The following is a 72089-nucleotide window of genomic DNA, read 5'->3' as shown; positions in this document are numbered from 1 at the left end:
TGACATGTCACTTCTTAGAATGCAGCGATTCAGGCAGCAGCCGAAGCGCTGCGTTCTAATATGCCACGTGCGCATGGCTCCTGCACAATCTCCATAGACTGTGCAGGGGACGCAGGACGCATGCAGTTACACTGCGCTGCAGATCGCAGCGTACCTGCATGTAATACGCACACGTGCGCACATAGCCTAAAGGCTGCTTTACACGGTACGACCGATTGTGCAATTTCACAATCGATCGTACCCGCCCCCGTCTTTTTTGCGTCACGGGCAAATCGCTGCCCGTGTCGCACAAAGTTGGTAACTCCCGTCACACGTACTTACCTGTCGTGCGACCTCGCTGTGGGCGGCGAACGTCCACTTCCTGGAGTGGGAGGGACGTTCGGCATCACAGCGACGTCACACGGCCGCCGGCCAATGGAAGCGGAGGGGCGGAGATTAGCGGGACGTAAACATCCCGCCCACCTCCTTCCTTCACATAGCCGGCGGCGGCCGCGTGACGCAGGTGAGCTGCTGTTAATCGTTCCCGGGGTGCTACTGTAACGGGGTGCCAGGGACGCCTCTGGGCTTGTAGTCGTGGCCCCTTCTGTCAGGCTTACCCCTGGCTCCGCCGTCACTATCGGGACGGGAGATGTCTTGGTGGGGCAGAGTGTGGTGGTGCAGATGTCGTCCGACGTATAAACACTCTCCAGGCATGGTTCGATGCAAATAAAAGACATTCTTTATTTCACAACTCTTTCCAAAAACCGGCAGTTACAGATGACTTCACGTTCTTTTCTTAGCTGGGGAAAGCCTGCCCTGACGTCTCCTCCAGTGGGGATGTGCCCGGCTACTCTACTTCACCTGGCAACCACTTATGGCTACCCACAGCCCGGACCCACACCGGGACTGCTTCGCACTATGAGGTTCCGCCCGCTCCTTTTCTCTCCGGCTTCCCTGTTCTTCCAGCTCCCTTCTTTCTTTCTTTCTTTCTGCCCACTCAGCTCCACACTCTGCCCCTGGCTGTCTCTTCTCTCCCGTCCCGGACACAACTGACTTCAACACACACACACTTCTCTCTCTAAGCTGCCGGCTCCTCCTCTCTCCTGCCCTGTTTCTATGGGGACAGCCGTCCCACCCGGGGTCTAGGGGAAAACCCACTGCACAGTAAAAACATGTTTATTAATAACATCAACAGTAACTACCCCAGAGTGAGGTATCTTCAGGGGGAAACTGCACCTCCTTGTAAGGGGTCTGCCCACCCCTTACATTCCTCCCCTCTTTAAGCCTAAGCCTCCCGGCAAGGCATAAATCTAAAACCACATGTAAAAACAAACAAAGTCATTTTAATAAAACCTCAAACATGTTCACCTTAGGGCACCCGCAAGGGGCACACCAGTCCAGCGCCCGGAGTTCCTCCTGGAAGCTCCCGGTCTTTGTAGACAATGTGCCCGGAGGCCGTCAGCAGGCACTCCCGGTCTTTGCTGATCTTCTGCCCGGAGACTATAACAAGCGCTCCCGGTCTTTGAAGGCAGGCACACGGACACTAAAGTCTTCCTTAACAACACGGAGGGAGCCCCTGGCTCAGTCCAGCATCAGGCTCCTTCCGGGCTCCGTAGCTTGAACAAAGGTTGCAACTGTGAAACTTTGCCGGCTCCGTAACAATGGCGGTATTCAACACAAACATGTCCATAACCTCCGGTTTTGTATCTTCAACCCCCGACGGGGTGATGGGGACTTCCGCTGAGTCAGGGGTGACGGTTTCACTGGGTCCCACTCGTCTTCTTCTAGCTCCCGGGTAGGTTGCTCTTCCGGGGCCGGAACTGCTGTGTCAGTTGGAGGTCCCACCTCGACTGGCGGGGACACCTCCGGACACTGATATGTAGTTCCCAGGACTTTGCTTCCCGGCTGCAGCTGTGCCCCATAGGTGGCGCGGACTTCAGTCGAGGTCTCGCCGGTCGCGGCATCCCAGGTAGTGACCCAGGTTACTTTGGTGGGCCGCTCCGGTCCTTCTGGCACAGCCGGTAAAATAAGGGTAAGTCCTTCTGCGGCCGCAGTCTGCTTCGGCCGTCCTCTCCCCCGTCTGATTTCTACCAGCGCGCCCACTGCAGCATGCTGTTTTCTCGGGGTCTCCATCTTGCTCGGAGTCAGCGTTTCTGGTAATGGCGTCGGGGTCAGTGGAGATGCTGGAGGAAGTGGAGGCGGGCTTACTTTTCCCGCTCTTGGGTATACTCCACCCCCAGTCTCACACATCAGGTCGACCCCTACGCGGCGGTTCTTCTTTTTCTCTGGAACACCGCCCACTTCACATATCTTCCTTCGTGCCCTGGGACCGGCACCTCCCCTCTTTGGGCGGAGTACTCCGAACTTCTTTTTCGGCACCGGCCAGCCCCAGGCTCTTCTTTTGGCGCCAATTCTGCGCGTGCTTTCTGTGTCTTCACAGACAACGGCCATCTTGCCGCCATCTTGTGCCCGGTCCAACGCCTTAGGCACTTCTTCCTCTTCCCACCATGGGATCGGGACTCTTTTCCAATAATCTGGATCCAGTGTCCTCGGCATCACTTGATCTCCTTCTTCTTGGAGCGGGACCCCTTGCATATGATCCGGATCCTGCCGACTACGCCACATGTAACGGGGTGCCAGGGACGCCTCTGGGCTTGTAGTCGTGGTCCCTTCTGTCAGGCTTACCCCTGGCTCCGCCGTCACTATCGGGACGGGAGATGTCTTGGTGGGGCAGAGTGTGGTGGTGCAGATGTCGTCCGACGTATAAACACTCTCCAGGCATGGTTCGATGCAAATAAAAGACATTCTTTATTTCACAACTCTTTCCAAAAACCGGCAGTTACAGATGACTTCACGTTCTTTTCTTAGCTGGGGAAAGCCTGCCCTGACGTCTCCTCCAGTGGGGATGTGCCCGGCTACTCTACTTCACCTGGCAACCACTTATGGCTACCCACAGCCCGGACCCACACCGGGACTGCTTCGCACTATGAGGTTCCGCCCGCTCCTTTTCTCTCCGGCTTCCCTGTTCTTCCAGCTCCCTTCTTTCTTTCTTTCTTTCTGCCCACTCAGCTCCACACTCTGCCCCTGGCTGTCTCTTCTCTCCCGTCCCGGACACAACTGACTTCAACACACACACACTTCTCTCTCTAAGCTGCCGGCTCCTCCTCTCTCCTGCCCTGTTTCTATGGGGACAGCCGTCCCACCCGGGCTCTAGGGGAAAACCCACTGCACAGTAAAAACATGTTTATTAATAACATCAACAGTAACTACCCCAGAGTGAGGTATCTTCAGGGGGAAACTGCACCTCCTTGTAAGGGGTCTGCCCACCCCTTACATTCCTCCCCTCTTTAAGCCTAAGCCTCCCGGCAAGGCATAAATCTAAAACCACATGTAAAAACAAACAAAGTCATTTTAATAAAACCTCAAACATGTTCACTTTAGGGCACCCGCAAGGGGCACACCAGTCCAGCGCCCGGAGTTCCTCCTGGAAGCTCCCGGTCTTTGTAGACAATGTGCCCGGAGGCCGTCAGCAGGCACTCCTGGTCTTTGCTGATCTTCTGCCCGGAGACTATAACAAGCGCTCCCGGTCTTTGAAGGCAGGCACATGGACACTAAAGTCTTCCTTAACAACACGGAGGGAGCCCCTGGTTCAGTCCAGCATCAGGCTCCTTCCGGGCTCCGTAGCTTGAACAAAGGTTGCAACTGTGAAACTTTGCCGGCTCCGTAACAATGGCGGTATTCAACACAAACATGTCCATAACCTCCGGTTTTGTATCTTCAACCCCCGACGGGGTGATGGGGACTTCCGCTGAGTCAGGGGTGACGGTTTCACTGGGTCCCACTCGTCTTCTTCTAGCTCCCGGGTAGGTTGCTCTTCCGGGGCCAGAACTGCTGTGTCAGTTGGAGGTCCCACCTCGACTGGCGGGGACACCTCCGGACACTGATATGTAGTTCCCAGGACTTTGCTTCCCGGCTGCAGCTATGCCCTATAGGTGGCGCGGACTTCAGTCGAGGTCTCGCCGGTCGCGGCATCCCAGGTAGTGACCCAGGTTACTTTGGTGGGCCGCTCCGGTCCTTCTGGCACAGCCGGTAAAATAAGGGTAAGTCCTTCTGCGGCCGCAGTCTGCTTCGGCCGTCCTCTCCCCCGTCTGATTTCTACCAGCGCGCCCACTGCAGCATGCTGTTTTCTCGGGGTCTCCATCTTGCTCGGAGTCAGCGTTTCTGGTAATGGCGTCGGGGTCAGTGGAGATGCTGGAGGAAGTGGAGGCGGGCTTACTTTTCCCGCTCTTGGGTATACTCCACCCCCAGTCTCACACATCAGGTCGACCCCTACGCGGCGGTTCTTCTTTTTCTCTGGAACACCGCCCACTTCACATATCTTCCTTCGTGCCCTGGGACCGGCACCTCCCCTCTTTGGGCGGAGTACTCCGAACTTCTTTTTCGGCACCGGCCAGCCCCAGGCTCTTCTTTTGGCGCCAATTCTGCGCGTGCTTTCTGTGTCTTCACAGACAACGGCCATCTTGCCGCCATCTTGTGCCCGGTCCAACGCCTTAGGCACTTCTTCCTCTTCCCACCATGGGATCGGGACTCTTTTCCAATAATCTGGATCCAGTGTCCTCGGCATCACTTGATCTCCTTCTTCTTGGAGCGGGACCCCTTGCATATGATCCGGATCCTGCCGACTACGCCACATGTAACGGGGTGCCAGGGACGCCTCTGGGCTTGTAGTCGTGGCCCCTTCTGTCAGGCTTACCCCTGGCTCCGCCGTCACTATCGGGACGGGAGATGTCTTGGTGGGGCAGAGTGTGGTGGTGCAGATGTCGTCCGACGTATAAACACTCTCCAGGCATGGTTCGATGCAAATAAAAGACATTCTTTATTTCACAACTCTTTCCAAAAACCGGCAGTTACAGATGACTTCACGTTCTTTTCTTAGCTGGGGAAAGCCTGCCCTGACGTCTCCTCCAGTGGGGATGTGCCCGGCTACTCTACTTCACCTGGCAACCACTTATGGCTACCCACAGCCCGGACCCACACCGGGACTGCTTCGCACTATGAGGTTCCGCCCGCTCCTTTTCTCTCCGGCTTCCCTGTTCTTCCAGCTCCCTTCTTTCTTTCTTTCTTTCTGCCCACTCAGCTCCACACTCTGCCCCTGGCTGTCTCTTCTCTCCCGTCCCGGACACAACTGACTTCAACACACAAACACTTCTCTCTCTAAGCTGCCGGCTCCTCCTCTCTCCTGCCCTGTTTCTATGGGGACAGCCGTCCCACCCGGGCTCTAGGGGAAAACCCACTGCACAGTAAAAACATGTTTATTAATAACATCAACAGTAACTACCCCAGAGTGAGGTATCTTCAGGGGGAAACTGCACCTCCTTGTAAGGGGTCTGCCCACCCCTTACACTACCACGGAAAGGATGAACAACTAAATTAAATGATATTATGGAACCTAACGAGCAGTACACGACTCACGATTTGTGAGCGATACTGCGTCGCTAGGAGGTGTCACACAGGCCGGCATCGTCAGCGATGCCGGATGTGCATCACAAAAACCGTGACCCCGACGATCTATCGCACGATAGATTGTCTGGTGTAAAGCAGCCTTTAGACCTCCTTTCTATGAATTAGTAAGTGCAAACCTGGATATTGGTAATGCAGCTGATGAGATTATTTAGACTTTGCAAAGGCATTTGATACTGTACCACATAATAGCCTTATACTGAACCTCCAGAAGCAAGGACTAGGGGAAACTATATGCAACTGGGTAAGGAATTGGCTAAAAGATAGGAAACAAAGAGTAGTCATAAATGGAACATTCTCTACATGGGCTATAGTCAGCAGTGGGGTGCCGCAGGGATCTGTGCTAGGACCTATCCTTTTTAATCTCTTTATTAATGACCTTGTGGATGGGATAGATAGTAAAGTGTTCGTCTCATTCAAGCAGATTTCTCGATAAATAATTCTGGCTCCTATATATTGCATTCACAAGCTCATGTAAGGACTATAAAATTGATCCTAAAGTATATAAATAATATGCAGAGTCCTATATCCATGACATCTCCCACGTCACATATATAAATGCCATACATTAGGTGTATTAATTATACATGCTACTGGCCAGACGTAGGTTCTCATATATCCAAATTGTTTCTGCACAAACCATCTGTATGCATTCTGAGCATAGCTATATGTCAGGATACCTCAGTTTACCCCTGTGCTATTCCTGGATGGGATCACTGGAACCTTCTCCCTGTGCCCCGGGGCTGTGACAGCAACCTAGACAACATTGTCTGTGCAAGATGTGGGGCTGTGGGTGTTTTTGTCGAGTCGATCATGCCAAGTTAGCCGCAAAATATTTGTCTGTGGTTGTAAAGAATGTTCCACTTATTACAGAAAACAAAAAAGACTAAGTAAATTTCCTTAGCCGTCTACAGGCCGATGTGTGGGCTCAGCAAACAGCACCTCCAGCTACAGGTCACCCGTAAAAACAAAGCACGTCAGACTACTCCTTGTGTGCTGCTCATTGAGAGTGTCACTGAATACTGAGCCTACACATAAAAGGGCGCCGTCCACCGATCAGTGCCTTCTGACAAAATTCAGAACTAGGTATATCTGTTTCTGGAAAAAAGTGATAACCACCATGGCTGCCATTCCCAGCCCCGTAGTGATGTTGTCCATACATTGCATTTGTATTGCACTTTGCATTAATTCCATTGAGGAATGCCCCCCAAATGTCCGCCGATGCCCCTTCATGTACAAATGTGTATAAATGTCTAGCTTAAAGGGAATCTGTAACCAGATTTTTGGTACCTCATCTGAGAGCAGCATAATATAGGGAAAGAGACTCTGATTCCTGCATTGTATCACTTACATTGCTGGTTGAATCAATTACAATACAAGCAGAGTTTTTTCTGCTGTGGATAAAGCAGTGCTCAGAAAGCTAACCACGCCCACAGTACTGATTAGCAGCTTTCTATGCTTATTGAATTATGACAGGAAGCTTCTAATTAGTGCAGAAAGCACAAGGCCAGTTGTCCTGCAGTGATAATCTCCCTCTGATAAAACATTTATTGTGTTGAAACTATGGCAGGTAGTCTAATAAGTGACACATCCCTGTAATCAGTGTCTCAGCCCCTACATCATGTTGTTTTCATGTTACAGAGCAAAAACCTGCTGACAGATTCCCTTTAGAAAACTGAAAAAAAAAGTTGCATGTTTTGGACTCAAATTGCCCGACTAAAGTCTATGGCTCTATCGTAGGGATCCCATTTTTGAGGGACGGAAGCTCTATCCTAATCTGGTTTAGGGTCCTACAAGCTCTATTTGTACCAAAAACATTTTATCTAGGGTAGAATAAATGCATATACAGTGTGTCCACCCATATCCTGTCCACCGCCATTAACTTGAGAACGGCGGCAGCTATAGGCATAGAAGTGGTGTCTAGGTATAGTAAAGTAGCCATGCTCTACGCTATGAAACCACCTATAGTGCCACCTGGTGGAAAACAACGGAGTTAGCATTTTTATCTCGAAAACAGAACGAGATAGAGAGACAAAGTGAATTAAAAAGTTGTAGGGCATCATCATTTCAATACGAATCGACACCTTGCATACAGAAATGCTATGATTAGAACGTGTAAAACTCACAAGGCTGCGGACGTGAAGCGATACCTCATGGAGACCTTCCTACAAGTCATTGGGTATAGTGGCTGTGTGGAGTGGCCTCCACGCTCCCCTGACCTGACCCCATTGGATTTCTTTCTGTGAGGTCACATCAAACAGCAGGTGTATGCGACCCCTCCACCAACATTGCAGGACCTACGACGACGTATCACAGATGCTTGTGCAAACGTGTCACCTACCATATTGCACTACGTGCAGCAGGATACAGTATGCTGTCCAGAGTCCAGATGTGCATTGCAGCTGACTGTGGCCACTTTGAGCATCAAAGTTAAATGAGCGCCATATGCGTGACCAGCATTCAATGTTTTTGGGGGTGTCAACGGTTTCATATCATAGCATTTCTGTATGCAAGGTGTCAATTCGTATTGAATTGATGATGCCCTACAATTTTTTAATTCACTTTTTTTCTCTATCTTGTTCCGTTTTTGAGATAAAAATGCTAACTCTGTTGTTTTCCACCAGGTGGTGCTATAGGTGGTTTCATTGCGTAGCACATGGCTACTTTACTATACCAAGACACCACTTCTATGCCTATAGCTGCCGCCATTCTCAAGTTAATGGCGGTGGACTGGATATGGGTGGACACACAGTATAGGGAATATTACACATTTTTTAGCTCACTAATTTGTATAGGATCCACCTAAAGAAAACAACATATGAAACTGCAGGTACATAGTGGACGCCCCGTGCCTTTATGGATGCCCTATTATGGCTCCCTGAAAAACGTATTAAAACGTTTGGTAAATGAGAGAGAGAAGAGGTTGTAAATGTTATTTTGCTTCTGTGTCAAGTTAGAAACTCTTCATATTAAATTGAATGTATAAATATAATTTTAACATAATATAAAAGTGTTGATTAAAAAGCAGAGAATAATCAGTTTAGTCACCTTTCTTTTTACATTTTTTTATACTGTTTAATCTTTTCAGGAAACTTTTTCAATGTTTGTTGTAAATTACACACAACATTGAAACGCACCAGGGACGAATAAATATGAAGGCGATTATCTTAGGTATTTCGGGTAAGGGAGCAAACGAGTATATCTTAACTGGATATACAGTATTCATATATTTTCTTTTTATTTCACACACAGTGGGGAAAATAAGTATTTGATACACTGCCGATTTTGCAGGTTTTCCAATCTACAAACAATGGAGAGGTCTGTAATTTGTATAGTATGTACACTTCATCTGACAGACAGAATCCCCTCCAAAAAAATACAGAAAATCACATTGTATGATTTTTTAAATAATTAATTAGCATTTTATTGCATGAAATAAGTATTTTATTACCTACCAACCAGCAAGAATTCTGGCTCTCATAGACCTGATATTTTTTCTTTAAAGGGAACCTGTCAGGTCCCATATGCCCTCTAACCTAGCAACAGGGACATGTGTGGGACAAAAATCCAAACCATCCCTGTCTAATAATGTCTAAAATAAATGTTTAAAAAAGGATTTAGAACTTATATTTTCTTTATGCTAATTAGGGCTGTGACAAGTCGCAAGGGCGTTGTGTCGCCCTGACTAGTCGGTCCTCTTTCCATGTTATCACACCCCTGTGGGCGTGAAAACATGATTTCCATGAGCCAACATCACCGTCAGGCCATGGGAATATCGCACATGTGCGCGTCTCATTTCCGCAGCGTCGCTTGGCCTCCTTAGCCAGGTGAACGCTTGTCGGCTTAACAAGCGCACTGCACATGATCCAAAGTCCCTTGTGCTTCCAACCACGCGCAGTGCACCTCTGAAGCCGGGAAGCAAATACCCGGCTCCTACCATGATGTAGATTGAATAAAGGACGTGATTCACACTGAGGTAGGATGATTAGAGGATCTGAGGCAGGAGCAGTCCTGGCTCGTTGGACATGATGAGTGGCACAATAAAAGTGAACAGGCCATTGTTGAAGCGAGTATGTCTAAAGTACCTGATCTAATTGCTTTAGATCAGATTTACATAATTATATTTTTGGTCTGACAAAAACATCGGATCAATATTAGCCTGTTGGGTATTGCACATGTACAGTTTTTTTCCTCAGACCAAATCTGTACGAGGAAAAAAAAATGGCTGCATGTCCAAGTTTGATCTGATATCAGATCACAATCAGCCATGCCAGTCATTGAGTGGGAAACAATGGACCACACTTGGATGACATCTGAGTGTAGGCCGATTTCCGCGGACTGACACAGTGAAGAAGATAGAGACATTTTTTTCTTCATCCGAGAATTGGATCACACTATGCTGACACTCTGATCAGAATTTGATCAGTGTCATTTGCAAATCGGCCCAATTCTCCTGGATGGGAGAATATACAATCAACATGTCTATGTAGCTATAGACGGCTCAGAGTGCCTACACTAACCTGGGTGAAATCCCAGCAAGTCCGTAAAAATAAGGCCCTCACTCTACAAAATATTTAGGCCGTCTGTGATTTTTTTTTTTTTGAAGCTGAAGGAACTTTTACAGATTATTTTTTACAGTTTAAAATGATTGCAGCTGATGTCTTCATATCAGATCTACGGGCTGTAGACATGGAACACTGACAAATTAATCATAATTATTTATTATAGTTTTCCAATGTGTCACTAAAAAACATTATCTGTCCCTGATTTTTTGATAAACCATCCAGAAAAAAAATAAAAAAATCAATCAATTTGGCCACCCTGATGCTCACCCCTGTCCACCACCCACAATAAGCCCACTATGGACATATGAGGATCAGAGCTGGGTCACAGAGCAATGGCAGACGGTTGCCTGGTCTGAGGAGTGACATTTTCTTTTACATCATGTGTATGGTATTAGTTTGACTGTTTGCTATGTTCATATGCAGCATTTTCGTTGCATCCCAAAACATCACCTGTGAAAACGTTGAGTTCAGAACGCCCGATTTGCTGGATTTTCTGCTGCGGATTACGTGTGTGCTTGACTCTGAAAAGTATGACTGAGGGCCTTACCTTACCGACTGCCATCCCAACCCCCATTTCCCAAATTCCTGCACTGGGTTCCCGCCTCACTCTTTTGTGCAATCCACCACCTTCAAATACCCCCCTACTTTCCACCTATTGCTGAAACAAAGCAAACTCGCACCCATCTCTCCATGTCAATCTCCAAAAGTCGCAAAATAGGGCATGATGATTCTGGACGTCTACCAGGTAGGTACCGAATGACCACACCAACTCCCAAACCCTGCCCTACATATTACCCTATACCTGCCTTCCCCCTGACCAATCACAGGGCCCAGCAACCCATCTGCCCCTATAACCCCACCCTCCAATTATCCAGAACAAAGTGCATTCTCAACTTAACCCCTTGCTTTTTACACATGCCTAGCATCCCTCCTTAATCATGTTGCCCACCCTTAAGCTCCTTTGGGGCAGGCAGTCCATGCTGTTACTTTGCCTACAGTATATGTTTACTGAAATTAGTATTCACAAAAACGTTAATAACTTTTTTTACAGTGATTATTTACGTTTTCATTGCTTTCTATGGGTGCAAAAACACTGAAAAAATTGGCCTTCTGCAGATTAAAAAAATGCTGCACTTATCAAATTCAGCCAACTAATAAAACAAACAAGCGTTTGCATGAGATTTCTGAAAACTCACAACCTTTGTGGATACTGTAAAAAGCAGCTTTTAATTTGCATAAAAAAACCCACATAGTGTATAAAAACACTGCAAAAAACATCACATGTGAACATAGCCTTACCCGGGAAGTGACTATAGGAGGAGAACAAGTTGGGGGAGAAAATGTGCTCCTCGAGGGCGGTGCAGTGTCTCTGAGAAGTTATGTGTCTGGATATCTATGACCCATACCACCTACATAAACATCGTACAGACCATGGACATTCCTCCATAACATCCGGATTCTGTGATGGCAGTGCCCTCTTTCAGCAGGACAATGTGTTTTGACAAACTTCAAAATTGTTCAGAAATGGAACATCGCAAAAGGTTAATTGCAAAAATTTGGGCTCCAAATTCACCAAATCTCAAACTGATTGAGCATCTGTGGGACCTGCTGGAAAAATGAAGGTGTGTTTGGACTGAACGAAGGGGCGGCACTAAACGACTGAAATGGGTTTTCTGATTAGCAGTGCTTTAGTTGCCTGTTTACAGTCAGACCATACTCCTGAATGATCGATAATACGTTTGTCTCTGCGCTTTGTCCGTGGTAGCATGAGTCCTGTTTACAATGGATAATGTGCTGCCGAGAACAATGATCTTTTGTGCAGCACAAAATATAATTTCACCCAATGATCCAGCATTTTGCTCATTCATTGGGTGATTGGCAGCATGTTTGCAACACAAAAATATCATGAAGCGAGTTGTCTTAGGAGCTTTCATTGTAAATGCTCTTTTAGGCCTCTTTCACACGTCTGTGAAAAACACACGTTTTGCACAGTCCGTGGTATAGGTGCGTATGTGTGTGCGCATGTGTCCGTGTGTGTGTTCAACGCTGTCAGTGTGCTATCCGTGTGACATCTGCATAGCTACAGATGTTAGGGTGAACTCTTAATCAGAGATCACTTGTTGCCTACTGCCTGGCCTAATTGGTGTGGATCGAGTGCATGCTTGAAAAATGAGATCAGATACAGTCGGATATTCATCTTTCCTCGACAAAAGTCGGCCCGGGCTCTGCCTGATTTATTCAAGGGCATGCCTTTATATAACCTAGGAAAGGGGCATGGTCGGCTCTACAGTAAGCATACTTGGATGTGTCCATTGGTCAGTGGGTTGAACAATGTGTTAGTCCATGAGCTGATTAGTGGGCATCATCGTAGGTGGAAAAAACAAAAAAGCTAGCACTAAATGTGCACTTCAGCACTAAAAAATCCAAGTGTACTTATTATAAATTTGAGATTTTTGGCAAAAAATTGCAATTTCTTGAACCACTCCGCCACTTCACGGCAAATCTCTATTGGGGCAGTCCTACGCTAAAATATTTTTATAAAATGTGCCAAACGGCCTCACATATGAAATAGTAGAACTGCTCTTAGCAGCACTCACCTGGTCTATTTCAATCCCGTACCCATGACTGAGTCATGGCTGTGGGCGGGACAGGTCCAAGCAAATGCTGCATGAAGTAAAAAGCCTGTGGACAGGGCCTGATGGCAGAATGTAAACAGTCACCAACCGCCAAAATCTAGACAGGTGGAATACATCCCAAATTGGGGTGCATAGCAAGGTGGGGGTCCACAGGCTATTTACTTCATGCAGCATTTGCTTGGACTTGTCCCGCCCACAGCCATGACTCAGTCATGGGTACGGGATTGAAATAGACCAGGTGAGTGCTGCGAAGAGCAGTTCTACTATTCATATGTGAGGCCGTATGGCACATTTTATAAAAATATTTTAGTGTAGGACTGCCCCAAATGAGATTTGCCGTGACGTGGCGGGGTAGCTCAATAAATTGCAATTTTTTGCCAAAAATCTCACATTTTTTATAATAAGTACAGTTTGGAATATTGAGTGCGGAAGTGCACATTTGGTGCTGGCTTTTTTTTTTTTTTCGTCATCGTAGGTGGGTCTATGGATGAATCCATGGTCAACACAGACAGCAAGAATTTTTATACTTACCTGTCCATGGTGCTGGTGCTGGTGCTGCTTCCGGTCCTCAGTGCCGTGAATATGGGATTAGCATAATGAGCGGGGGCTGGTAGCAGATGACAGCAGCAGCAGGGACAGCAGCGCTGGAGATAGGTTAGTGTAGAAATTAATTTTTTGATTTCACAGAAACGTGGTTTTCTCCGGTACGTGTCACACTGTGACACCTGTGCTGCCATAGAAAATCGGACATGTCTACGAATGGAGCACACGAACACACGTATGCTCCACACAGACGCACGCTCCATGGGAAAACACGCAGGTGTGTGCAAACCCATTGATTTTAATGGGTCTACGTGTGCGCGTGTCTCCGGTACGTGTGAAAACGGACGTCACACGTACCGGAGAAACTGATGTGTGAAGGGGGCCTGACAGAAATTCTGTCAACGTCACAGTGCCCCTTACCACCGGACACATTCAGAGGTCTTACTGAGTCCATGATGATGACTATTCCTGAGGAAGAAGTGGGGGTTCACATCAAAAAGCGTAGAATTAAATCTATGACTTGGATCCTTTTATCTACATCAGTGCAGATTTATCCCCCTTTTTTCCTGGTTCCAGTTTATTGCGTCCATGATGGGACAGCCTTGATGGCACAAGGAGGGCCGACATGATTTTACTCAGGGGGTATTAATGCTATGGCTGATCAGTGTATGTGTCTGTATTTGTGTTACTTCTTGGCAACAGCAAACATTAGATGCCTTGTGAAAAGCAGACGCACATGCTGAAAATACATAGGTCAACAGACGTATCCTATTACAGCAGGTAGGAAAGGCCAGACGGGGTGGGACAAGGGGTTTGTTTTTCATCTCTCCATAAATCTCATAATGGTAAAAGCTCTGTACATGCGTGAGGAGATCTGGCCCGTCCCCGTCACCCTCACCTTACATTACCTGAGCTCCATACCTTCTGCATGTGACAGGAGATTTATAGAGCTGTCACACAAGGCCAGATAACGGAGGAGGTAAACAAGGGCAATATGGACAACAAGAAACTGAGGAACATTCGCACAAAATATATATGTGGAGACATGAAAGATGATAAAGTATTACATAAGGTATTCTGAGGAGAGAGCTATGGAGAACACGATGAGAATATAAAGCACAGCAGATAGCAATAATATTCAGTATGTTTGAGTATACAATCATATATCATACTATAGGAATATTCAGGATTTGTAGGGATAGGAAAGCAGAATGAGCAGGTACTAATAAGGCCCCATTATGTTCACATCTCCCAAGCAGAATTATGTCACCACAGTTCAGCCTACAAACAAACCATGTGTCGTTAGTAAGCTTGAAGCCTACATCTCCATCTCCAATTAGTACATCTCCAAATAAATTAACTTTTTGAGGATATTCTATCTCAATATAAAAAGGGAAATGCATATCTTATATAGAAGCATTACAGAGTGATCTATTTGAAGTGTTAATTTCTGTTAATATTAAGGATTTTGGCTTACAGCCAATGAAAACCCAAAAGTTGTTGTTATCTCAAAAAATTTGAATAATTACCATAAAACACCTGCAAAGGCTTCCTAAGCATTTAAAATGGTCCCTTAGTCTGGTTCAGTAGGCTACACAATCATGGGGAAGACTGCCGACTTGACAGATGTCCAGAAGGCAGTCATTGACACACTCCACAAGGAGGGTAAGCCACAAAAGGTCATTGCTAAAGAAGCTGGCTGTTCACAGAGTGCTGTATCCAGTCATATTAATGGAAAGTTAAGTGAAAGGAAAAAGTGTGGTAGAAAAAGGTGCACAAGCAACCGGAATAACCGCAGCCTTGATAGGATTGCTAAGAAAAGGTCATTCAAACATTTGGGGAAGATTCACAAGGAGTGGACTGCTGCTGGAGTCAGTGCTTCAAGAGCCAACACACACAGACGTATCCAGGACATGGGTCACAAATGTAACATTCCTTGTGTCAAGCCACTCATGACCAATAGACAACGCCAGAAGCGTCTTACCTGGGCCAAAGAGAAAAAGAACTGTCAAGAGGAAGATGAGAGACACCAGACCCAACAATGCAGATGAGCTGAAGGCTGCTATAAAAACAACCTGGGCTTCCATAACACCTCAGCAGTGCCACAGGCTGATCTCCTCCATGCCAAGCTGCATTGATGCAGTAATTCATACAAAAGGACCCTGACCAAGTATTGAGGTATTTACTGAACAAACGTTTCAATAGGTACCAACATTTCTCAGTTTAAAATCATTAAAATAATTTTTTTTTCAGTTGGTCTTATATAATAATCTAATATTCTGAGATAATGACTTTTGGGTTTTCATTGACTGTAAGCCATAATCATCAACATTAACAGAAATAAACACTTGAAATAGATCACTCTGTGTGTAATGACTATATAATGTGTTTCACTTTTTGTACTGAATTACTGAAATAAATTAACTTTTTGAGGATATTCTAATTTATTGGGATGCTCTAGTATTTGTATGGTTAGTATTATGTCATGACATAGAAAAAGCCCAAATTCTAGTTACCATATACTGTATTTTCTCCTTTAATTTTAGGGACCATGCCTTTATGACTCTCTTGAGAATCCAAATCCAAATTTCTGATCAGAGGAAACCTCTTAGGCCGGAGTCACACTTGCAAGTCTCGCATCTGCATCACTCCGGCACGGTCGCACATTCTCCTGACAGGAGCAGGTTGGCTGAATGTATTCCTACGCAGCTGAGACGCTCATGTCCTGACAAATGTGACTCTGGCCTTATAAGATTGTTGGGGGTCTGACTGTCCTTCTACCCAAAACAGAGTATTGGACTCTTCAGTTTCAGCTGCTGAACCTTTTTAATCATGCAAATTTGCTTTCACAGTCATCATCCTTTGAAGACATGTCTTAGGGTACCTTCACACTTAGCGATGCAGCCGCGATCCGACCAGCGATCTGACCTGGTCAGGATCGCTGCTGCATCGCTACATGGTCGCTGGTGAGCTGTCAAACAGGCAGATCTCACCAGCGACCAGTGACCAGCCCCCAGCCAGCAGCGACGTGCAAGCGACGCTGCGCTTGCACGGAGCCGCCGTCTGGAAGCTGCGGAGACTGGTAACTAAGGTAAACATCGGGTATGGTTACCCGATGTTTACATTAGTTACCAGCGCACACCGCTTAGCTGTGTGTGCAGGGAGCAGGGAGCCGCGCACACTGAGCGCTGGCTCCTTGCTCTCCTAGCTACAGTACACATCTGGTTAATTAACCCGATGTGTAATGCAGCTACATGTGCAGGGAGCAGGGAGCCCCGCACACTGCTTAGCGCTGGCTCCTTGCTCTCCTAGCTGCTGTACACATCGGGTTAATTAACCCGATGTGTACAGCAGCTACATGTGCAGAGAGCCGGAGCCGGCAGCACAGGCAGCGTGAGAGCTGCAGAGGCTGGTAACTAAGGTAAATATCGGGTAACCACCTTGGTTACCCGATGTTTATCTTGGTTACAGCTTACCTCAGCTGTCAGACGCCGACTCCTGCTCCCTGCTCGCTTCATTTGTCGCTCTCTCGCTGTCACACACAGCGATCTGTGTGTCACAGTGGGAGAGCGCCTTTGAAGAAAACGAACCAGGGCTGTGTGTAACGAGCAGCGATCTCGCAGCAGGGGCCAGATCGCTGCTCATTGTCACACACAGCGAGATCGCTAATGAGGTCACTGCTGCGTCACAAAAAGCGTGACTCAGCAGCGATCTCGGCAGTGAGCTCGCTGTGTGTGAAGCATCCCTTATGGTCAGAGAGGAGTAGGCCATAATGCTGATTAAAGGGCATTTATCAGCAGGTTTTTACTATGTAATAAGACAACAGCAGGAGTTAAGGACAGGGACCCTGAACCCAGCAACGTATCACAATTTTACTGGATGCAGCAGCTGATCTAGCAGAGTTCAGTTGTTGAGCTGTGTACTGTATAACCCCAGCCACACCACAGCTTTCTTTGTACATTGTATAATGACGGAACGCTGTTAATCAGTACTGGGAGTGTGGTTGGACTAGGAGGCAGGAGGTAGCTAGCCCTGTAGTGATAATCTCCTGCTGATAAAACATTGATTGCTTTGAAACAGCAAAATACCACACAGCAAGTGGCACATCACTGTAATCAGACTTTCAGTCGCTTCATTATGCTGCTTTCAGATGACATAGCAAAAACTTGTTGACAGATTCCCTTTAATGCACTAGTAAATGTACATTTTATACATGTACTTCAACATCTTTAGCAGCCATAGTGAAGTAATGTTCAGCCATACTACCGTAGTTCAGTGAGGCTGATGCCCTGAGCTGGAAGATAAGGACCTATTCTTACAATCCATGTCCACATGCCAGTGTTGTAGATCAGGCAACACTGACTGAATATGAAGGTAGTTTACCTGATTTTCCACCTTAGGCGGGCTTTGCACACTACGACATCGCAGGTGCGATGTCGGTGGGGTCAAATTGAAAGTGACGCACATCCGGCATCGCATGCGACATCGCAATGTGTAAAGCCTAGATGATACGATTAACGAGCGCAAAAGCGTCGTAATTGTATCATCGGTGCAGCGTCGGCGTAATCCATAATTACGCTGACGCGACGGTCCAATGTTTTTCCTCGCTCCTGCGGCAGCACACATCGCTGTGTGTGAAGTCGCAGGAGCAAGGAACATCTCCTACCGGCGTCACCGCGGCTTCCGTAGGTTATGCGGAAGGAAGGAGGTGGGCGGAATGTTTACATCCTGCTCATCTCCGCCCCTCCGCTCCTATTGGCCGCCTGCCATGTGACGTCGCAGTGACGCCGCACGACCCGCCCCCTTAATAAGGAGGCGGGTCGCCGGCCAGAGCGACGTCCCAGGACAGGTGAGTGCATATGAAGCCGGCGTAGCGATAATTTTCGCTACGCCAGCTTTCACAAGATATTGTACCTGCGACGGGGGCGGGGACTATCGTGTGCGACATCGCAGCATCGGCTTGCGATGTCGCAACGTGCAAAGCCCGCCTAAGAGGCAGAGAAAATTGCAACATACACTACTTTGGTCCAATTCTCAAATAGAAAATGTATTCTGCTTGCATATAAAAAAAAGGTTCATTTTCACTGGTGATATTTGGTTCCTTAACTGTGCTTGCGCCATCTTAGGAATGAGTGGTGAACATGCTGGATTGCAAAGGTGGACATGACAACATTAGGCACTGCTGGGGCTGTTAATCGAGGCATAGGGTGACCAGACTGACGATAGAAAGAGCACTAGCTTGCCTACTAGGCTTCTTTCACACGTCAGTTTTTCACGTACGAGTGCTATGTATTCTTTCCACGGATTGCACTCGTTCATATGACAGTCTATTGGGCTTTTCAACATCACAGGCATATGTATGATAACGACCCGAGAATCAGATCAAAATTCGGATGCCATACGCATGTTGTACATTTTTCACTGACTGATAAAATAAATGATCCCCACCTTCTATCAGTCAGTGAAAAACGGATGACACTGACCAAACTGATGAAGCTAATGAAAATCACTGATGGAACTCGGTCCACGTATCTTCTATGTGAAAAAACCCTTAATGCCTGAAGGAGGCTCTAGGCCAGAATCCCACTTACGAGTTTCACATCGTCATCACCCAATACGGCCACATACTCTCCTGTCAAGAGCGCCTCAGCTGCATAGAAATACATGCAGCTGATCCGATCCTGGCCGGAGAGTGTGCGGTCGTATCAGGTGATACCGATGCGAGACTCGCGTGAGTCTCTCGCAAGTGTGACACTGGCCTTAGAGTGTTTTTGCACATTTGCTAGGTGAGGGGTATCGCCCATTTCTAGTGGTATGTAAACCAACTGACAGCCTTACATTGCCTTAAGGTTGATGAAACTCAGACCAAATGCTGATGAAAATCACTAATGAAACTCGGACCATTGTTCTCGTACTTCAAAAAAAACTAAGATCCGAATTAGGCCTTAAGGGGGCTTTACACGCTGCGACATCGCTAATGCGGAGTCGTTGGGGTCACGGAATTTGTGACGCACATCCGGCCGCATTAGCTGCGTGTGACACCGATGAGCGATTTTGCATCGTTGCAAAAACGTGCAAAATCGCTCATCGGTGACATGGGGGTCCATTCTCGATTATCGTTACTGCAGCAGTAACGATTTAGTTCGTCGCTCCTGCGGCAGCACATATCGCTATGTGTGACGCCGCAGGAACGAGGAACCTCTCCTTACCTGCCTCCCGGCCGCTATGAGGAAGGAAGGAGGTGGGCGGGATGTTCCGGCCACTCATCTCCGCTCCTCCGCTTCTATTGGGCGGCCGCTCAGTGACGTCGCTGTGACGCCGCACGGACCGCCCCCTTAGAAAGGAGGCGGTTCGCCGGTCACAGCGACGTCGCCGGGCAGGTAAGTATGTGTGACGGGTCTGGGCGATGTTGTGCGGCACGGGCAGCGATTTGCCCGTGTCGCGCAACAGATGGGGGCGGGTACCCACGCTAGCGATATTAGGACCGATATCGCAGTGTGTAAAGTAGCCTTTAGCGCGGAACAAAAAGATTTGAGCGTCTCTGGTCCAACGTCCAGTCCTTCATGGGAGCTGGACAAGGACAGTCTTCATTCCTGTGGCTGGCAATCCAGCCACCTCTGGGGTGTACTAGGTCATGTGCCAGAGACGCCCAGGATGCCAGCTGCAGAAGTGAAGACTTTCCTGGTCTGGCTGCCATGAAGGAGCACACTTGTGGCCAGGCCAGGGCACCACAAATCTTAATTTTCTGCACTCTACTGCCTGTAACTTCTCACTTGTTTTCTCAGGAATGGTACGCGTATTCGCCACAAGAAAGGTATGCCTCATTCATGTTTGCAAATGTACTGCAGGGTGTAGCTACTAGCTTTATAGGGAGAAATCTGCTAAAAGACTTACCAGTATGTAAAATTGTTGTTCCAATTACTTTTGTGGTCCAAGAGTATCTACATAAAGGAAGATTTAACGTTTACACACACTCTATATTGAAAATACCACTGGAGATTTTCTCTGCCCAGTAAGATGGTAATTCTGTACATGGACTGACTTAGCAATCTTGCACTATACATTTGCAAATCCACAGCTTTTTTTGACATGACAGGAGATCTGCAGGACCTGACCCTACTTCACCTACCTATACAGGGGAAGACTTGACTAGTTGCTGATTGATGTTATGTCAAAAGCAGACAGAGCTAAATATATCCTGTGTAACCAATCTCGCATGGTCTGCAGAGGATAAACTTAACACATTCGCACCATCAATAAACTGTTATAACAAGGGTCATAAACCCATCAGGGTTGGGAGACTAACATGGCCATGACTCAGTCCCCAACATGACTGTAGAAACTAGTTATTACCTGTATCGATATCCACCCACTAAAGAAAGAAGGTGTGGGGAAGATGTTGTCTGACATGGAGAGATTATGCAACCAAAACATTACTATACGTCACATATGCAGAAAAATACAATCGAATCCAAAAGTGCTTAAAAGCAGCCATGGACTTCCTGGTGTGAGCAGTGACTTATCAAGGGGGTTTCCTTGTCTTCGTCTGATGACACCTCTCACCTGCCGGGGAGATTACAGCAATAAGAAAAAGTATCACAAAACAGATTCATAAAGCAACAAATCACAAAATAAGTACATAATGGCTGATGAATAGCAGTACAAGGGCAGGAGTCTCATATTTCAGTGTCAATGAACACCAATCATTTAATGGATTTATTCCAATTAAAAACAAAACAAAACAAAAAAAAAAAAAACAAACAAAAAACAAAGATGGACAGACAAAGCTTGAGATTGCATATCTAAATTTGGTCTCCACCATGTTCTGGTCAGTGGCCTCCATTCCTTGTGCTGTAGAGCAGGCACTCTTACAACAAGCGCTATGTCGGGGTTCTCTATCGGAATTCCAGAAAAACTATATTCTGATAACTGAAATTTTGATATATTCTGAAACCACGATAGTGCTACTCACCTGAATGAGGTGAAGCCGACGTAGTTAATGTGTACAGGTCTTGGTCTCCGTCCTGACAATATTCGTGGCAACCCACGTTTTTGTGCATGTTTGAAAAAGACAAAATACTGCCCCGATTGAGGCCAGTGTCTAAAGTAACTCCATCGTATTCATTAAAGTGAATTGCTCTGTTGTAGTTCCCGTCGGAATACAATTTTTAGGGGAATCTGATTGAAACCCCCAAAGTAGTGCTCAGCAGAGAGCACAGTACTAACGTGAAACTAGTCTTAGGGCTCATGCGCACATAACTGCATAATATTCTGCAGTGAGCAAGGATGGTTGACCTTATGGAGATCAACATCCACCACTACGGAGACACCATCACGTGTTTCTCAACGCTGGCAGGAAACTAGCCAGGTCTTTCACCGGGAAGGAACAACCACGGGAAGGGCAGTCTCCAATCAAGGAGACCACCTATGCCAAACATGGTATCCATCCACATCCATCCATATTCTGAAGTGATTTGACAGAACATGTGTGCTTCAAATTGCTGCAGAATGAATGCAGTATTTTTGTAAAAAAAAAAAAAAAAAAAAGCCGATTTCATGCGCTCGGGATGCTGCGCCCACTAACGCACCAATAATTGACATGCTGCTTTTATGAACGCACGGATTTGGGTCAAAATTTTAGCACCCAAATCACTGCGTTCATAAAAGCAACATGCACACGTATCATGCACAATCTACATAGATTGTGCTGGGGAGGCAGGACGCATGCATTTACACTGCAGGAGCAGGAGCGACACTGAGCTGTGACAAGTGGTGAAACTCTGCCCACAGCCGTGTCACTCTTGGAGACTGGGGCCGGCCGCGGTGGTGTGAGGTGAGCAGGAAGTTGACGTGACATCACTGGATCTCAGAGGTCCCGGAACCCGGGGGTCATGCGATGGGGAGGGGGATGAGCGGACTGTAATAGCACCGCTCACAGGCACAATTGTCCACATAAGGTATTTGAGTGAAACCTTGTTTCTCAATGTTATATCGTGTGACTTGGAAACCTAAGTAGTGAACCACCCCTTTAGGATCTGGCTCTTTACCTCAGCCTTTGAGGCTCCATATTATGTACTGTATGAGCAGGTTGATTGAAGAAGTTTGAAGATACTGGATACAGGGTAAATCACCACTTCTACTTCCTAATAATGTTCCATTAGAACAAAAAGTTGTTACTATGTAAGGATTGCTTTGACTATATTGAAGTTACATGGTTTTTTTAGTAATTGTCCACTAATACTGCAATATGTATGTAATGTGTGGTTAACATTAAAGGGAATCCGTCAGTAGGTTTTTGCTATGTAATCGGAGGACCGCATGCTGTAGGGGTTAAACAAAAAAACCCCAAAACCAATTATGCCTTTCTTGTTAAACTCTGTGCTGTAATTTGCTTAAACTAAAAGGCTTTATCACTTGGTGATAATCATTGCTGGACTACCTGGGTCATGCCATGTTGTCCGACATCCCCTGCTCTGATTGACATGTTACTGTCAATGTACTATCTCTATTTAGAGCCTGGTGTGGGAGGGATAGCTCTATCAGCTCTCCTGCAGGCAGTAAACTAAGCGATACATCGTTGGATTCAGAGTCTCTTTGCCTAAGGCCCCTTTCACACGTCAGTGATTCTGGGACGTTTGTGCTTTTTTTTTTTTTTAAAAACGTACCAGAATCACTGACATACGCAGACCCATTATAAATGAATGGGTCTGCTCACACGTCAGTGATTTTTCACTGCACGTGTCTCCGTGCGGCGTACCCGCGTGTGCGTGATTGCCGCACGGAGACATGTCCATTTTTTTCTGGCATCACTGATGTCCCACGGACCACGCAGTGGTGTGGTCCGTGAAACACGTGCCAGAAAAAAACATTTTAACTCACCCAGCTTCAGCCGCGCTCTCTGCAGCCTGTTCTCCCTGCTGCTTCTAAGCCGGCTCATTATTGTCGCGCATATTCATTATGCGCGACACAGCCGACCCGGAAGCAGCTGCTGCGGGGGTCACCGGCGGCCGGATGCTGCACTGCGGGAGGATTCAGCACCATGGAGAGCGGGAGCGGGCGCAGGTGAGTTGTTTTTTAAGTGCAATCACGGGCCACGGAGAACGGAGCCCGGATTGCACTTAGACAACCCACGTGTGCCGTGATTCACGGCACACGCAGGGACATGGGCGTGTTTTACACGCCAGTGAAAAACGTCTGTTTTTCACTGACGTGTGAAACGGGCCTAAATCATCCTGCTCTGAGATGGAGGTAGCAACAACCTGATGACAGATTCTCTGATCGGCTAAAAGCCGAATGTGTGAATCTAGCCTGTTTGCCGGATTCGGCGGACTCCAGTACAGTGTATATAGTACAATGGCACAGCGGCAACTTCCGGGTCACCTGCTCCGGTCACATGACAGCATGTGACCGGAGCTTATTGTGCTGCCATTGTACTGTATACACTGTACTGGAGTGCGCCGAATTCAGCAAACCGGCTGAAAGCTGGATGTGTGAGACTAGCCTTATAACAAGTTACAAAAAGGGTCAAGGATAAAAACTCTGGGTACATTTAAATAATGAAGGCCAAAATTAGGCTGACTTCACATATGTAACATTCACTGTCCATGATGTCAGAGCCATCCACGACAGACTTAGCTGAGTATGTAGGTGAGGGGTATAGGGATGGCTCACCTTTTGGGGCGAGTCCTCCAGAATTCTTTCATCTAAACCCAGCAGCGCAGAATACTACTTCTATCCCCCTAACACTTAATCACAGATTTAAGGGATAGGATATGCTATCACTTTCTGATGGATGGGTGTCCAACTTCCAAAACCTAAACGGATTCTGGGTATGAAAAAAAGACCCCAGTGTTGGGATTTCATTGCAGATTTGGCTGCCAGTCTCACAATACTGAATTTAGTAGTGAATAGGGTAAAAATTGCGCTTTAAAAACAACAAACAACAAAACTTTAAAAGGGTACTTCACATGATGCGATATCGGTACTGATATCACTAGCAAGCGTACCCGCCCCCGTCGGTTGTGCGACACGGGCAAATCGCTGCCCGTGGCGCACAACATCGCTTACACCCGTCACACTACTTACCTGCCTAGCGACGTCGCTCTGGCCGGCGAACCGCCTCCTTTCTAAGGGGGCGGTTCGTTCAGCATCATAGCGACGTCACTAAGTGGCCGCCCAATAGAAGCGGAGGGGCGGAGATGAGCGGAACGTAACATCCCACCAACTCCTTCCTTCCTCATTGCCGGCAGGACGCAGGTACGGCGAGTTTCCTCGTTCCTGCGGTGTCACACATAGCGATGTGTGCTGCCACAGGAACGACAAACAACCTCGCTACTCACCTGTCAACGATTTTTGGTGTTGGAGCGACATCTCCAATGCCAACGATTTTTACCTCTTTTGCGATCGTTTTAGGTCGCTCATAGGCGTTACATGCTACGATGTCGCTAACAACGCCGGATGTGCGTCACAAACACCGTGACCCCGACGATATATCGTTAGCGATGTTGCAGCGTGTAAAGCATACTTAAGTCCATAAAAACCAGCAATCTGCTTTCCTGGACCCATACCAGCCAGCCAGTGATTGCATATCATAGCAATAATTTGCTTTGCGATAGTGGAAATGATAACCAAGAACTAAAAGTTACTCATACAAGGAAAGACACGGCGTCTCCGGGGTATAAAATTGCCATGTGATTAAAAAGTAAAAACAAAACAGCAAAAAGCTCCAGAAGAGTCACGATTAGTAATTAAATATTTTTATTTCATTTTTGAACAGTTTTAACAGTACAGAAGTATTTCCATATACACAGCAAGTTTTTATGTATTTTTTCTTTCTTTTTTATCTTCTAAAACGTAGATTCTAAAAATGAATGTGCTGAATGCAGTAAAAAGCACCATAATGTGATCTCAAAACAGCGCTCAAAAAAAAAAAAAAAAAAAAACAACAATAGGAACAAAAAAGGATTAATACAGACATGGGAAACAATCCAAAGAGAATCTCTATATACTATTCCTGTGCCTCCGACTTTTTTGAAACTTGCATTTATTTTTTTTTTTTTTTGAAGACTGGCAAAACAACAATGGGAGGTGACATTGTGACAAGGATGAAGGAACAGATAATAAATAGGACTGCTTAATAAAGTAAGTGAACATGGCAAATAAATATTTGGAGCTAGCGAGCTGCGGAATTCACACGACTGTCACGGTTTGTAGCCTACGTTCAGCAACCCGTTCTACAACCCTCGTACAGATTACGGCCTATGGAGCTCTACGACGATTAAAATATTGCACTGCTTTCTTGGACAACAGAACGTTGCAATACAGGGACAATCACGGCAATACCGCCTAAAACATACCATACCGCTATAGAAATGCATCCCTTATATATACAGGTTTTTTTGTTTGTTTTTTTTACTCTTCCAAACGCTTTTACAGGTCTATAAAAAAAATGGTATTCATAAATTTTTAAGTACATAATATAAGCAGCAATGACTTTCCACCAATACATTGAGCGTCCAGGAATAGGCAACCAGCGGCTTGTTGGACTGAAGCGGAAAGAAATCTATACCAGCCATTTACACTCAATGTATCATATAATGGTGTGCAGTTGGGGGGGGGGCGGGGGGAGGGGAGTGGTTCTAAAATTTGACAGCATTTATTGAGAAGCTTGCTCTACCACCGAGGCACGGCAATTCACATTTATATGGAGAACAGCTTGCAGAGGTCGTAATGAACTTTGTGTTTCAAGAAATACATTTTGGTAGAAAATGCGCTTTCATCGAGACGTTAGAAATTTATTATGCAATAATAGAATTGCAGGCACTTGCCTCAACTTAAAACTGATCAGACACAATATCGATTTAGTTTCATCTTTAAATTTTGTATACAACATGGATAAAAACACATTCACAAAATGGGAGGGGGATACAAAAGGGGAAATAACATAAAGACAATGCTAGAAATACAATAGATGACGCGCCATCAGAAGTGCCATATTATTTTGCTTTTTTACCAATCCTAAGTGTTAAAAATTTAGGCTAAAGTGGGAACCCTGTCCCTAGCTGCCCGATTGCCACTTTAAAACAGAAGGATGGTAATGACCTGACCGTGATCTACGTTCAGTCAAGATGTGATGTTGTAGCTTATAAGGCAGAGAAAGCAATACGTATGCTGGTAATGTAGTGGCGAATTAACTTAAAAAAAAGCATACTCCACTGACAAGCCACAGGATTTCATATAGGTAAACAGACTCCATACCCGATGGGATCACATACACAGTTCCTAAAAATATAGTGTAGGATACATTTGAATGCTTAATAAACCTAAAAAGGTTCCGAAGGACCAGGAAAACCGATCCTTCAAAGCCTACTCATGGCAAAAATGTCCATATTCCCAACCTAGAAAGTTTCCGTTTCATTACAAGATGATTGCGAATTCCCATTGTAGGAACAAGGGGTCAACGCCAATAGGTCATCTCTGCTATAGGCCTTAACAAATGTGACAAACAGGTTCTGAACGACCAGGACAACAGAGCCTTCAAAGCCTACTCATGGCAAAACTGTCTATACACCCAACCTAAAAATTCTCCCTTTCATTTCAAGATTAATGCGAGGCCCCATGGGAGGAACATGGGGTCAACTACAATAGGGGTCATCTCTACTATAGGCCTTAAAAAAAGTGATGAACAAGTAGCACAATATATTTTAGGAAGCAATTTATTGATAAAGTTTAATTCCAGTAGGACATCAATATTAAAAATAAAGCACCTAACAAACTGGGATTGAATATTTTTGTATTGTGTTAGGAAAAGTGCCATCTTTATGAATATTTATAGGGATCCAAAACTATTCAGTCTAAGAAACTGTCATAAAAGTGCCCAAAGCAACAGATGACAGCTTAGCTTATATTGCTTAAAATGCTGGCCCATGGGGTTCCAGATTCCAGGGCTTGAAGGGTTTCCAGTTAAATACTTTTGGGACGCATCTTAAAAATTATACAGATGCTCGTCAGTAGGCAAGACACTCCGTGGTATTAAGGGAAGGAAATAAATTCTATAAAGATTTAGATTCCCTATTGTGATCCGTTGGCAGAGACAGTGTACAAGACAAGGTGTGTACGTGAAGAACATGCAGGGTGGACAGAATTATTGCAGGCCTTCAGAGCTTGTCTACATACCGATCTTGTAAGAGGACATTGGCCAATAACAGTTTCTGACTTAATGATGCTGGTGGGCACATTACAAGAAAATAAAAAGGTCTTCCAGTCATAAAGGAAGCAGTTGTTATTGTGCAAAGTTATTCTTAACTTCCTTTCTTCATCTACGCGAGGCAAAGCTAGGAGTCGTGTTGTGTCTGAAGGCCTCAGGCAGCTTTTAAGGAGAACAGCCATTAACTTGAAAGCTTAGATTTCATTTAAAATAAAATGGGGTTTACAGACTCGATGGAAATCTTAAGACCCATCATTATGCAACATGCAATAGAGGCTTGAACGAACAAAAACATTTGTGGAGAATGGGGAGCTGGAATTCCACAAGTTTTCAGAAGGCGGAATCAAATGAGGCGTTGTGACAAATGCTGCGTCCCAAATATTGGAAAGTACTGATTAATGGGAGCCTTTTTTTTATAGGGGAGTTTAAGAGAGCTTGGAGGCTTCTTGAGAAGATATTTGATGTGTTAGAAGATCAAGTCAATAAACAAGTCTCCTGGCGCCATATTGATTGCCTTAAATAGTGGTTTTACACACAAGATATTATCCTACAGAGGCCACTTTCCTAAACCTGACTCTTTTATGGGACATATGCCATGAATGGAAACAATCAGTGGAAACCCACAAGATTGAGCACCTATCACAACCATACATTAGAGAAGAGGTAGCTGAACCTGCCAAATTCAACCGATCAGCTGTCTCATGTGTATGTGGATCTCTCAACTATGGGGACAGAGGATATCAGAATAAAGGTGGATCTATGTTGCATTTCACATTGTTCTTTTGATCTTAGGTAACATAGGGCAGCACCAGAGGAGTCTAGCAGTAACTTACACATCTCTTCCCAAGGAGAACACATGAATGTCTGCCCGTTAAGAACGGCTATATGCAAGTATGTGGTTGAGGGGAACAGCGCTCAGCCAAATAAGTATTTGACCGACCGCCATAAAGGTGTATGCACACTGCTAGATTCAAGTTTTGTTTTTCCTAATCCACTGGTCATCAAATTAACCGTGGAGAGAACAGTCAGTCGATCCTTCTACAATAAGAATACTGAATTCAGCTAGTTGTTTGATAGTTGAGGACAAATTATTACCAACAAATGGCCAGCTCTGAGGTCATGCAAACTAAGAGAATTGGTGGATATGTCCCCATTTATCGTAACAACCATAAATTCTTATTTACCTCCCCCATTGTACATGAAGGGTCTCAGTGCATTGTGGTGTCTACAGACTCTGTTTGAGGCAGAGACATGAGAAGATATTGATGCACCCTACAAGCTGCAGATACAAAGAAATCCTCCAAAGGAACATAATGCAAACTTACTGAGTTATTGCACTACGAGAGGCACATAGCTAGGCAAGTTTCATCATTATCAATACTCTGGATCGAATGGGAAAATCCTGCACCACCACGGCACGCGAATCAGAAAATTGGGGATTGGGATATGAAATCAACAATGGTACCATTGGCTTGCCAACTCAACTCCCCAACTCGCAAATCTTGGCTACTATAACGTTCTGCTATACAAGGCAGCTTACAGAAACAAACGCCCACTAAACAAAGTTCTTTTACTCTTCCGTTACAAGTCCGTCTCAGAGAATGAGTCTTGTCTAATAAGTTTAGTAGCTGGGAAATTATTAAAGGGTTATTCCTATTTCAATATGTAGTAGGTGTCATAATAATAATAATAATATTTGCACATACCTCCAAATAGAAATATAGCATTGTTCTCCTGATTGGCTGTCTCTTACCTCATGTGCAAGGCATTACAGTAGCTTAGATATCTATGGTTACGACCACTCATATAGTGACAGACAGCTGCTTGCGGTCGTAATCATTGGATACCCAAACTACTGTAATGCCCTGTATATTAGGTAAGAGACATAGCCAATCAGGAAAAGAATACTATATTTCTAATTGGAGGTATTTACTAGTATTAATTATGACACCTTCCACATATTGTGGTTGAGAATACCCCTTTAAAGGTAATGGGCAACCAAAGAAAGAACATGTCTTAGTCAGATGATAGGCATCTGCAGAGTGACTGAGGTTACCAAATGTTCACCAATCCTCCAACTCCACTACATTTGTCAATGCGTTATGGTAACTCCTGTCACCTTACAGGTGCCTAATGTTCACAAAGCCTCCAATTCCACAGCATATATCAATCAGTGATGGAAATTGCTAACCCCAGTCATTCTGCAGGTGCCTAATGTTTCACCAAAACCTCCAATTCCACTAAATTTGTCAATCCTTGATGGTAACTGGTAACCCGCAGAGTGACTGAGGTTACCAAATGTTCACCAAGCCTCCAACTCCACGACATGTGTCAATCCTTGATGGTAACTGGTAACCCCTGTCATGTTGCAGGTGCCTAATGTTCATTAAGCCTCCAATTTCACAACATATATCAATCATTGATGAACATTGCTAACCCCAGTCTTTCTGCAGGTGCCTAACGTTTCACCAAAGCCTCCAATTCCACAACATATTTCAATCCTAGATGGTAATTCGTAACCTCAACAACTACGGAACTGTCTAATGTTACCCGATCCAGTTCTATAATATATTTTGATCCTATTAGTTTTAGGGTTATCTACTGTTTTATTAACAGACTCACACAATAAAACACCATACACAGATTTGAAACATATATATAAAAGAAAAAAATAAGAATAGCTATTGCCATATTATACTGGTCCTCTACATACAGAAGAGGCAGCCATAGTGTAGACGACTGAACCAATAGTCCGTCTATCAATTCAACACAAAATCAGTGACATCGTTCGTTGAACCGATAAGCTGCATTCACGTGAATATTGCTTGAGCCTCCACAATGGTTGCTGCCGGCATATTTAGGACAAAGTACTTAAATCGTAAATAAAAAAAAGCCTAAATCAAACCCTCCCCAAGCCAGATTAGATGCAATGTAGTGTTTTTGATGGACAATTGGCACAGTGCTGGCACCGTCACCCCTGAGCCTTTTCACGCTTTATTGGTGGGAGACATGGTCTTGCTGATTTTAGACAGTGCTGATATGGAATAGCAGCAAAGAGGCATTGTTATTCTAAAGAGTGCTTACAGTACCGGTAACGGCGGGATCTGCCACTCAACTTGCCCATCTTAGCCAGGAAGAGGAGTCCAAAATTATTCTACAAGGCCTTGTCAAGTGGAAGGGTTCTCAACCAAACCACCGTCGTTTCTTTAGCGTAATGAAAAAAAAAAATAAAAATTGAGAATGCTACAGAATAGTTAAAAGGTGTGCGAAAGCCCCGTGTGTAAGAGAACACACGCGTATAATCTGCAGATAGAGATCTCTATTATATATTTATATACATACAAAAAAGGTCTGGAGAACATTTATAAAAGCACAAAGTCATAAGAATCTAATACATTAGTTATACAAAACATGAATAAATAGATTTAAGGTGATTTATTTACAACTAGGTGTGCTTTTTTTTTTTTCTTTTTTTTAGTAGCATAACTTAAGGTAGAAAACTCAAGCAGAGAAGTAGGAGGACAAAGCAGGAAAGAAATATGGGATTGTGGACGCTTCAGACCTGAATTATGTAAAAATGGCCGGTCCCTGAATTGCTTTACAAATATTCATAGAATACTTAGTTTGGAGTTACGTCAGCCCGGCATCATTAGTTAGGCAAATGTTCCCGTAAGCCCTTGTACGCTGACCCGTTATGATGGCCCAATTCTGTTTTAGCTATGGTTGTGTCATTTGACTGAACCTTTAGTCATCAGACGCAACAGAGATTCAGGGAAAGATTAGGAAATTCGTTATGCTGGTTAATCTCAGATGTGGGATTTAGGATTGGGATTGTATAAGAAATAGAATACGGGAAAGGAAACAATACATTGATTAAAACACCAAGTACTTTTGTTAATACGATGAGCAAATGAACGTTATGGAGTGAAGGCGGGACCCAACCGTCCCCTTACTGGGTGGATGAAGGGTTAATATTACTCTAGATTATTGCTCCAGTGTCTGTGTGCCTGTCCTCAAAATAAGGCTTAATATCAATAGAGGCAGTAGCAACACAAAATATCTTAATTGAAACCCAGGAACAGAGCTCCACAAAAATCTGATTACTATGGCAAAATGAGGTTTGAGTGCCTCTAAATCTCCCAGCCCCTTCTCTATATTCAGGTCTGTAACCTTTTGGCCTTGAGTGGAAGTAGACTTAAGCCAATTTCACAAGTCCGAATTTTACAGATATTCTCTGGCCCAAACTCAACCATATAAGAGGCTGATGAGTTCAGGTCAGGAGACCCATGACCGATCCTGGATATTGCTGTCTGTACTCCGACCACAAATATTGGACTTGTGAAACTGGCCTTAGCTGAAGTAGTCTGCTTGTCAGTAACATTTAAAAGGTTGAGTATCCATGAAAATATATTTTTCAGCTGTCAAGTCCAATACCGGATTGGTCCTGTGCCGAAGGCAGAGAAGTTCCGGCAGCAGTTGAGCCATGCATTTTCTCCATCTCACCAGGTATTAGTAATCAGATTTTTCTAACAATGCATTTAAATGGAGAACACCTGTGAGAAAACGTGGCTAGAAAAATAACAAAAGTGCTAGCCTAACCACTGGAAGTCTTTTCCTTTCAACATATATAAGTGCGCATTTTCCCTACTGCACCCCTGTTTTAGCCATTGCTGAACTAGGGGCACATATTCTAAATTTGGTTACAAGGCTATACAAAAAAAAAAAACGACATTTTTATATTCTGCACTCAAAGCACTGAGCAATTCTTGTTCATTTTTCCATGAGGTAGAAAATAATAAAAATGCCCAAACTGGGAAAAAAAAAAATAAAAAAAGTAGGCTTGGGGGTAAATCTATACAACGGCAAATGTTGGGAGTTAAAAAGATTGCAAAATGATTGTAAAAACCTGTGTCCAAAGCATTGTGGTTTCTACTAACAGAATAAACATGGCTGCCTTTGACTTTGTACTGAACGGATTCATATCTTCTGAGGATACATTTTGGAAAGACACCAAAATAAATGGACAAAAAACCAAACCCCATTATCAAGGGTATATGTTCAAAGTGTACTGCTTACAGTCAGGTGGTCATCTTCTGGAACGGAGCTCAACAAGATGTGGCTCTCCAGATGTCCAGCCTACCCAAACTGTCTTCGATTGTCAAGACGTGCTCGGACTTTTGGTTTTCCCACACCTGGACAACCATGGATAACAAGCCAGAATTGGGAACAATAACTAATTTCTAAAGTGATAAGTCAATATTAATGAAATACTGCTAAAAACGAGGCAGACACCAACAACCTACAAGGACGGAAATCAAAAACAACAGTTGACAAAAAAAAAAAAGAAAGTGGCTTTACAGATCTCCCAAAAGAGCCGGAAAGGTCCAGCTTTGTGTTTCTTTAGAGTGTGCTGGGTTCAATGCAACAATAGGTGCACGAATTTGTGAAAATAAAATATATCTATATATATATCATCTGTATTAGCAGCATTCTCACTGTTCTCGGCCAGAACGGCTGAATAGAGACCTCATGTCCCTTCTTCTGTAGCCTCCTGGCAGCTTCTGATTGAATAGTAGAAGAGCTGTAAACTGAAGCCTTGCAGGGTTGCAAGATGCTTTCGACATAAATCCTTCATACCGCTCCCAGATGTGTATTCCAGGTGATGCAAGATACTTTCCGTGTTGCAGGGAGATCGCAGAACATCTGTGCTTGGTCAGATCTAGCGGGTGGAGATGACAGATGCGGAAGCTGAGCGGCACGCACTCGCCTACCTCCACATCGGGAACAATCCTTACCACTGCTGCATGGTCGCACCTTCTTGTACATAAATATATAGAGATTTTTCTATTTGAGTGCTTCGTGTCTTTCTGGAATGTAGTCTCCTGGAGGACAATGGCGGATGGGATTGCATGTGACTTAAAATGTAAACTGACACCCACATACCTCTCAGGAGCTCTAGGGGAAGGGAAGCAACAAACAGAGCCGGGAGAGTGGACATTTTTTTTTTTTTTTTTTACGTGCAAGATTATGGTGTGAATGCAGTCACTAGATAAGACAGTCTCTGATGTTGGAGCACTGGGAAGGAGAGTGAAGAATTGCTGGGACACTTGTATGCTCTCCCCCCTCCCCTCACCTTCTCTTACAGGCGGTTTATAGGGTAACACTGGCTTTGGGATTGTCTTGTAGTTCTATCCTTTTAATTCCCGCACTGGAATAACCTTCGTCACTGCAAATACTCTGCAGGCTTCCCCGCTCATCCAAGTCACTGGCACTGCTGCTACTACTGCTCCAGTCCAGGTCTGCTGTTACATAGTCTGTGCTTTCCACATCCACGTCAATCTCTTCTGTAGAAAAACAAATATATATATTCATTTAATGAGCATTATAAAATCTACACACAGCATTTTGCTGCTCCCTGCCCACTTCATGCTGATACAAACGGGCACAGAAACTGCAGCTGCATCCCCCTCCTCCCCCTCTATAAACTATTGATTTCTATGGAGGTTTATGAACATGTACACATAGCCCGTAATCAAAGAATGGGGAAGTACAGGTTGCAGGAAGGTGAGGAAGATGCAATTTCCCGTTGGTAGAAAACATTACAAAGTTTCACGTATTCACACGTACTAACTAATTATGCAAACAAGAGACAAAACAATAACAACTGTTCCCATGAACGTTTATTAGAAATGTACATGTGTGATATACGACTAAGATGTTTGGGGGGGGGGGGGGGTGTAATGTGACACCATCACATTACACCTACAGGAGCCTTTATCATCTTAATCCAAATCTGAAGTTGATCCTCATCACCCCCTCGATCTGCAGATACGACAGCTCTCACTCTTTTGGGCAGGATTTCTACAACACTTTGGAGGGTTTTGTGGAGATTTTTGCCCCTTCATCCAGAAGAGCATTTGTGAGGTACCACACGGAGGTAGAATGAGAGGGCCAGACTCCCCATCTCAGTTCTAGTTGATCCTAAAGGTGCTGGGTGGGGTTGAGGTCAGGGGTTTGGGCGGATGGTCATGTTCTTCCACACCAAATTTCCCCAACCACGGCTTTATAGACCTTGAGTAAAGGGGCAGAGTAATGGGGAACAGAAAAGGGCCTCCCCAAACTATTCTCACAAAGCTGGAAGGTGAAATTGTCCACATTATCTTATATGCTAAAGCATTAAGGTTTCTCTTCACTGGAATTAACAACCTCATAACATTATCCGCTAAATTTTACACGTTACAATGCAGTCAGGCAGGTAACATTTTCCCATCATTCACCAAACCCAGACTGGTCCATAAGACTGCCATAAGATGGAGAGGCTGGATTTATCACGTTTCCCCTGCTCTATGGTGCGGTGGTGTCGTGCCTTACACCACTCGGACACTTGGCATTGTGCTTGGTGATGTGAGGTTTGTATGTGGCTGTTCGGCTATTACCCTCCTGCGCACAGTTTTTGTGCTAACGTTAAGGGCACAGGAGGCTTATCATCTGCAGTTATTTGGTCAGCAGAGCGTTGACTTTTCTTCTCCATGTGCATCAGCACCCGACGACCTTCCTCTGTAACCTCATGCTGTCTCCACTTCACGGTGATTCCACTTTCATAGGATACCACACACACAGGTAATGTCTAGTGATGAGCGAATAGTAACTATTTGGGTTCTGATTGTTCGGAACAAATCCCAAAATACTATTCCAGTATTCATCTCTAATAACAAACCTAATGCAAGTCAATGGGGAACTCGAGCATTTATCATGAAGATTTCCCAAGAAAACTTCTCGGGTTCCCCATTGATTTGCATTAGGTTCGTTATTCGTGATGAATTCCAGAATAGAACTTTGGGATTTGTTAAGAATAATCCAAACCCAAATAGTTACTACTCACTCATCACTGGTGATGGTAGAATATTTAGGAGGAAAGAAATGTCCTAAACTATCCTGTGACACCGGTGACGTCCTATTACAGGACAGCGCTGATGTTGGTGACCTCTTTACAACAACCCACAAGTGGTAGTAAAGGCAGTCTGTATGGCGAGGGCCATGGGTAACCCAAATTCATTGATTAGGCTACTTTCACACATCCGGTTTGAGCCCTGCGGCTCAATCCGGCTGTGAAAACTATGCAACGGATGCGGCGAAAACACCGCATCCTTTGCATAAGTTTTTACATGCGGCCCGTCCGGTTTTTTCCGGTTGCGGCATGCTACTGAGCATGCGAAGTGGAAAAAACCGCATGCGGCGACCGGATGCGTTTTTTTCCGCATCGCGCCGCATCCGGCCTCCATAAGTATGCATTGAAAAATGCGCCGCAGCGGCCGGATGCGGCGCGATGCGGTGTTTTTTGCCGGAGCAAAAAACGTTGCAGGGGACGTTCGATCCGGCCGCCGCATCGGCTAAATCTGCCGCATGCGGCCAAAACCAGATCGAATGCAAGCCCCTACGGCACAATACGGCACTAATGTAAGTCTATGCAAAAAAAAACCGCCACCGGCGTTACAAAAGCCGGTGGCGGTTTTTCTGCAGAACGCCGTATTGTGCCGCAGAGCAAAAATCCGGATGTGTGAAAGCACCCTTAGAGTGATTAGAGGGGTCTACCAGTACTTTTCTCCATATAGTGTACATGTAATATGAGAGCACTCACCTCGATCAGAGTCCGACCTCTCGGATGACACCGCCGATCCTATACTGTCCATCCTTATTCTTTCCACCCCAAATTTTTCTAGCTGCCTTTTTAAGTGTCGCTGCTCCCGCTGCAGCTGCTCTATTTGGTGCTGTGACTTTCTGTCACAATCTTCAAGTTTCTATAGAAGATAAAAGCAAGCAAGATTACACAGGGCAAAACGCTCCTACGTAGCAGGCAAGCAAGATTACACAGAGCAACGCGTCCCTATATAGCAGGAAAGCAAGATTACACAGGGCAAAACGCGCCTACGTAGCACGCAAGTAAGATTACACAGAGCAAAACGCGCCTACGTAGCACGCAAGTGAGATTACACAGGGCAAAACACTCCTACGTAGCACGCAAGCAAGATTACACAGGGCAACGCGTCCCTATATAGCAGGCAAGCAAGATTACACAGGGCAACGCATCCCTATATAGCAGGCAAGCAAGATTACACAGGGCAACGCATCCCTATATAGCAGGCAAGCAAGATTACACAGAGCAACGCGTCCCTATATAGCAGGCAAGCAAGATTACACAGAGCAACGCGTCCCTATATAGCAGGCAAGCAAGATTACACAGGGCAAAACGCTCCTACGTAGCAGGCAAGCAAGATTACACAGGGCAACGTGTCCCTATATAGCAGGCAAGCAAGATTACACAGGGCAAACCGCGTCCCTATATAGCAGGCAAGCAAGATTACACAGGGCAAAACACTCCTACGTAGCAGGCAAGCAAGATTACACAGGGCAACGCGTCCCTATATAGCAGGCAAGCAAGATTACACAGAGCAACGCGTCCCTATATAGCAGGCAAGCAAGATTACACAGAGCAACGCGTCCCTATATAGCAGGCAAGCAAGATTACACAGAGCAACGCGTCCCTATATAGCAGGCAAGCAAGATTACACAGAGCAACGCATCCCTATATAGCAGGCAAGCAAGATTACACAGGGCAAAACGCTCCTACGTAGCAGGCAAGCAAGATTACACAGGGCAACGCGTCCCTATATAGCAGGCAAGCAAGATTACACAGGGCAAAACACGTCCCTATATAGCAGGCAAGCAAGATTACACAGAGCAACGCATCCCTATATAGCAGGCAAGCAAGATTACACAGGGCAAAACGCTCCTACGTAGCAGGCAAGCAAGATTACACAGGGCAACGTGTCCCTATATAGCAGGCAAGCAAGATTACACAGGGCAAAACACTGCTACGTAGCACGCAAGAAAGATTACACAGGGCAACGCGTCCCTATATAGCAGGCAAGCAAGATTACACAGAGCAACGCATCTCTATATAGCAGGAAAGCAGGATTACACAGGGCAGAGCGCACCTATGTAGTACAGGCTACCCGGATCCACACCGCTCCTCACCTTTATGTGCAACTTTGCTCTTGTTAAGAGACTTAGCGTGGTATGTCTGTTAGATTCAGGACCTAAGGGTACCAATACTTTTAGCTTTTCCAGACATAGCCGCAAATGAGCTCGCCTAGGAAAGAAAACAGAATACAGCCGAGTTATTACATGGTTTGGGGGAAGATTGAAGTTCATAAACCTGATCAGACAGTGCGGTGACCTGATAAAGGCCGCCATAACCTAAAACCTACACCAGGCGGGCTACTGGCCATTACAACTACTTTAATAGCCGGCTGATAAAAAAAAAAAAAAAGGGCTCAAACGTTATTAAAAATATAATAGAGGAGATAAAATGGATTTCCTATGTAGTGACAATATTTAGGTTTTCCTTTTCAAACTATTAAGTTTCAGAACGTTTTAAAAGGTAAACTATTCTTAAAGGGGATTGTCCAGGCATAACTATTGATAACCCACCCTTGAAATAGGTCATCGACATCAGATTGGTGGGGTCCCCACACAGCAGCTGATTAACAGCACATGAAATGGAGCAGTACTGTCCATTTCAGTTTAACCCCTTAAAATTGTCCTGGCGATTTTTTTCTTTTTTCTTTCTGCTTTAAATTTTTTCCTCCCCTTATTTCAAGAGTCATAACTTTTTTTTATTTTTCCGTTGATATAGCCGATGGAGGGCTTGTTTTTTTGTGTTACGACTTGTACTTTTGAATGACACCATTCACTTTATCATATGAAGTATAAAAGTATAAAGTGTGGCAAAATTAAAAAAAACACGAGAAAATCTGCAATTGTTTTTTTTCCCTTTTTATCATTTTACCATAAAACCGACCTGACCATATGATTGTAAAAGTCAGTATGATTATGCAGATAATAAATATGTATAGATTTAGTTTTATTTTTATGGTGAAAAAAAAAATTCTGGGAGGTTTTTTTTTTTAAAATTTTGGAGATCTGGAGCTGTGTGAGGGCTTTTTTTTTGCACCCGAGTTATTTTCTCATTACACTGTTTACTGGTCAGATTAATTCATTTTAGATTTTGACAGGTTGGACACTTCTGAACACAGCAATACCAAACATGTATTATTATTTTTTTTTAAAAAAACAATAATGTATTTTTTTTAAAACATTGAAAAGAAAACAAAGTTAAATTTGAAATGTTTATACATTTTTTATTATATATATATATATATATATATATATATATATATATATATATATATATATATATATATATATATATATATATATATATATATATAATGTACTGTATAATTACAGTATATACTATATACTTTATAGCAGAAATCATCTCCTATGAACGCAGACTTGCCGAATCATCATAACAGGCACCGGAGTCATCAGCTGACCCAAGGCTGTCATGACAAAGCATCGGTGACCCATGGATCAAGTCATCGGAGTGCCGATGGGAGTGAGGAGTGACGCGCTCCTAGCCGGCGCATGTTCTATCCAGTTGTCAGAAACTGACAGCGGGATTTAACTGGTTAATAGCTGGTCTCTGATCCTTGGCGGCAAATCAGACAGATCAGCCGACATGTGCAGGGAAAGATGCGGGCTCAGCTTGCGAGCCCGCATCATAGGCAGGGAGATGACTCCTGAAGCACATAGCATGTCATTGGTTGTTAAGGGGATAATGTTCGCTGTACATTTTGTCCACCGCTATCAGCTGATCAGCAGGGGTGCCGGATGTCGGATCCTCTTCAATTACATATTGATGAATTTATCCGATTCCTAATGATATACTACATGCCCGGACAACCCTTCTAACCACCTCTTCAGATCTATCATTGTAACAAAAGAAAAGACTTCTTGTTGTATTAATGTAAAATATTCTGGAAAAATTCCAAATGTATAAACACAATTTACTATGTGAACAAAACCCCCCCCCCGTATTACTGGAGAAACTGGACCCTGTAGATCAACTTTATTGAAGTAGCGAAATGCGACACAAAATTCTACCCGATAATTATAGCAATTACCAGGGTGGAGCGGAATTGGAAAACGACTAAAAACAAAAACATCAATACAGACACAAAAAATTAGATCTGTAATGACTCAAAGAGAGAATCGGGTGATAAGTGACACTGTGGTCCCGCACTAAAGCCACCGCTGAGGACTTAACCAAACAAGAAGGAACAGCTAATGAAAAGGGCTCTTGGCAGCTATAAACAGACATGGCCGCAGTGCGGAGGGTGAAAAAAACCAACATGTGAAGAGACTGGACCTACCTGTTCTTCTCCATTTCATTATGGGTTGATCTGAAATGCAAAAATAGCCAATGAATTAGTCACATCCTCTCTAATATTAGGCTTACACAGTCATTTAAATATTAGAAACGTGGCGTTGTTAAAAGCAGAGCTGGATTAGTGTCAGGAGAGGAGCGCTGCGTGGGTGCACCCATTACTACGGGAGGAAAGCACATGGTGTGTCTAGGTGGGATCACAATTACAATCCAGATTGAGGACAGACATATGACACAGTCACTTCTGCTGCAATTATACAATGTTGTTGTTTTCGAGTCAGGTACGTATTATGAAGGTCAAGACCATGGCTGAAAAAAGACTGAAGGCCCTGGTACACAGACTAATGTTGGCCACTTGTACCAATATCCACGAGTTCAGCCAACACTACTGTGCATGGGGGCAGCGGCCAACACTACTGTGCATGGGGGCAGCGGCCAACACTACTGTGCATGGGGGCAGCGGCCAACACTACTGTGCATGGGGGCAGCGGCCAACACTACTGTGCATGGGGGCAGCGGCCAACACTACTGTGCATGGGGGCAGCGGCCAACACTACTGTGCATGGGGGCAGCGGCCAACACTACTGTGCATGGGGGCAGCGGCCAACACTACTGTGCATGGGGGCAGCGGCCAACACAACTGTGCATGGGGGCAGCGGCCAACACTACTGTGCATGGGGGCAGCGGCCAACACTACTGTGCATGGGGGCAGCGGCCAACACTACTGTGCATGGGGGCAGCGGCCAACACTACTGTGCATGGGGGCAGCGGCCAACACTACTGTGCATGGGGGCAGCGGCCAACACTACTGTGCATGGGGGCAGCGGCCAACACTACTGTGCATGGGGGCAGCGGCCAACACTACTGTGCATGGGGGCAGCGGCCAACACTACTGTGCATGGGGGCAGCGGCCAACACTACTGTGCATGGGGGCAGCGAGGGGGGGGGGGGGGGGGGGGGGGTTTGGGGGGAGTCTGTGAATCCAATCCAAATGGTTTCAGAGTTTGGCCTCAGCCATACCACAATGATGTATGCAGACCCCCAAGGTGCGATATGAGGGGCCTGCGGTAGACATGGATGTGTATCGTGTGCATGATGGTTTTCTCCTTCAGCTTATTACAATATCGAATATATCTGCTTGCTATGGACAATATTGTCACATTTTTTCATTGCTTTAATACCATACATGGAGAAAAGTATGAGGAGACACGTCTTAATCTCTGAATTCAGGTTTTTCACTCAGTCGCACATGTGTATATAATCCAGCCCCCCGCCATGCCGGCTGCCTGGCGAGTGTGACAGAATGTCTCTCTCCAAAGAGCTCCATGATACTAGCGTGGTCCTGTAATAGTAGGTCTTTGTTGTATTAAGTCTGTTCATGAGGTTTCTTCACTCCTAAATATATCTAGATCTTTTGTGACATATTATTATGGATAGGTGGAAGCGTTTTGGAAGCGCAGCAAGTCAGCCACAAAGCGGAGACCATGTAAAGTTACTGAACGAGCCGCCGAGTGCTGAGGAGCACAGGATATAAAAGTCAGTAATAGAATTCGTGTGAATTGATTTCAATATCCCGATCTAACAGCCACAAGGTTGGTCTATGTCCGCTGGACGGGAGACGGAGTACCACCTTTTACTTGCCCTTCTTTTGATTACCCCACCTGGCGCAACAACATCCTTGCAGCATGACACATATGTGACATTGCCTCAGGCCAGAGGCAATCAAAAGAAGGGCTGTGGACACCACCAGGTAGGAGACATGATGCCCTTTCCTGTCCACCACCTGAGACCACTGTCATGGCCAATGGAATTGGACGCTCAAATAAATTCATATCAATGCTAGACACCATTGCTCAATAACTGCAGAGCCAAACCTCCTCAGATAGTAACATCAACACAAAAACTATGCACACGGGGCTTCATGACATGGCTTTCCATAGCCCAGCAGGTGCAGAAAAACCTCACCCCAGCAAGCATAATGCCAAGCGGTGCTGCGCACACCACCACTGGACTCTAGCTGGCATCTGATGGACCAGTCTGGGTTTAGCAAATGTCAGGAGAACGTTACCTGCCTGACTGACTTGTGAGAAATGTAAAGTTTGGTGGAGGAAGGATAATCCTATGAGGTTGTTTTCTAGGGGTTCGCCTAGCTTAATGCTTTAGCATAGCAAGACATTTTGGACAATTGTAGCTTCCAACTCTGCAGGAACAGTTCAGGGAAGACCCTTTTCTATTCCCTATGACTGTGCGCCAGCACACAAGGTCCATAAAGTCATGGTTGGAGACTTTTGGTGTGGAAGAACATGACCCGACCTCAACGCCATCCCAAAACTTTAGGATGAACTAGAACAGAGATTGTGAGCCTGGCCCTCTCCTACAACAGCAATGTGGGTATAAATTTCCAGAGACACCTCCAACATCTTGTAGAAAGCCTTCCGGAAGAGAGGATAGACTTAGAATAAGGAGGTAAAATAAAATAAAAAAAAAAAAAAAAAAAGCTCCTGTAGGTGTAAAGGCCGCTTTACACGCAACGACATCGCTAACAAGATGTTGCTGGGGTCACGGAATTAGTGACGGACATCCGGCCTCATTAGCAACGTCGTTACGTGTGACACGTACGAGCGACCGCTAACGATCCAAAATACTCACCACATTGTTGATCGCTGAAAGGTCGTATATTTTCAAAATGTCGTTGATCTTCTGAGACGCAGGTTGTTCATCGTTCCTGAGGCAGCACACATCGCTACGTGTGACACCGTGGGAACGACGAACAGCACCGTACCTGCGTCCTCCGGAGGTGGGAGTGACCTTCATGCGGCTGCTCTCCGCCCCTCCGCTTCTATTGGTTGCCTGCTGTGTGACGTCGCTGTGACGCCGCACGAACCGCCCCCTTAGAAAAAAGAGGCAGTTTGACGGCCACAGCGACGTCATTAGGCAGGCAAGTACGTGTGACGCGTACCTTCGATATTGTTCGCCACGGGCAGCGATTTGCCAGTGACGCACAAATGACGGGGGCGGGTGCGGTCACTAGCGATGTCGCAGCGTGTAAAGCGGCCTTAATGTGTAAGTGTTCCCATAATTTCATAATTTTGTCTACATAGCATATACGTAGGTGGCCCAAGCAAGGACAACATCGCAAATGAAAATTTTGTCTATATCACACAAATGTGTTAACTATTTTTTTGGTTAAAAACACAATAGGTAATATATGTTTGTGTTGGGAAAGGTTCAGCAGCACAAGTTACCCATTCAGAGAATGCCCCACCCGGCCCCTTCCCAAGATTATCATATGAATCACCATTTAATGATGGCGTTTTTCAGATCAATAGCCCTCAAGGCTGAGCCAAATGGCTTATCCCAACAACAAAGCAAACCCAGAAGACCTTTTAGTGTGCAGTCAGCATCAACAACAAGACATAAGGACTCAATATGTCGGACACGGTTAGATTTTGTCATGTTCATAGTGTTTGCAGCAGTGCAGAAATTGTGACACCCAGCAGAAGAGGTGAAGAGAAACGCTGGCACAGACAGATGGACCCGGCACAACGGCTCCTTATCACAACAGATGAGAACATATTGAGGTGTGAAAGGTCTTCATGTCACAGATGACCCTCCCTGTCAATGTTATCGGAGGAACATGTCAGCCTGATCCTAAAAACGGAAATGTGACCTCTGGTGCAGCATCAGTATCCAATACATAAAACACTAAATATATGTATAAAAGGGCAAGAAAATGTGAAGATATTCAAAACTGCAGCTCATCACTTCAAAGAGTCCGAAAGGGACAATCAATCACGGATATGCCGATGTGCTCGCAGGACTCTCACCTTATTCTATTAAACATAAGTCAATGTTTTAGTACAAAAAAAACTATTTTTAAGATTCTCCACCTCTGATGAAACTCCAGGTCAACGGGGCAGGTGGCTTCATGTCTACTGATATCTGCTGAGTCTTGTGCATGTACAATAAGGTGTCATGTACCACCAGATGTAGGGAGAGGTTGTGCATTCATACAGCAGGCGTACCTCCAACTCGGGAGGTGGGAGGACAATGTAGGGCAGCAAACCTGGTCTCTTTGTCCCCATTGAGCTTTGTTAATTACATATACATTATATATATATATATATATATATACACACACACACACACACACACACTTTGTATATATATATATATATATATATATATATATATATATTCTGGAGTAGAGAGGGGGGGGTAAAGCTAAGTGGTGGTGAAGAGGGGGGGGTGGTTTGGCTTCAGAATCATCACCTGTCTTATTGCTGTTGTGGCAGCACCGTGTCTCAGTGGTTATCACTGCAGTCTTGAAGTTCCTGGGTTCAAATCCCACCAAGGACAACATCTGCTAGGATGTTCTCCTGTGTTTCTGTGGGTGTCCTCCAGTTTCCTCCCATACTCCAAGGACATACTAATAGGAAATTCAGATTGTGAGCCCTTATGGGGACAGTGATGATGGTGTCTGTAAAGCGCTGTGGAATTGATAGTGCTATACAAGTGAGTAAAATATTGTACAGGTGCACTTTAAGAAACATGCTCTTTATGTGGGAAAATTTAGTTTTTTTTATATGGGGGGGGGGGAGGAGGGGTGATTTGTATGCTCTTATGTTTCAATAAAGTGTTTAGAGTTTTTGATAAAAAAAACCCCCAATATATGACATCAGTAGATGCAAAGTTCCTGTGCTGCTCAAGTCTCAAAGTGGAAGTGAATAGTGCTGGAATGGCTCACAAATTGAAATTCATTCTGAAAACTGGTGGCGGTAAAGGCCCCGATACAGATAAGATAACGGTCAACCAAATGATCATCAGGCAGCAGCTATATGCCCCGACTCTTCCATACACGGGATGAGCGTTCCTGTGATTGCTGGCATCTCTAGGGAAAAATAATGGATGAGCCATCAGGGCAGAACCGGTAGGCCTCCACGCACATTTGGTTGTCCTCTGACACCACCAATATCAGCAGGTTCAGTCGCCTTTAGATAAAGGTGTATTGGGGCCTCAAGAGTCTTCACCGATGCAACACATCAGAAGATCATTCTAAATCCCTTTTGTGTGCAATACAGGGTAATATTGCGGTACCGTGTTAGCCAGAAAAATCAATTGAAATACAATAAATCCCTTTTGAAATCAATCAGTTCTGTAATACAAAACCAAAAACAACTAATGTCCCCATGTCCATGTGAGCCTCTGTTCACACCCGTGTTGGAGCCTTCATGACAGATCTCCTATTTTGTCCGCTAACATGCCAGACTCAATGATACAAAACTAGACAGATACTATTAAAGTCAATGATGTCTATCTAGCGCTGGTGTCTAGCATGGAAATGTTCTCGTGAGGGAGCAGAACAATGGAATTAAAACAGTACAGATGTGAATGGAGCCTTGTGTGTTTCCTCATATACCAAAATCCTGATCGCAATTATTGGCAAGCCTCTAATGACACGTGAGCAAACTTGAAAAACATGGGTAGCAGAAAGGAGTACTCGTCGAGATCAGGGCTGGTGTTTCGATGGAGTGATTCATCCCAACCTATGAAGACGTTGCTTAAACGGGACAGGCAGCCAAGCTTCACGCTGACAGACTTTCTTCTTATGGGAAGACGCATTCCACAGAAATGACATTCACACCCAGAGGTGTAAGGTTACACTGAGATGTCATTTTTACAGGATTGGATGAAAAAGGCACTTATTACGCAGATGATATAATAGAAATACCAAACAACAAGGAAAGAATTGGTCACGACTCCCTGAGTAACTTCTAAGGCCAGGCCTTTGAACCGGCCGTGTCACCAGAACAATTCAGTCATTACATTGTTCTACAGTCATGACAATATGTCCTTAGACTTTTAGGTGGCAGATAAGTATTATGGCTAAGATGACCATGAGCGCTGGAAGGAAACCTGCTGTGGGACGAATGCCAATCACTGATTCCAATATATTCGTTTCTCCACTTGATCAGGTCAGACGCTCTGAAAGTGCTCGACTCGAGTACCAAGCACCCGAGCAGATACTAAAATGTACCTGAGCGATTTTAGGAGGCAGTAGAGATGGATATAGAGCCACTAATACTGTGCTGGGTCATAAGAAAAGTCATCTGTTGTAATTTTTGGGCTGTTCACCACAAATAATGTCAATGTGTCAATGTTCACTACCTCTTCTCTGGGCACAAACTCCTCCATGCATTGTAACGTCATAATTCTAATATATTGATGTGATGTACAAAGTTAACGTTTAAAATGACCAGTCTTTTTAAGGGTTTTTTTGGTGTCTCTCACTTCCATATCAGGAGGTAAAAAAAATGCTGATAATGTTCTGCGGACCACTGAATGCCTGGAAGCATGACCAGCTTAAAGCATTATCATGGGTGCAGACCATTGTAAGCGTTAGCAGCTGAAGGAGTCATGGGTGCGGACCACTGTAAGCATGACCAGCTAAAGGTATCATAGGTGCGGACCACTGTAAGCGTGACCAGCTGATGGGTATCATGGCTGCGGACCACTGTAAGTGTGACCAGCTGAAAGTATCAAGGGTGCGGACCACTGTAAGCATGACCAGCTAACGGGTATCACGGGTGTAGACCACTGTAAGCGTGACCAGCTTAAGGTATCATGGGCGTGGACCATTAAGTCTGACCAGCTGATGGATATCATAAATATGGACCACTGTAAACGAGACCAGCTGACGGGTATCATGCGTGTGTCCCAAACCATGATTATAAATGGTGTAAGGTACCTTCTGCCCATGTAGGAGACCTGGGCAGACACCTGTCAACACAATCCTGCCTAATGTGAAAGAGGATTGGAGGAAAATTCCTTTAAAAGACATCATCTAAACTTACTGGTTAATAGGGAACTTAAGGGGTTGTCAACTACTAGGACAACCCCATTTGATTCCATGTTTCCTCCAGACTACACTACCCTCCCGTACCAGCACAGTTTCAACACTGCCAGGGCTCACGTCAGGTTGTGATGTTACACACGCCCCATGTTCAATCAGTGCCGGCTTCTTTCTCAGCCTTTGGACCAAACAAATAAAATCAACAGGAAGTGAGCACAGCGGCTGCATGCACTTCCTGTTGATTGTTCTTTCGGTCTAAGGCGGGCTTTGCAAGCTGCGACATCAGTAACAATGTGTTACCGATGCTGCAGCGATAGTCCCGCCCCTGTCGCACGTGCAATATCTAGTGAAAGCTGCCGTAGCGATTATTATCGCTACGGCAGTTTCACACGCACATACCTGCCGTGCGACGTCCCTCTGGCCGGCGACCCGCCTCCTTCCTAAGGGGGCGGGTTGTGCGGCGTCACAGCGACGTCACACGGCACGCGGCCAATTGAAGTGGATGTGTAAACATCCCGCCCACCTCCGTCCTTCTCATTGCAGCCGGCGGCAGGTAAGGTGAAGTTCCTCGCTCCTGCGGCTTCATACACAGCGATGTGTGCTGCCGCAGGAGCGAGGAACAACATCGTACCTGTCGCTGCACCGGCATTATGGAAATGTCGGAGGCTGCAGCGATGATACGATAACGACGCTTTTGCGCTCGTTCATCGTATCAAAAAGGATTTGCACGTTGCGATATCGACTGCGACGCCGGATGTGCGTCACTTTCGATTTGACCCCACCGACATCGCACGTGCAATGTCGCAACGTGCAAAGCCGCCCTAAGGGTATGTGTGCACGTGTGCGTATTACATGCCGTTACGCTGCGTTCTGCACCGCAGCGTAACTGCATGCGTCCTGCGTCCCCTGCACAGTCTATGGAGATTGTGCAGGGGCCGTGCGCACGTGGCATGTTAGAACGCAGCGATTCGGCTGCTTGCCGAATTGCTGCGTTCTAAGAAGTGACATGTCACTTCTTTCGTGCGTTCTGCATGCTGTCTATAGGGAGAGGTAGCATGCAGAGCGCACGAATCTGCCGGCACCATGCGCTTCACAACGCAGCTTTTCAGCTGCGCTCTCAAGCGCACATTTTCGGTGCGGTGCAGAGCGCACACGTGCGCACATACCCTAAAAGAGACTATGTGCGCACGTGTGCGCTCTGCACCGCACCGAAAATGTGCGCTTCAGAGCGCAGCTGAAAAGCTGCGTTCTGAAGCGCCTGGTGCCGGCAGATTCGTGCGCTCTGCATGCTGCCTCTCCCTATAGACAGCATGCAGAATGCACGAAAGAAGTGACATGTCACTTCTTGAACGCAGCGATTCGGCAAGCAGCCGAATCGCTGCGTTCTAACATGCCACGTGCGCACGGCCCCTGCACAATCTCCATAGACTGTGCAGGGGACGCAGGACGCATGCAGTTACGCTGCTGTGCAGATCGCAGCGTAACTGCATGTAATACGCACACGTGCGCACATACCCTAAAAGGAAGTCGGCACTGATTGGATGTGGGCTCGTGTGATGTCACAACCCAACGTGAGCCCTGGCATTGCGCTCCTTGGCACATGAAGAGAGTATAGTTTTTATTATTTTACCGGGGGGAAAACCATGTGGAATCAAAGTAGTGGACAGCCCCTTTAAGGCAGTTTACAGCCTTTTCACATTCAGTTGCCCCATTTAACATATTTTGACGTGCAGCCATGAAGGAGATGATACACTGCTCAAGACCTGCCTCTAGTAGCCAGAACAGAGAGCCTCACCCTGGCAGACATGGCCGCCATACATTGGATAACTGGTTAGCATGTAGTACTACCTTTCCCCTGCAGTGGGCGCTGTAGGGACTGTATGGTCAGCTTCTACAAATCACCCCCTCAATTATTATTATAGCGCCATTTATTCCATGGGGGTTTACATGTGAATCACATGATTTATCATCAAATCCCATCAGATATTGGGGGGGGGAGAATCTTTAAATCTACAGGTAAACATTTACCAACTACTGTCCTTACAATTTCTATGCATAAAGGATGACATGAAAAACCCCACAATATACACCGCCATTTTTCAGAATGCAAAATGGCCGGTTCATCTAATAAAAAGGACACGTCTGTCCTCTATTTTACATAGTATTCTCACATGGGCCCCTATATAGCACTTGCTTCCTTCTATTAACCTATTTTATTGTATTATGCAAATTATTAATGTGGTTTCTATGGCAACTGTCAGATACAATTTGTGTCACTGCAGTAGTCGGCGACCATTACTGGCCCATATTAAGATTTACATTAGGGGATAGGGCGTAAAAGCAAGCGTGTATATCAGCCATTACATTTCCGTGTTATAGCCACATCAATGGTTTTCATGCCAACAATTTGCCTGTGACAGTTTTCACCAGGGATGTCCCATTAGGCCCGAACTCTGTGTGACCTTGTCATCTGTCACCTCAGAGCACACGCTGAATAATCACAGGCCCAGCGACGCACATGGCGGCACACCGGCCATACGCCTGCCTAGGCCTCGTCCTGCCTCGGGTTACTATGGTTACAGCTGAACAAGTCACCATTTCCATACATTGAATAGGATCCACGGGGGAAGGCAGCGAGGAATATGCGAGTACAAGAAATGAGAGGCGTTCAGGCCCAGAAATAGAATAAAACACATACTGAAATAACGGAGAATACACTGACACATACATGTGCAGATGGTGCTCTCCTCTATGGCGTCACAGTGCTGCATATGTATGGCCGTACTAATACAAGACGCGCTGGCTGCAGTCTACGCAAATGACGTAGGACGACACGAAATGTATCATTATTTGGGGACCATTGCCAGCGCATGATCGATATCTGCTGCTGACAGCGGCCTGTAAACAATCAGGACTCCAATACCTCGTTAGGCCGGACTCAGATGTTATTAGAAACTTCATAGAAAATTACTGGGAACAAAAAAAAAAAAAAAAAAAAAAAAAAAAATCAACAATCACTCGGGCCTACATTTACCAAAAATAGCGTAACTGGCATCAAATCTGTATTCTATTCACTAACTCCAACAATCCATATTTATTCAGTGTCCCACGTGAAAGGGAACCAGTCACCAGATTTGTCCCATATAAGCTGCGGCCACCACTGAGCAGCCACCACCACTGAGCCCTTATTTACAGTATTGCAGAATACTGTATATAAGAGCCCAGGCCGCTCTGTAGAATGTAAAAAACACTTATAATACTCCTCTAGGGGGCAGTCTGGTCAGATAGGTGTCGCTGCTCTCCGGTCCGGTGCCTCCTCTCTGCGGCGATTGCAGTCCTCCTTCTACCCAGGACAGTGTGGATGACGTGTTCTACATCATCAACACAGGCCGGCATTGCAGTCTTGCGCAGGAGCACTTTGATCTGCCATGCTGAGGGCAGATCAAAGTACTGTAATACGGAGGCACTAGGAAAGTTAAGGACCGCCCGCACATGAGCACTACAATACTCTGTTCTGCCCTGAGCAGAGAGATCAAAGTGCGCCGGTGCAGGACCACAAAGCTGGCCAGGGTGTATGACGTAGGATGCATCATGCACATGGGCCTCAGAATAAGGAGGACGGAGATCGCCGCAGAGAGGAGGCGCCGGACCGGATGAGGAGGCACCCATCGGACCGTCCCGCCTCCTAGGTGAGTATTATAAAACTGTTTTTTACATTCTACACAGCGGCCTGGGCTTTTATAAACAGTATTCTGGAATGCTGTATATAAGAGGTCACTGGTGGTGGCCACAGCTTATAGGGGCCAAATCTGGTGACAGGTTCCCCTTAACAATACATATTGTGCAAATTACGCCAGACCAACTTTTTAAATCACTTCAATATTAGATATAAGAGCCAGAGACCAATGTATCAGGTGAAATGTCGCAAAATTTGACTTTTCATCCATGTTTATTGATATACTTTTCTATATTAGAAAATAAATCCACGCCAACCTGGTGTCATAAACAGAGGGAAACACTGATAAATTATGATTTGGACGTTTACGACAATGAAATGTTGCAAAATGGGCAAAATTTTGCTGTAAACGCAATGAAAAATGAAGCCGCACACGGCCTTATATCCATTTTCCACATAGATCTTAAAAAATATAGGCCTCATTTATTGAAACCGAAAATCTGGCCTTAGCGCCCAATCACATTGCAGCATTCATTTTTTCCAGAGAAGTTAAAGAAATGAAAGCTAAGTGGCGATTGGTCAGTCATGGCAACAAGTTAAAGGGTAATTCCCATCTCCCAGGATACTATCCCAATATGTAGGAGGTGTAACCTCCAATTTGAAATGTTCTCCGGATATAGCCATGTCTCTTACCTCATGTGCAGGGCATTGCAGCTTAAGTATCCACGGTTACGTCCAGTCATATAGTGACAGTTTGTTGCTTGTGGTTGTAACCATGGATATCTAAGCTGCAATGCCCTGCACATGAGGTAAGAGATGTGGCTATATCAAGAGAGCTATACTACATTTCTAGTTGGAGGTATTTGCTAATATTATAATGCCTATTACATATTAGGATAGGATCTTGAAGATAGGAACACCCCTTTAACACAAAATGATAAATTAAGCCTATTGTCTTTGTTGGGAATAAAAGGGGCCAATCTAAATAAGACGTGGCGTCTCCACCAACACTTAAGATGGCCATCAGCTTTCAATTCTCACGTCTCAGGAGTTCATCGTGTCAGCTATTACACAACTGTAAAACTTAAAAAGTAGCAAAAGTCCCATATTTCTAATATAGATCATTTTCTAACCCACAATTTTGTTGTAATAGTTATTTTTTGCCAATTTATAGACCTGCCCCACACTGATTTATTACTGTGGGGTCAGCAGTCCTGTGAACGAATCTGCCAAGGATCATCATTCATCCATTATCGGTGTAGTATCGTTGCCCCTCAATATGGGCTCACAATGGTGCACAGTGATGCGGTACAATTCTATTACAGGGATTGTAGACTTAGATTATACAATAGGGGCTTGATACATATCACATTGTCAGGTTTTGTGGTGTGAATGCCTCTCAGATTGTGATTTGTGTCATTTTTCTAGTTCTCTTTTGTTGTTATGTTTTATGTCCATGTGGCTTTTCTAGATGTTTTAGCTCCATGAAAAGCAACGTTTAAAAAAAAAAAAAAAAAAAAAAAAAAAAGAAGAAGATGCACGACTTGGCGCAATTTGACTTCAGCCCCCCCCCCCCCCCCAGGGTGACGTTATATACAACAGCTAAAAATTGTTGTTTGTTTTTTTTTGCAAAACGTGTGGCTTTTAGAGCTAAGAAGTTACAAACATGGCAAAAAGGCAGAAGTAAAAGACAATGTGAGCTATTCTGCAAAATTCATGAACTCTGTGCCCTGTTTGGATGAATTAGGTGAAAACAATGTCAGAAAACCACAACCTAACAGAGAAAAACAAAACAACTTAAAGGGAACCTGTCGGGTGCAATATGCCCTGAGGACCATGAGCAGTTCTGGGCTTATATTGCTAATCCCTGCCTAACCATCCCTGTATCTAGTATCATACATAAAGAGATCTTTAGAAAAAGTATTTCTAAAGATCCTTTATGATATGTTAATGAGGCCAGCGAATAGTCCCAAGGGTGTTAGTTCCTGTGCTCATTGCGCCCTCTTAGCATGTTAGTAAGCGCACCCATGGAGGCAAACATGCTATTCAATGCCCATTGTCATCAGCGGTGACGCGCGTACCTGCGTCGTTTGTCACCGCTTCAGAACGCCGGGCAGTGCACATGATCAGAATGCCCGACACTTCCAGTCATGCGCACTAGACCTCTCAGAAGCAGGGAATCATACACCCGGCTTCATAGTGCGCATTACCGGACGTCCCAGGCACTCTGATCATGCGCACTGACCCTAAGCCCGGCATCTGAGGCGATGACAATGGACACAGGTAGGGGTGTCACTGCTGATAAGGACACTGGGCAATGGGCATTGAATAGCATGTTAGCATGCCATTGTGGGTGTGCTACCATGCTAAGAAGGCGGAATAAGCGCAGGAACTAACGCCCTTGTGACTAGTCCCTGTGCTCATTTGCATATCATAAAGGATCTTTATTCAAATTGTCTCTTCAGCAGAGGAAGGAGACAAACTCTAGCGCCACCTATTGGAAGTAGCAATCCTAAAAGTCAAAAGTGAACCTTTAAACGAGCCTTTTCATATGACCTAGGATTTATGCCAGATCAGAACCTCAAATTGCAGACACGGTGTTTCGGGGCAATTGCCCCTTGTCAGTGCACAGTATAAGATCTGATCTGGTTGTATGAGAAGCTATAGTGAGGTCTAAGGGGAAAACGTTTCTCCTTGAGGAGAATATTTTTTCTAAAGATCTCTTTATGTATGATACTCGATACAGGGACTGTTAGGCAGATATTAGATATATGCACCCAGACCTGCTTATGGCTCTGTGTGCATATTGCACCTGACAGGTTCCCTTTAAGAGTACAGTAACTATGCAGAATGATGAATTGGACCCTAAATGCACAAACAAGGGGGCCGAGTAGATGGACGGTGGGCAACAAGCACATGCACCGAATGTGATCTTAACAATAGATGCGCACAAGTCAATGAGACCAGATATACAAACAATAGCAATAGTGCAGCATAGAAACAGAACAATAAGAGATAATATAATGTAATAGTACAAAGCTGAGGGCTACACAATACAATGTGAACCGTCCCTGCGTGCTATGTACACACATGGAGTATTTGGTTGAAGTCATTTCTGCACCATTTCTTGGCAGGAAAATGTGCGTTTTTGCAGCATTTTTCAATTTAATTCAATGGGTGAAAAACGATGAAATAAGTGACACGCTGCAGATTAATATCTGCACCAAATCTGCAAGGAAGAAAAACCCAACGTGTGTACGAGCCTTCAGGATTATAATTGACTTTGAGACAAAAAACTGCACTAAAAAAAATAAATAAAAAATAAAAAATGCACTGTATGCACACAGCCTAATAAAGCACTCCATTTCCATGCGTTTTATTTGCTATATATTATTTTATTCCTGCTTTAGTACATGGCGTTCAGCAGTGCTGCCATCCGCACTACCTGGGATGTGTCACCTTGGATATTATTCACTTGGCAGTGCAATCTGCTTTTCATTCTCACCGCTCTAACAGCTCAGACACATTTTTCACATGAAAACAAGAGCAGGAATCACGAGAGGTTTCTCAATGAAGGCACAAATTCTCCGGGGGGGGGGGGGGGGGGGGGGGGTGTGTGCTGCCAAACGTCACATATGGATTGCATGTGAGCGGAGAGCAGAGCTGCCAGCGACTGTAGCACGTCCTGGGGATGGGGGGTTGAGCTTACCTGCTACTGCTGCTTTTTTTCGATTTGCTTTTCCTCTTCAAGCTGTCCCTCTCCTTGCTATTATAAGGCAACATGGAAGCATAACCATGCTCGGCTTCTGCGTACGACAAAAGACACAACCATTAACCTGATAACTCTAAATGCTTGATCTAAGCACGAGTGCCAAAGAAATATGGCTCTGCAGAAGCACAAGACGTACAAAACACACACAAGATCATCACAAACATAAAAGAATAAAAACACATTCTACAACCGCCTTCTACAAATCGCACATTAAAAAAGCACATTAAAAAAAAAAATAAAAAAAGCAGAAATTGCCATAAAGCACAATAACATTACACCTGTCAGTTATAGTCAGGGGCGAAAGTGTTGGCACCTTCAAAATTGTTCCAGAAAGTGAAATATTTACCACAGAATATCATTGCAATTACACATTTCATATTATATATATATAAATAAAATGTATTTATTTCCTATGTGTGTTTTGGAACAACACAAAAAAAATAGAGAGAAAAAAAAAAAAAAAAAAAAAAGGGCAGCTGAACATAATTTCACACAAAACTCCAAAAATGGTCCGGACAAAATTGCTGGAAGAAGCCGCTGCGAAATGCGAGTCAGATGCAGCAAGGTCCCCAAAATAAGACCTAAACCCAAAATAAGGCCTAGTAGGATTTGTTGGAGTGTGTTTAAAATATAAGCCCTACTCCAAGAATAAGCCCTAGTTGTGGTTCCATAAGGAAGTGTCCAAGCAGCTAGAGAAAAAAGTTAAACAGCAGGACTCTTCATCAAAGAAAGAAGACACCCCCAAATGAAAGCAGACTTCCACCCCTGAAAAAAAAAATAAAATATTGCACTCACCAGACCCCAAACAATTACAGTTGACAAGTGCTGATGGCGGATGGGTTCTCACACAGAGATCTGTGTTGCTTTAAGGTTCCTCGCCATTCAGCTGTATTGCAAAGCAGCTCTCACAAACTGATTGGGCACCATCATCACTTCGCGCAAGTGATACTGCTTCCAGTCACCAGGAGGAGCCAACCGCTGCAGAACACAGGGAGACCTGACAGTGACGGGGATTTGTATGTGAGAGCCCATTCACTTGTCAGCTCTAATTGTTTGGTGTCTGGTAAGCGTGATTCTTTTAGGAGGTGTCCGATTTATTTTGAGGGTAAACTTAGCAGTACATAGAGAATAATACATTTAAGCAGGTAATTTAAACCTTTGTAAATACGGTATGTTCCCATCACTATAGGACTGGTTCTGCATCATGAGAATAGCGGATCAGATAATAAAATGTATCTGAACCAGTAATCAGATTAGCACAAAATGCTGATGTTCCAGAATGTGATGATCTGATTATATTTGTATAAATGTTGATTTTTTTTTTTGTTGATGAATAAATGTGTATTATTGTTCATTGGAAAATAAGACATTTCCTGAAAATAAGCCCTAGTGCAGTGTTGCTCAACTCCAGTCCTCAAGACCCACCAACAGATCATGTTTTAAGGTTTTCCTCAATATTAGACAGGGAATAATTCAATCACCTGTGCAAGATTAAGGAAATCCTGAAAATCTGATTGAGGAAAACTTGAAAACATGATCTGTTGGTGGGTCTTGAGGACTGGAGTTGAGAAACACTGCCCTAGTGCATCTTATGGAGCAAAAATAATATAATATAGGACCCTGTCTTATTTTCGGGAGGACACGGTACATGTTGGCCCTATATCTCGCATGTTATGTGCGCCTTCTACAGCACAGGTGTCCACTTATGTTGCCCATCCTGCACTTCTTGCATGGCCATCAAAATTCCTTTACCTCTGCACGATATTCATTTATTTGACATAATTAGCACCATATCACGGTGCGCAGGATTCTCTATGAACATCTGCGCCATCTTTTATCCCTGTGCCTCTTATCATAGTCATTATCTGCCTTGTCCATTCGGACTGCACTACCTTTTCTGGGTATTTTCAGGCTTCCTCTCTTTTATGAGTGTACTGTATTCTCGTCTTAAGGCCCTGTTACACGCAACGATGTATCTAACGATATATTGCCGGGGTCATGGATTCTGTGACACACATCCGGCATCGTTAGCGACATTGTTGCGTGTGACAGCAAGGAACGACCGTTAACGATGGAAAATACTCACCTTATCGTCCATCGTTGACACGTCGTTCCTTTTCAAATAATCGACGATCTCGCAGGTTGTTTGTCGTTCCTGAGGCCGCACGCATCGCTACGTGTGACACCTCGGGAACTACGAACTGCAGCTTGCCTGCGACCGCCGGCAATGAGGAAGGAAGGAGGTGGGCGGGATGTTACGTCCCGCTCATCTCTGCTCCTATTGGGCGGCCGCTTAGTGACACCGCACAGACCCCCCACTTAGAAATGAGGCGGTTCGCCGGCAACAGCGACGTCGCTAGGCGGATAAGTCCGAGTGACGGCTCCTAACGATATTGTGCGCCACGGGCAGCGATTTGCCCGTGACGCACAACTGACGGGGGTGGGTGCTTTCACCAGCGACATCGCTAGCGATATCGCTGCGTGTAAAGCCACCTTTACTTTTTCAGATTTAATCATAACATTATTATCCAAAGTGTTTACTTTGGCCCCACTGAACATCATTGCTAACCCTTTTGGCTTTAACATTTCATTCCTGTAATGGATACTATATCCCATGCGCCTCTTCTATTTTTTGTCTCACATCCCTTCCCATCTTTTCAAAGTTTTTAATATCCATGTACAAAGCTTTAGACGTTTACCAGTTGTTTCCATATCTATAGGCTGTGTTCTCAGACTAGGTTTTGACCACTCAGTTTCACCGTTCAATTTTTTACTCCTTTACCCTATTGGCCCATTGGTTGGCCCCCAAATTTGTAGGTTTACAGAACCTCTCTTTACCAGATGAGGCGGTGAGGGAGAACTCTGGTACCAGTATGTCTTCATCTTCTGAAAGTAGTAGTAAGCCTCATGGTACCCGAGTATCAGGAAAAGCATCACCTAAAGCTACGTAGTGAACTGGACCACACAACAGAACCCCAGATATTCTGATGACTTTGGGTGGACAGGGTGTTGGATCAGTCGTTGTATTGGCCTACCACACTTGGTTTAAGACTACCCAGAGACTTTTACTGCTCAACATCTGACTATCAGACTGGTCGTGTGACTGACAGGTATGTACAGCTTGTCTGCAAGTTAATGTGGCGCAGTAGGCAACTTGCCACAGTGTGACCCCATTGACTAATCAGATGCAATGTTTAAAGGGAAAAAAAAATAAATAAAAAAACAGGTCACAAGCATGGTGCGTGGTCCATAACGGAATGATCATACAAGACGTGCAACCTAAAAATCTAACTGGTGACATTTTTGGGGGAAAATAATGTTTGGTCACGCACCACAAGTCAGCCACAATTATTAGACATGGCACTGTAAGGGGTGGGCAGACCCCTTACAAAGAGGTGCAGTGTTACCCCCTGAAAATACCCCCGCTGGGGTAGACAAAGCTGTTGATGTTTTATGTTAATGTTTTATTGTAATTGCACTGTATAGCTGGGTTTCCCCTAGTGGCCAGGTGGGACGGCTGTCCCCATAGAAACTGTGCAGGAGGGAGGAGGAGCCGGCAGCTTAGGGGGAAAGAGAGTGTGTGTGTGTGTGTGTGTGTGTGTGTGTGTGTGTGTGTGTGTGTGTGTGTGTGTGTGTGTGTGTGTAAAAGTCAGTTGATTCCGGGACGGGGGAGAAGGAACAGCCAGGGGCAGAGTGTGGAGCTGAGTGGGCAGAAAGAAAGAAAGAAGGGAAGAAGAGAAGAAGTGTCCTCAAGGGTGAAGCAGAATTGGTGTGGGTCCAGTCTGTGTTAGCCGGAGTGGGAGCCTAGGTGAAGTAGAGTAGCCGGGCACATCCCCACTAGAGGAGACAACAAGGAAAGATTTCCCCGGACAGGAATTGTGACCGTGCGCTACAAAATCCGTGCATTGAGCTGTCTGTGAAACTCTGTGCAATAAACATGTCATTTGGTTTATCTGATCCCTGCCTGAAGAGTCTTCCTGCGGCTGAAAGTATGCTCTTTTCCACCACACTCTGCCCCACAGAACAATCCCCTGTCCCAATAGTGACGGCGGAGCCGGGGGTAAGCCTGATAGAAAAAGGGGCCACGACTACAATCCCCGAGGCACCCCTGGCACCCCGTTACATGTGGCGTAGTCGGCAGGATCTGGACTATTGGCGAAGGGTCCCGGTTCCATATTGGGAAGAACAAGTGGTGCCTAAGGCGTTGGACCAGGCACAGGACGGCGGTAAGATGGCCGCCGTCTTCACGAGCACAGCGAGCGCACGAAGAATTGGCGCCAAAAGAAAAGCCTGGGGCTGGCCGGTGAAGAAAAAGAAGTGCGGAGTGCGCCGCTCAAAGAGGGGAGGTGTTGGCGCCAGGAGGCTGATGAAGACATGTGAAGTGGGCGGTGTTACAGGAAAAAAGAAGAACCGCCTCGGCCGGGTCGATTTGATGTGCAAGACTGGGGGTGGAGTGTATCCAAGAGCGGGAAAAGAAGGCCTGCCTCCACCTTCCCCAGCATCTCCACCTGCCCCGGCGCCATTGCAAGAAACGCCAACCCAGAGACCGACTCCGCGCGAGATGATGGCCGGTCCCCTTAGCGACGAGTTTGATCGGCAGTGCACCGTTGGCACCGTGGTCAAATTCAATCAGGCGGAGGGCTATGGATTCATTGAGGATGAAGAGACCGGTGACCATTTCTTCTACAACCGGGTTAACCTGGACATTGAGGGTTTACCACAGCGCCTTCATACGCTGTACCCGGGAGAAAAGGTGAAGTTCCGGAGAGAAGTGGGATGCCGGGGCCTATTTGCGGTAGGAGTGACCCGGATGCCCACTGCACAAGAGGCCGCACAGTGGCAGCAAGAGATCGAATGGGAAGAGTGCCAATACCGGAGACGTACCCAACAGAGACCGGTGTTGGCTGAGATTTCCCGGCCGAGAAACACGCTGGCGGTGTCGCCAGAAGTCATGACAGGACTGAGTGCTGATCCAGAAAAGGGGACACCGGCGGTGTTAGCGATCCACCAGAGCATGGTCACACACCCGGTGATCGTCGTGGGTAGTCCCCAGCCGTCCCGTTCAGCGACCCCGTCACCCCCGTCGGGGGTTGAAGAGGCAAAACCGGAGACAGAGGCGCCAGAACCACCAGTCAACTACGAACCGTTCCGGAGGTTGCGCCGCTTGCCAGGTCAGTCCCTTTCTGATTATGTGAGGGCTCAGCGGGCCGAATGGCAGCGCGCTTACCACCCCGTGTGACCCGTAATGACCGGAGGTAATGGACCTGTTCGTGTTGAGTACCGGCATTGTTAAAAGAGCCGGAAAAAGTTCCACTGTTTGTAACCATGTTTAAGCCACCGAGCCCGGAAGGAGCCTGATGCTGGACTGAGCCAGGGGCTCCCTCTGTGTTGTTAACGGAGACTTTACTGTTTGTACTCCTACCTACAAAGACCGGGAGTGCTGTGAAAGCCTCCGGGCAGAAGACCAGCCAAGACCGGGAGTGCTGTAACGGCCTCCGGGCACACTGTCTACAAAGACCGGGAGCTCCCAGGAGGGACTCCGGGTGCAGAACTTGTGCGCTCAGTGGTTGACTTTGTTTATGAAGGTTTTAAAGTTTTATCCAAAGTTTGCCTTGCTGCTACGTTGTGTTTTACAGGTTCGAGCCTTGCCGGGAGGCTTAGGCAGAAAGAGGGGAGGAATGTAAGGGGTGGGCAGACCCCTTACAAAGAGGTGCAGTGTTACCCCCTGAAAATACCCCCGCTGGGGTAGACAAAGCTGTTGATGTTTTATGTTAATGTTTTATTGTAATTGCACTGTATAGCTGGGTTTCCCCTAGTGGCCGGGTGGGACGGCTGTCCCCATAGAAACTGTGCAGGAGAGAGGAGGAGCCGGCAGCTTAGGGGGAAAGAGAGTGTGTGTGTGTGTAAAAGTCAGTTGATTCTGGGACGGGGGAGAAGGAACAGCCAGGGGTAGAGTGTGGAGCTGAGTGGGCAGAAAGAAAGAAAGAAGAGAAGAAGTGTCCTCAAGGGTGAAGCAGAATTGGTGTGGGTCCAGTCTGTGTTAGCCGGAGTGGGAGCCTAGGTGAAGTAGAGTAGCCGGGCACATCCCCACTAGAGGAGACAACAAGGAAAGATTTCCCCGAACAGGAATTGTGACCGTGCGCTGCAAAATCCGTGCATTGAGCTGTCTGTGAAACTCTGTGCAATAAACATGTCGTTTGGTTTATCTGATCCCTGCCTGAAGAGTCTTCCTGCGGCTGAAAGTATGCTCTTTTCCACCACACTCTGCCCCACAGAACAATCCCCTGTCCCAATAGTGACGGCGGAGCCGGGGGTAAGCCTGATAGAAAAAGGGGCCACGACTACAATCCCCGAGGCACCCCTGGCACCCCGTTACAGCACTGCTGACTAAATGGGACCAAAGCTTAAAGACATCCTCCACTACTTTTATCGATTGCCAATCTTTAGGATAGGTCATCAATGTTTGATCAGCCAAGGTACAACACCCGACACCTCCGCTGACCAGCTGTTCCCGGTCCTGGCGGTGGCAGCATCCACCGGTGCTGCTCCGTCTTCCGATAGCGGTTGCGGGTAGGTACTGCACATCTGCCTCCTATTAATTAGAATTAGGTGGATGCGCAGTACCCGGCCTTGGCCGCTATCGGAAGGTGGAGCAGAACCGAAGCTGAGCATTTCCGGTAGCCTGCTGCCAGGACCGACGGGGGTTCAGGGTGTCAGACCCTGGCCGTTCAGACATTGATGACCACTCCTAAAGATAGACCATGAATGTAAAAGTAGTGGACAACCCCTTTAAATCAATTCAGGAAAACACAGGGGTTGTGCGTTTTTCATGGGATTATCAGTGTGTGATCGGTACTGATGTTTCCTTCCACACTGGCCCACGTGAGATGACAAAGCCCGATAGTGACCCCCGCTAGGCACAGGTCCGATGTCTCTGCTGCTCTTATATTATGGCAATAAACAGGGTAACCGGCTTCTAATGCCCGTACATCGTCTTCAGGAGTTCAGCTCTATGAACACTTTTCATCCAAGGCATAAAACAAGTGAAAAATGTCAAAATAAAACAGTGGATAACAATAAACTAGAGAACTGCTCAGGTGCCTAAATGCAGCCCATTATTAGTGGTTTCAATCAATGTTTATGCTTTATTGGATACATTATATAAAATAAACAAAAATAATAAACAACAACAAACCCCATGTTCCTCACAGCACGGCCTCATCATTGTCCCCCTCTGGAGTCTGTTGTGACCGCTAGTAACGAGCGCACACAATGATCCCCCGGGGTCCGGCCTGTGCCCCCCTCACCGCAGACCTCCACACATACAGGAGCACTTATTTTTTGATAATGTAAATGGCGTGTATTTTTAGCAGGGGCTTATCCACATGTCAGAGCCCTGGAGAGGCCGCCCCGTATACACCCCACCCCGTATACACCCCACCCCGTATACACCCCACCCCGTATACACCCCACCCCGTATACACCGCTCACTGCTGCATCATGTGAAGTATTCAATGTATTAACATAATAATAGGAAGCGGCACAAGTGGAAAAATATTTGGAAGATAATTAACAACTATTATGGAGAGATGCTGCCTGGTAATTACTGCCTTCACGCTGCCGCCAGCGCTGGGCTCTGCCAAGTGTACACGTCTATGGAGGAGCACACAGTGTATGCACCACACCGGTACATGCCAGGAGTCGCCATGTGCTGTGACGGAGGAGCCTTGACAGCAAAAACCTGCTCTGACGTGACTAACCGCACATATAAACACCATCACTCATACGTGCAGTCATGGCCGCACCGGAATAACACAAGTGATGAGCATGGACGTGCACAGGGAGCGCAGCAGCGGAGGACTGCACAGAAATAACGCTGCTCCTAATTCCATCACGCTCGACTGCACAATATGTACGAGCGTGTGCTCATATACATGTCTCCACACACAGGGTAATACACTGTATGTACACTCTGTGCTATGAGAGAGGAAATCACGTGTCTGTCGGGTATGTGCACACACGATAACGGACGCCACACATGGGGGGGTATGTAGAGAGGCGGCAACACAGGGGGATTATGGGTACAGGTAATGGACGTCCATGCCGAGATATGGGCAAGAGAATGATCTGCGGTATATGTTAGGCTTACATACAGAAATGTATATGTGTATAGGGTGCGCAATAATATATATATATATATATATATATATATATATATCAGTATTAATACAGTGATGTGAGTGTAATGGGTATACTGCTAGAATAGATATGCATGTATGTGTCCAAATACATTATATATGAACCACACTAGTATAATATATCATTATATATACAGTATATACACTGGCAGGCAGGACAGCGCAGTACATAGACCACAGTGAGGCAGGATCATACGTGTACTATACATGCTATACACACAGTGAGATCGGTGTATCAGGCTGGATGCTGTTGTACTCTGAACAGTCAGGCAGGATTAGACATGTAATGTATACTATACACACACACACAGCTTTATATATTAGATATATATATATTATATGTGTGTGTGTGTGTGTGTGTTCAGTATATGAATGATTTCTGGCCCTGCTGTACACACACACACACACACACACACACACACACACACACACAGATCTCTGGCCCTGCTGCACACACAGTATATACACTGCACATACAGTGATCTCTGGCCCTGCTGCACACACAGTATACACACAGCACACACAGTATACACACAGCACACACAGTATACACACTGCGCACACACACAGTGATCTCTGGCCCTGCTGCACACACAGTATACACACTGCACACACACACACAGTGATCTCTGGCCCTGCTGCACACACAGTATACACACTGCACACACACACAGTGATCTCTGGCCCTGCTGCACACACAGTATATACACTGCACATACAGTGATCTCTGGCCCTGCTGCACACACAGTATACACACTGCACACACACACACACACACACACACAGTGATCTCTGGCCCTGCTGCACACACAGTATACACACTGCACACACACACAGTGATCTCTGGCCCTGCTGCACACACAGTATATACACTGCACATACAGTGATCTCTGGCCCTGCTGCACACACAGTATACACACACTGCACACACAGTATACACACTGCACACACACAGTGATCTCTGGCCCTGCTGCACACACAGTATACACACACACACACACACACACACACAGTGATCTCTGGCCCTGCTGCACACACAGTATACACACTGCACACACACACACAGTGATCTCTGGCCCTGCTGCACACACAGTATATACACTGCACACACACACACACACACACACAGTGATCTCTGGCCCTGTTGCACACACAGTATACACACTGCACACACACACAGTGATCTCTGGCCCTGCTGCACACACAGTATATACACTGCACACACACACAGTGATCTCTGGCCCTGCTGCACACACAGTATACACAGTGATCTCTGGCCCTGCTGCACACACAGTATATACACTGCACACACACAGTGATCTCTGTCCCTGCTGCACACACAGTATACACACTGCACACACACACAGTGATCTCTGGCCCTGCTGCACACACAGTATACACACAGTGCGCACACAGTGCGCACACACAGTATACACACAGTGCGCACACACAGTATACACACAGTGCGCACACACAGTATACACACAGTGCGCACACACAGTATACACACAGTGCGCACACACAGTATACACACAGTGCGCACACACAGTATACACACAGTGCGCACACACAGTATACACACAGTGCGCACACACAGTATACACACAGTGCGCACACACAGTATACACACAGTGCGCACACACAGTATACACACAGTGCGCACACACAGTATACACACAGTGCGCACACACAGTATACACACAGTGCGCACACACAGTATACACACAGTGCGCACACACAGTATACACACAGTGCGCACACACAGTATACACACAGTGCGCACACACAGTATACACACAGTGCGCACACACAGTATACACACAGTGCGCACACACAGTATACACACAGTGCGCACACACAGTATACACACAGTGCGCACACACAGTATACACACAGTGCGCACACACAGTGCGCACACACAGTGCGCACACACAGTGCGCACACAGTATACACACTGCACACACACAGTATACACTGCACACACACAGTATACACACTGCAAACACACAGTATACACACTGCACACACACAGTATACACACTGCACACACACAGTATACACACTGCACACACACAGTATACACACTGCACACACACACATATATATACTGTGCTCTCTGGCCTCTGCACAGTGAGGCGGTGACCTGCGCCCCTGCTCCCGGACAGGCTGGACCTGTACATTTCCACTCTCACCTCTCTCCCTCCGCTCCAGATACTCCGCCGCTTCCAGCAGCATCTGGATGTTGACACAGACCGAGGCCGCCATTTTTCCAGCACCGGGGAGGAGGAGAGAGTAGTGGTGACAGGGCTCGGTGTACCGGAGGAGGTGGTGACAGCTAGTGGCGGAGGAGTGTGTACGGTGAGAGCCGAGCTTTGTGCGGTGTGTCCTCAGCCTGGTCCCGGTGTCTAAGTAACCGAGTCTATGGGGGAAGTGCTGGGATTGTTGTTTATCTGCTCTGCAAAACACGCCCCTTGCTCGCCTGCGCAGACACGCCCACTGGCACAGTGGCGAGATCCGATTGGTCACGTTTCCACGGCACAGTGCCATCCCCTTACTTCGTATTGGTCAGGATGACACATGGGGCCGACCATTAGAGCATCTGGAGGGAGGGGCAAGAAGTGCTGTCAACAAATTTTGGCTGTGATTGGTTAGTGTACGGACAGTGACACGCCCATACATGCTTGGGCACGCCTATTAAGCTGTTAGCTCTTCTGATTGGGCCGCTCCTGAAAATGTGTCCCATCCATGGGTGTAGTGACGTCATCACCGGGTAGCTCGCTAAATATGTAGTTATCGTTAACTAGGCGATAACAGTTCTACGTGTCAGTGTGCGCGTATGTGGTGAGCACTGCTGCCTGCACACTGCTGCACTGCCTGCACACTGCTGCACTGCCGCCTGCACACTGCTGCACTGCCGCCTGCACACTGCTGCACTGCCGCCTGCACACTGCTGCGGCCAGCATTTACCATGCGGACACCGTGCAGGAAGGCATATATCGCCATGTATGTATATAACCATACTGTAGAGCAGCAATCGCGTCCTGTGACGTCACTGGCGGAGGGCCGCTGTCACTCAGCAGGGACCCCCTCTGTGACGTCACATGCATTGTCTCTGGAAATAGAACGCATTACGTAATGTGGTTGGCTGACAGATCACGTGACGAGGGGCTTCTCTCTGGCGCCACGTGATTTGGAACATTGCTGCAGTGCAAAATCCCCGAGAGCGGCCGCATCCGTACAGCGGTCATGTGCAGGACCCCGCTCTCGCCGAACAGGCTCGTCCCCCCCCCCCGTACAGGGCCCCCCTCATCATACAGGCTCGTCTCCCTCCGTACAGGCCCCCCCCTCATCATACAGGCTCGTCTCCCCCCCTACAGGCCCCCCCCTCATCATACAGGCTCGTCTCCCCCCCTACAGGCCCCCCCGTCATCATACAGGCTCGTCTCCCCCCCTACAGGCCCCCCCCTCTCATCATACAGGCTCGTCTCCCCCCCTCATCATACAGGCTCGTCTCCCCCCCTACAGGCCCCCCCCTCATCATACAGGCCTGTCTCCCTCCGTACAGGCCCCCCCATCATACAGGCTCGTCTCCCCCCGTACAGGCCCCCCCCCTCATCATACAGGCTCGTCTCCCCCCGTACAGGCCCCCCCCCCATCATACAGGCTCGTCTCCCCCCCGTACAGGCCCCCCCCTCATCATACAGGCTCGTCTCCCCCCGTACAGGGCCCCCCCCCTCATCATACAGGCTCGTCTCCCCCCGTACAGGCCCCCCCCCCATCATACAGGCTCGTCTCCCTCCGTACAGGCCCCCCCCATCATACAGGCTCGTCTCCCCCCTGTACAGGCTCCCCCCTCATCATACAGGCTCGTCTCCCCCCGTACAGGCCCCCCCTCATCATACAAGCTCGTCTCCCCCCGTACAGGCCCCCCCAATCATACAGGCTCGTCTCCCCCCGTACAGGCCCCCCCCTCCTCATACAGGCTCGTCTCCCCCCGTACAGGCCCCCCCTCATCATACAGGCTCGTCTCCCCCCGTACAGGCCCCCCCCATATCATACAGGCTCGTCTCCCCCCGTACAGGCCCCCCCCCCTCATCATACAGGCTCGTCTCCCGCCGTACAGGCCCCCCCCATATCATACAGGCTCGTCTCCCCCCGTACAGGGCCCCCCCCTCATCATACAGGCTCGTTTCCCGCCGTACAGGCCCCCCCCTCATCATACAGGCTCGTCTCCCCCCGTACAGGCCCCCCCATATCATACAGGCTCGTCTCCACCCGTACAGGCCCCCCCCCTCATCATACAGGCTCGTCTCCTGCGGTACAGGCCCCCCCCTCATCATACAGGCTCGTCTCCCCCCGTAAGGCCTCCCCCATCATACAGGCTCGTCTCCCCCCGTACAGGCCTCCCCCATCATACAGGCTCGTCTCCCCCCCGTACAGGCCCCCCCCTCATCATACAGGCTCGTCTCCCCCTGTACAGGCCCCCCCCCATATCATACAGGCTCGTCTCCCCCTGTACAGGCCCCCCCCATATCATACAGGCTCGTCTCCCCCCGTACAGGCCCCCTCCCTCATCATACAGGCTCGACTCCCGCCGTAAAGGCCCCCCCATATCATACAGGCTCGTCTCCCCCCGTACAGGCCCCCCCTCATCATACAGGCTCGTCTCCCGCCGTACAGGCCCCCCCCCCTCATCATACAGGCTCGTCTCCCCCCGTACAGGCCCCCCCCTCATCATACAGGCTCGTCTCCCCCCGTACAGGCCCCCCCCTCATCATACAGGCTCGTCTCCCCCCGTACAGGCCCCCCCCTCATCATACAGGCTCGTCTCCCACCGTACAGGCCCCCCCATCATACAGGCTCGTCTCCCCCCGTACAGGCTCCCCCCTCATCATACAGGCTCGTCTCCCCCCATACAGGCCCCCCTCATCATACAAGCTCGTCTCCCCCCGTACAGGCCCCCCCCCAATCATACAGGCTCGTCTCCCCCCGTACAGGCCCCCCCCTCCTCATACAGGCTCGTCTCCCCCTGTACAGGCCCCCCCCTCATCATACAGGCTCGTCTACCCCCGTACAGGCCCCCCCCCATATTATACAGGCTCGTCTCCCCCCGTACAGGCCCCCCCCCTCATCATACAGGCTCGTCTCCCGCCGTACAGGCCCCCCCCATATCATACAGGCTCGTCTCCCCCCGTACAGGGCCCCCCCTCATCATACAGGCTCGTTTCCCGCCGTACAGGGCCCCCCCTCATCATACAGGCTCGTCTCCCCCCGTACAGGCCCCCCCCCATATCATACAGGCTCGTCTCCCCCCGTACAGGCCCCCCCCCTCATCATACAGGCTCATCTCCCGCGGTACAGGCCCCCCCCCATCATACAGGCTCGTCTCCCCCCGTAAGGCCTCCCCCATCATACAGGCTCGTCTCCCCCCGTACAGGCCCCCCCCATCATACAGGCTCGTCTCCCCCCGTACAGGCCCCCCCCTCATCATACAGGCTCGTCTCCCCCTGTACAGGCCCCCCCATATCATACAGGCTCGTCTCCCCTCGTACAGGCCCCCTCCCTCATCATACAGGCTCGACTCCCGCCGTAAAGGCCCCCCCATATCATACAGGCTCGTCTCCCCCCGTACAGGCCCCCCCCCTCATCATACAGGCTCGTCTCCCGCCGTACAGGCCCCCCCCCTCATCATACAGGCTCGTCTCCCCCCGTACAGGCCCCCCCCTCATCATACAGGCTCGTCTCCCCCCGTACAGGCCCCCCCTCATCATACAGGCTCGTCTCCCGCCGTACAGGCCCCCCCCATGTCATACAGGCTCGTCTCCCCCCGTACAGGCCCCCCCTCATCATACAGGCTGTCTCCCGCCGTACAGGCCCCCCCCCTCATCATACAGGCTCATCTCCCGCCGTACAGGCCCCCCCCCTCATCATACAGGCTCATCTCCCCCCGTACAGGCCCCCCCCCATATCATACAGGCTCGTCTCCCCCCGTACAGGCCCCCCCTCATCATACAGGCTCGTCTCCCGCGGTACAGGCCCCCCCCCTCATCATACAGGCTCATCTCCCCCCGTACAGGCCCCCCCCCATATCATACAGGCTCGTCTCCCCCCGTACAGGCCCCCCCTCATCATACAGGCTCGTCTCCCGCGGTACAGGCCCCCCCCCCTCATCATACAGGCTCGTCTCCCCCCGTACAGGCCTCCCCCATCATACAGGCTCGTCTCCCCCCATACAGGCCCCTCCCTCATCATACAGGCTCGTCTCCCCCCCTACAGGCCCCCCCCATCATACAGGCTCGTCTCCCCCCGTACAGGCCCCCCCTCATCACAGGCTCGTCTCCCCCCGTACAGGCCCCCCCCATATCATACAGGCTCGTCTCCCCCCGTACAGGCCCCCCCCCCTCATCATACAGGCTCGTCTCCCGCCGTACAGGCCCCCCCCATATCATACAGGCTCGTCTACCCCCGTACAGGCCCCCCCCCTCATCATACAGGCTCGTCTCCCGCCGTACAGGCCCCCCCCTCATCATACAGGCTCGTCTCCCCCCGTACAGGCCCCCCCCCCATGTCATACAGGCTCGTCTCCCCTCGTACAAGCCCCCCCCCTCATCATACAGGCTCGTCTCCCGCGGTACAGGCCCCCCCCTCATCATACAGGCTCGTCTCCCCCCGTACAGGCTTCCCCCATCATACAGGCTCGTCTCCCCCCGTACAGGCCCCCCCCATCATACAGGCTCGTCTCCCCCCATACAGGCTCCCCCCCCATTGTACAGGCTCGTTTCTCCCGTACAGGCCCCCCTCATCGTACAGGCCCTCCCATCGTACAGGCTCGTCTACCCCCCGTACAGGGCCCCCCCCATTGCACAGGCTTATCTCTTCCGTACAGCCACCCCCCCATTGTACAGGCCCTGTCCAGGCCCCCCTCATCGCACAGACTCGGTACAGGCTTGTTTCCCTGAGTACAGTCCCCCCATTGTACAGGCTCGTCTCCCCCATACAGGTCCCTTGTACAGTCCCTCCCCCATCGTACAGGCTTGTCTCCCCCCATACAGGCCCCCCTCATCGTACAGGCTCGTCACCCCCGTACAGCCCCCCCCCTCATACAGGCTCGTCTCCCCCCGTAGAGGCTCCCCCCCCATTGTACAGGCTCGTTTCTCCCGTACAGGCCCCCCTCATCGTACAGGCCCCCCCATCGTACAGGCTCGTCTACCCCCCGTACAGGGCCCCCCCATTGCACAGGCTTATCTCTTCCGTACAGCCACCCCCCCATTGTACAGGCTTGTCTCTCCCTGTCCAGGCCCCCCTCATCGCACAGACTCGGTACAGGCTTGTTTCCCTGAGTACAGTCCCCCCATTGTACAGGCTCGTCTCCCCCATACAGGTCCCTTGTACAGTCCCTCCCTCATCGTACAGGCTTGCCTCCCCCCATACAGGCCCCCCTCATCGTACAGGCTCGTCACCCCCGTACAGCCCCCCCCCTCATTGTACAGGCTCATCTCCCCCCGTAGAGCCCCCTCATTGTACAGGCTTGTTTCCCACGTAGAGCCCCCTCATAATACAGGCTTGTCTCTTTGCTTACAGAGTCTCCCTCATCGTATCGGCTCATCTCCCCCTGTCCAGGCCCCCCTCATCGAACAGACTTGTCTCCCCCCGTACAGGGCCCCCCATCGTACAGGTTCGTCTCCCCCTGTAAGTCTCCCCCCTCATCGTACAGGCTCGTTTCCTCCGTACAGGCCCCCCTCATTGTACAGGCTTGTCGTCTCCCCCCTCATTGTACAGGCTTGCCTGCCCCCATATAGGCCCTGTCATCATACAGGCTAGTCTTCCTCCCACGTACAGGGCCCCCCCATTGTACAGGCTTGTTTCCCCCATACAGGCCCCCACCTTCATTGTACAGGCTTATCTCCCCCCGTTCAGGCCCCCCCATCGTCCAGGCCCCCCTCATTGTACAGATTCGTCTCCTCCTGTACAGCCCCCCCTTCATCATACAGGCCCCTCAATTGCTTGCCCTCCTCCACGTACAGCCCCCCATTTAACAGGCTCGTTTCCCCCATACAGGCCCCCCCATCGTACAGGCTCGTCACCCCCCGATTGTAGATTCGTCTCCCCCTGTATAGGCCCCCCTCATCGTACAGGCTTGCCTGCCCTCATATAGGCCCCCCTAATTGTACAGGCTCGTGTCCCCCCCTCCCCGGAGGCCACTGACCACGAGGAATGGGTTTTGATTCCTCACTATTGATGCCAGGAGCCGGTGTCTGGCTTTGCACTTTGCTTGCAGCAGGTCATAACAGCCAGAAGGGCTCTACTAAGTGCTGAAGATGCTCGTCATGGAGGGGGTGAATAATTCTGAGATTGCAGTAGTCAGTATAGGTGGCCTTACGTGTGAATTTGGAGAAACCATCTGTTATGTTAGTTGTGTTGAGATTGTTCTTTTTTTTTCATTAATTTATTGGAAACTGCAGAATGGTTATAAATTTTGCTAATAACCCTAATTTTCAACGGAATATCAGTTTTTTTATTGTAACTGTGACTGTTTCTAGAGGGCCCAGAACATACAGCAGTGATCAGATGATGCTCGGCATCTCTTGGCAGAAGATAGCAGGTGCACAGCCATATTTTCCATTTGGAGAGGATTTGCATTAGATAGGGAAATCAGATTGTGAGGAGATCGTTGAGGGCAGTACGCAACCCTGAGGGCAGTACGCAACACCGAGGGCAGTACGCAACACCGAGGGCAGTACGCAACACCGAGGGCAGTACGCAAGACCGAGGGCAGTACGCAACACCGAGGGCAGTACGCAACACGGAGGGCAGTACGCAACACGGAGGGCAGTACGCAACACAGAGGGCAGTACGCAACACAGAGGGCAGTACGCAACACAGAGGGCAGTACGCAACACAGAGGGCAGTACGCAACACAGAGGGCAGTACGCAACACAGAGGGCAGTACGCAACACAGAGGGCAGTACGCAACACAGAGGGCAGTACGCAACACCGAGGGCAGTACGCAACACCGAGGGCAGTACGCAACACCGAGGGCAGTACGCAACACCGAGGGCAGTACGCAACACCGAGGGCAGTACACAACACGGAGGGCAGTACGCAACACGGAGGGCAGTACGCAACACCGAGGGCAGTACGCAACACCGAGGGCAGTACACAACACCGAGGGCAGATTTAGCATTACTTTCCTAAATAAGACAGGGCGAGTCATGTGGGGTTACATTAAATTTCGTGTTTCCACTCTAGTTTCACCTAGTTCCGACAAAGTGGACGGAGCGGGGGGAGATTAGTAACCTCTGCTCGTCAAATTAAAGGGGTTGTCCACTAGTTTTATTATTGATGACCTAGCTTAATGATTGGCCGAGACCCGGCCTCAGACAGTGAAGACCTATCTTAATGATAGGCCATCAATGTAAAAGTAGTAGTCAACCCCTTTAATTTCGAGTGGCGGAGTTACGACCACACGTATAATCACATTTAGTTAGTTGCTAGTGGTCATACTAAGCCCCAACAAAGCCAATACCGTGGACCACCCATCATCTCCTTCTCTACATATATCAAATATCTGATTTGCTACTTTCTTGATTATTTCCATTGGGGTTTCTACCATTGTAGACATATGCAAATAACGCGGATCAGCTCTCCTCCGCTGAATGATTTATCCAGACACTTCAGCTCCAGCGCAGGTTTTGATTAACAAATGATTAAATGGAAAGTAACGTGTTAGCATTTGTTACTTTCTGTCCCGGTCAGCCTTGCTGGAAGTCGTTGTAGATCAGTTTAAATTGTAGATATTTGTTACCTTTACCGTCAACCACATTAGAAAGCAAATCAGTCTCATGCCCC

The 72089-nt window shown here is 47.2% G+C and overlaps 1 protein-coding gene across 1 annotated transcript; it reads right to left on the bottom strand.

Annotated features, from left to right (window-relative positions):
* Window positions 1-33032: 33032 nt before the first annotated feature.
* On the bottom strand, window positions 33033-64741 carry MXD1 (MAX dimerization protein 1). Its single transcript, XM_075346149.1, has 6 exons — window positions 64433-64741; window positions 53980-54076; window positions 39728-39757; window positions 37485-37599; window positions 36088-36247; window positions 33033-33793 (listed from the first exon to the last, which is right to left on the bottom strand). Exons 1-6 carry the CDS (start codon window positions 64503-64505, stop codon window positions 33600-33602), a joined length of 669 nt encoding a protein of 222 aa, XP_075202264.1. The 5' UTR covers window positions 64506-64741; the 3' UTR covers window positions 33033-33599.
* Between the last annotated feature and the right edge of the window lie 7348 nt (window positions 64742-72089).

The sequence above is a fragment of the Anomaloglossus baeobatrachus genome, chromosome 4 (genome assembly GCF_048569485.1).
Source record: "Anomaloglossus baeobatrachus isolate aAnoBae1 chromosome 4, aAnoBae1.hap1, whole genome shotgun sequence".
Taxonomy (NCBI): Eukaryota; Metazoa; Chordata; class Amphibia; order Anura; family Aromobatidae; genus Anomaloglossus; species Anomaloglossus baeobatrachus.
Note: the sequence above shows the minus strand (reverse complement) of the source record. Positions and strands in the feature narration are given on the sequence as shown.

What these genes read in the sequence shown, in the direction of transcription:
- MXD1 (XM_075346149.1), bottom strand. Translation starts at nt 64,505, where the DNA reads ATGGCGGCCTCGGTCTGTGTCAACATCCAGATGCTGCTGGAAGCGGCG. An exon ending in AAAAAAAGCAGCAGTAGCAG is followed by an intron (nt 39,758 to 53,979) that starts GTAAGCTCAACC and finishes TTTGCATTTCAG; the next exon opens with ATCAACCCATAATGAAATGG. An exon ending in AATGAAATGGAGAAGAACAG is followed by an intron (nt 37,600 to 39,727) that starts GTAGGTCCAGTC and finishes TTTCTTTCCTAG; the next exon opens with GCGAGCTCATTTGCGGCTAT.